Source organism: Polypterus senegalus, chromosome 1, assembly GCF_016835505.1.
Source record: "Polypterus senegalus isolate Bchr_013 chromosome 1, ASM1683550v1, whole genome shotgun sequence".
Taxonomy (NCBI): domain Eukaryota; kingdom Metazoa; phylum Chordata; class Cladistia; order Polypteriformes; family Polypteridae; genus Polypterus; species Polypterus senegalus.
The window spans coordinates 195,848,922-195,909,869 of NC_053154.1; the positions used below are offsets into that span (position 1 = coordinate 195,848,922).

Consider the following 60,948-nt stretch of genomic DNA (forward strand, 5'->3'; position numbering starts at 1 on the left):
ATACAGGTTTAGTCGAGTTCGAATCCTGGCACTTATTTTCCGGGTACTCCTGATTTTCATGCCCAGGTTAAAATTCTGCGGCTTAGGGTAACAGCGATTTTGAAATGGCGCAGTGTGAATGTGTCTGTTCGTGGCTTGCACCATAAACTCCAAAAAGTGATGGCTATATATTGTATACGGAATACCCAATCATTTCTGGGCTGATTTCATACTGCCTATTAAGTAATCCGAAACGACTGGAAGACCATCGGCGACACGAAATAGCGAGTCCTATTAGTTTAGCTGCGCCTTATGACTCTTAAATAGAAACGAACAAAAGACGGTAATAATGTTTTATATTTTACCAAAATTCTCAGGAACAGCCTAAACATATTTATAAAAAATATTTATCAGTAGCCATCCTCACTTTTATTGATCTCCTGTCTTATAAAAGAGATAGCAGCACTAAATCCATACTAAAAATGTGACTGAATAAGGGATGGAAAAAGCAGTTGTAGCACTGCAAAGAAAATAGTAAATCAGACTAGGCCAGTTTCTCCCTACAAGAATGCTTACTTCCATTTTGAAATTCGTAAGAATGCCAGACTGCCATTCAATCAAAAGTTGTTTATACAACATCCATCCATCCAATATCCAACCGGCTATATCCTAACTACAGGGTCACGGGACAGTCTTTTATAATTAATCAGTGTATGATTTTATACTTATCAGCAGGCACAAAACGCTTTACAAAGAAATTAGCATTATATGAAGCATACTTGTTCATAAACTGTGCTTTGGAATATACAAAATGATATTTACTGTTACCAATAAGGATTTATTAATGCTGTTGGTCTAGAGCCACTGTGATCAGTAGCATTGCTTGGCGATGCTTGCTCTTGGTTGAAGATTCGATGGAGTAGTTTTGAAAAGTTGAAACCAGCTGTGGATGAGATGCCAGTCTGTTGCACTTAACTCTTTCTCTATCACTTCATACTCGCCAGTCAACCAAACAGCAAGTTTGTGGCAGGAAAACCCAGCAAACTTTGGGAGAACATTAAAAATGCACATAGCAAGGGCAACAGCTGTGAACCCGGATTCAAGAGCTGTGAGGTTGCCAATACCTTCCCATGGTCACCTACAATATGTATGCATTTAAATAATCAATGTATTCACCTGTACATATTGTTCATTTGCTTTGTCCAGTACATTTATGCATCTGTATGTTAAATCGAGGTAATTCAATATGTCCGATTTCAAAATTGCAAACGGCTAATAAGTGTGTTCATTTTTTTTTTGGTGTCTTATTATAATTTTTATAACATACCATGAAAATAAGTTTCACAAAATGAATGGTGGAAAGATCTTTAATTCCTTAGTGCTCACTCCCTTAATGTATTTGGGGGGGCTATGTACAAATAAAAAAAAAATATTACCAATTAATGCACCATATTGTTTTTTTCTGCCTGGAAAATAATCATCGTTCAATTAAAAAGAACACTTGATAAGAACTATAGTCTCTTTAGACAGATTATTTACATACCCAATCATTATTTATAATTTGTATATTAAAATGTCAAAACAACTGCTGAGTTTAACAGAAGTGAGTTTTAGAATTTTAAAGTATGAACAATTTCACTGGATTCATGTTCCTCTATAAACACCATAGCAGAAAACTGACTCTTGTGTCAGCAGTTACATAAACCAAATTAAATATTCATTGATTCAGAGATTGATGGTTTTGAATAACGTAGCACATGTTTTTGGTTTTCACCCTAATCTTCTAATATGTAGAGGAGTGTACCCTGTGCTGTTGGTTCCTGCCTTGTCCCTGATACTGCCAGGATAGGCTCCCCTGCCTCCGCAAGACCTTATTGGAATAAATTGGTTCAGGGTATGAATAAATGAAAGGCTGTATATTTATTGTCTGAAAACTACAGTGAACAGATTGTTACTTGCAGGTACATTACCAGAGAGAGGAGAAACTATGAAATGAAGAGCAAACAACAAAAGAGGCCCGGGTTACACATGATCCCTACTCCATGTTTTTAATTGTTACTGTGACACCTTGCAGGTCCGCTCCAATTATGCTGCCCAATGAAAGGGCTGCAAGTCCAAGTTCTTCCTCTCCATAAGCAACTTTTCTAAACATCTGTTGCACCAAATGGACTTCTGTACATCCATCAGTTTGCTAAATAGACCTGGGGCGCGTCCTAATTCAGCAGCAAAGGACACAAAGGAATATTGGTGACGGGAGTGACATTTCATCGTTTGCTCATACCAAGACAAGAGAGACTATAGTCAAAGTGTGGTATGTGTTTAGACTATGAGGGGAACCTGGCATTGCCTGAAACTGTTAAATGTCCTGCAGTGAAGTTGCAACTTACTGTGTGTTGTGTGATTGCCATAAAACAGCTCAACAGACTATGTGTCTTGGTTGTAGTTTTTTTAAATATCTTTACTTCAGAATCCTAAAGCTTTGAAACCTGCCTAATGCAGTTCAGGTTCACAGGGAGCAAGTGCAACACTGGATGCCAGGCAAAATGAACCATGAACAGGTTTTAAAAGTAATGAAGTCAACAAATTAATATGGTTGAACGTTTTGGGTACATGTTTTATAAACTGATTATTCTCAATTGAAATAACGTATATGAACTGCTTTGTTGCTATCTCTTTTCATGATTGGTATGGAAAAAAAAAAAAGATCCGTTTGGCTAACTCTTCTGTTTTCCTTTTATTTCTAGGCTAACCACAAGGGACAAGTGGAAGATTTACAAAAGTGTATGCATAACTTCCTTTGTCATCGTGATTGCTCTGATGGTCCTGCAGAAGAACATTATCGCCAGCAGCAGTCAGCTGTTGGAAGGAGATTTGTCAAGGTCAAGGCAACATTCTCAGGATATAATTAAAACCCAGAAAAGAAACTTCTTCCACAAGACAAATAACTTTTGGAAGGTGGAGAAACCCGAGGAAAGCACAAAAGTGGTAAACGAGCACCACAGCAGGACCTGGGACGTGACCAGTGCCAACTGTAAAGCTAATTTGAACTTTACACGTATGGAGTGGTTTTCAGGCCTCGAAGCCACTTTTAAACAGTTCTTGTTGTACAGGCACTGTAGGTACTTCCCAATGACAATTAACCATCCGGAAAAGTGCAGTGGGGATATATACCTGTTGATAGTAATAAAATCTGTCATCACACAGCATGATCGCAGGGAGGTTATTAGAAAAACCTGGGGCAAACAGAAAGAGGTAGATGGCAAGAAAATAAAAACACTCTTCCTGCTAGGGGCCCCCTCCAAAGAGGAGGAACGGGCCAACCACCAGAAGCTTTTGGAGTACGAGGACTACATCTTTGGGGACATCTTGCAGTGGGACTTCCTTGACAGTTTCTTTAACCTTACCCTGAAAGAGGTGCACTTTTTGAAATGGTTCTCCACTTACTGCCAGGATGTGCAGTACATTTTTAAGGGTGATGATGACGTCTTTGTTAGCCCGGATAACATCTTGGAGTTTTTGCAGGGCAACACAGAGAAAAACCTTTTTACCGGGGATGTCCTCTACAAAGCCAAACCGATTAGAAGAAAAGACAACAAGTATTATATTCCTCTGGCACTGTACAATAAGACCCACTACCCCCCGTACGCAGGGGGTGGCGGATTCCTCATGAGCAGCTCTTTGGCCAGAAAGCTCTTTGTTGTGTCTGAATCTCTGGATTTGTATCCTATTGATGATGTGTTCCTTGGCATGTGTCTGGAGGTGCTTCATATCACTCCAACAAAGCACGATGGTTTCAAGACCTTTGGGATTGTTAAGAACAAAAAAAGTAAGATGAACAGGGAACCTTGTTTTTTCAAAAACATGTTGGTGGTACACAAGTTGCTCCCAGCAGAACTGACTCAAATGTGGAATTTAGTGCAGAGCAGCCTTAAATGCTCTAATAAAGTAGAGATTTTATAGCGACCGTGAAACCAGGTAAAGAGGACCTAAAGGCAGAGCCGCACAGAAATACCGTACTGTGGATTGAATTTCAAGGAAAACTGTTAATTTATGGGAGAGAATGGGACTTTATTTAAAAAAAAAAAAAAAAACACTTTTCTTTGGAATATAAGTGCTTCTATTAATTTTGAGGGATCAGTATTCTTTTGCACATTATGGTTCAAATAAAAAGAAAAACATATCATCGCAAAGAATATTAAATGAAAGTGGCAAATGACAGACCTTAAGCCATATTGTCAGTTTGTCTTCCCTTCTATTCTACAGTATTGGAGCGTATACAGAACTAAATATGTTTTCATTTTTTTGTTAGGGACTCCTCACATGTTACAGGAAAAGCTGATTCACTTAATTGATAAAGTGTCATTATTTTTAATGATGAATCATTTGAAATTTTGCTGCTGGTTTTTATATTATCTCTTTACAGCCTTACCACCAGATTCCAAAAAACCAAGATGTTTCCATATGAATTCCTTTATTGATTACAATTTCTTTAAGTACATTTACTGGATTAAGAAATACCCAGATCCGTATATCCCAGCTGGTGAAAAATATCTTTCTGAAAGGTGGCACTGAGTCTTTGGTTAATTAAGCTGAAGTGGCATTGAGTAGATATCTAGACAGAAAAGTTGGTCAGTATAAAAGTGCCCCACCAAATTTAAGCGGTTCAGTTATGCAGATGGCTAGTTGTTCCTCCCCTGGCAGTAGAGAACTAAAAGGACATTGTAAATGTGTAAGTGGTGTCTAACTTTGTTTATTTTTAATCGTGCAACTTGACGCTTGTTCCTTGAGTAATACTTTTGAACAGGAGTCCTCTGTCCCAGGTGGCATCCTTCCTTCAGGGCTGTCCAGCTGATGCTGGCCAAAAAGGGTATTCTTGTCCATTTCTGCTGAATGCTGTCTGCTAATTATTAATTTAAGTGGACATGTCCCGTTTTATATGTACCTCAGATAGATGTCCTTTATGTATCTACAGAAGGTTGATGCAAAAGAAATCTAGTTTTATGCACGTCATTTAAGTTGCTGTTACTCTTAAGAACCGATCCCAGAATGATTTCCCTGTTGTGTCTGGAAGGTGTTACCAAGCCACCTGTTTTGAATCAGAAGAAATGTGGTTTGTTTAGCTTCTCATCACACCCAAAACTTCGGATCTATTCCACCTGTAAGTATGAAATATATTAAAATTAACAATAGAGTGCAATTTTTAATGGTGGGTTGTATTAACTAGTAAATACATTGAATGCCTGTGTTAGTGTAAATATGTGTTGGCAGCAGGGTGAGTTGGCACATCACACATATACAGTACCTGTAAAAGATGTTTTACTTAAACAGTAAACTCCCAGCAGGCACTTCTTTTGTTAGCTGCTTCAAAATGTAATGCACAGTACTCACTTGTACAAAAGGCAGGTGCAAGATATGAGAAAGCAGCCTTTGGCCACTGTTACGGATTTAAGGAGGGCACTGCAGTCTTGCTGTTATCTGTGGCTATCCTATAAAATGCCAGTTTGCTTTAGTTATTTGATTTGCATTGCATATGTTGTTGATTAAGTATATAGAACAACAATAGGCACTTCTGTCCAATCTGTGATGGGACGTTTAAGTGGCAGGCAGATCTCTCAAGTCAAATTTCTTACTGCTCCACTACCAATCATATACAGTATACAGCATGTTTGGAGGATCACTTGAGAGAGGCTTGATAACTCCCTCCTCAAAGTGCTTATGGAGAGGTCAGATATTATGGCAATGTGTTGTGTATTATGAAATTTCCCAACTCGCCGATAACTTCAGGATTGACAGCTCTACATAAACTCTGATACCTTTTTGCAGGTAAGCAGGACATTGGCTTCTTTACAGTATATGCTGACCAGGAAGGTACTTTCTCTAAACAATACATGCTGACGTCCTTTTTCTTTGGTATGGCACCCTACACTTAGTGGCAGGACACCAGATGAGACATTTCTCTGTGCATAGGGTGAGGATTCAGATTGCTTCTTATAATTCAGAATGGAAGTTGGAGGTGGATATATGAAATGGATGTGTGTCCCATGGTGAGTTGCTGGGCTGTTTCCAACACCTTTCTATTGGTGTCCCCCAGATGGATCTCTGATCCTGATGTAGTATATAGGTGTTTCAAAATTTGTTCTCCCCATATTACAATTCAAGGTTATGAGTAGGGTAAAAAAAAACACAAAAAAGAAACAGACTTCATATCTGACAAATCTCAACAGACTGGTTGCTATGTTTTTAAAGTTTCACCCCCATGTGAAGTCCGTTGCGTTGACACAGCTGGTCCATGGCTGGATTAGTAAGATTCTGTATATTTATTCACTGACTCTTCAGGACTAAAATTACTTTTACTTAGATTGTTAAAGCAGATATCCTTAATGAAAGTAAATTGTCAATGAAAAAATCCACTTAGTAAATGACTGGTAAATATTTTTGTGGTTTTAAGTACTTAGGTGTTGTGGTGGCTTTAATAAAACATAATAGGCATAGTTTATCTCCAAAATAGGGCATAAACCTTATCTGAATGCAAAATAGGCTTTCTAAATGCTGAATTATGTACCCCAGTCCCAATCCTTGCCTGTGACCACTTTTGAAGTGATGGAAAGAATGAGAGTGTTGGCACTCACAGCCCAGCTGATGTTGCTCTCCAGGGTTGTTGCACTGAAACTAATTCACAGAGGTGGGAACAGATTCAGCTTAGGATGTGTGTGTGTTAGGGTATGTGTTGCCGGTTCTCTTGAAATATAGCTGGATTTAGAGGAACCACATGAGGTGGTTTGAGAGCATAGTGAGGATGCCCCCTTAGTAGTAAGGGGGAGCCAGGGGCAGAATGCTGGAACTACGTATTTGCTGTCTTGAAAGTGCTGTTTAAAAATGTCCCCATGTAGCAATAAACTGTTAGCAGAGAAAAAGTCCAATATGGCCTGGTCAGTGTGTGTGACTGCTGTGCCCCCTTATTTGTTTTTGTTTTTTTACTTATGCTTTTAACATTCATTTTCAAGTAGGTATTTCCACATGCAGTAATGCACTCAATAGTAATTAGTAGTTATGCACTGTATGAAGATATTGCCATAGATGTGTTCACATTCCAGAGAATGGCAAATCTGTGTGAGGTTTACACTTTTTGTTTTGCCGTCTTTTTAATGTTATCCTGAATAGATGAGTCTTCTTGTGAACAGAACCTGGCACCTTTGTAGAGGCTGCTGTCTTGTATGTTAGTAATGTCTTGTCAATAGAGTGAGGTGTGTGTGTGTACAGTTATTCTTTTTTTTTGTTGTGGAAAAGGGTTTTTTATGTTCTAATGAAGTAATGTCTGCATTTGCTTGTTACAGTTTTGAACTGTAGAAATATCAGAGCCAGAATCTGGGTGGGGTAGCCAGCACAAGACACAAGACAATGTCGACCTTGTATTGAGGGGATGGCTGCAGGTAATCTTTTTACGCATTTTCCCTTTAGATTTACTGGTCATATGTAACTAATGGTACTCTTAAGTAACTTCGAGTGTTTCTGAAAAGTGTGGAAAGATATTGGAAGGGTAATAGATATAACAGACTTCATGTCAAGCATTATGCATTATGAAATAATTTAGAATTTACTTAAGAGGTCTCGTCTATGGTTTGGTCTGGGTGAAATACCAGTATCTTGTAATTAATCAGTACTATGAAGTGTGCAAAGATAATGTTAGCCACTCTGGGTCAGTGACTCCAGCACAAATGACTGAAAAGGCTGCGTTGCTGCCTCTGAATTGTGCACCAGTTTTGGAGGGAGGGTGAAGAATGGAAACTTAATAGAAGTTCAATACAATACCACCAGGTAGATGTGAAAAAGGTAAGGCCTCACGCTGCATTGTTCACATCAGGTCTTGGGTAACCTGAGCACTTCAGGTTATAAATGAGTGGGGTTTTGAGTTGTTATTTAGAACCTGAAGGAGAAATCATCCGAGTCAAAATTTTCTGTGGATTTGAAGTTTGCTTGATTGGAATCTGCTTTGATGATTTGGGTGGAGGTATATGGGATTGAAGAAATGTATTACATGAACAATCAAGGTACTGTTTAATTATATATAATTTGAAAAATGAAATCAGCCCAACATGCCTTCTCAGGCTGTAAAAGCTGGTAAAGCAACAGGAACAATGTCTTAATGTCTGTTAGAAAATGTTGGTTTGCAGCTAAGTTTAAGAACCCATAAGACCAACTCCAGCCTGTTTACTGCAGTGCCTCCTTGCTTGGTGTGAGCTGCTGGCGGGGGGGGCAGTTGTTTGCTTAGTTCCCACACAACAAGGTTGTAAACATTGGGGGCAACCATGGCTGTCCATTTGTCTGGCACAGAGCTCTTTGATCTCTTCCCCTTCAGTTCTGGCATTCCAGGAAAAAAAGACCAAACACCAAACTGTCATGTGCCTCACGGGAAACAGCTGGAAAAGCTCATCGTCATGAAGTGCATGGTGAGGTCATGACCTCATATTAGGTAGTGGTATATCAACCAAAGTCTGAACTATAAATACATGCTATAGCACAATGTTGACAGGCATATGGAATGGAGGTGAAAGAGGGGTGGCAAGCAGGCCAGAGGAACATCCAAGCTAAATGCTTGCTGTAATAGCGAAATGAAAGCAGTGCTGGGGTTTGTTTTTAGTAAACAGTTTATTGCACAGCATATGAGAAGTGACAACAGATTTACAGTGCATCCATCCATCCATCCATCCATCCATTCATTTTGCAACCCACATAGAACCAAATCTGGAGTGAGATGACCGTCCATTGCTACACATGCGAGTCAATTTAAAGTTGCATCTTTGGGGTCAAATCTGCAGAGGCATAGAGAGAACATACAAGTCCACACAAGCTGGCAGAAGGTTTAGTGTTTCAATCAGTGGCTCTGGAACTTCCAGCAGTCTGACCCAGCACAAGTACAGTATATGATATATTCAGAAATATAAATAAAACCACGATGGTCAATAAAGGTACATGGCTGTTCTCAGTCACCCAAAGTCCATTTGTACATTAACAGGGATATTAATCTTAATACCCTGGTCAATATTTCATTGTCCATGAAGTAAAACAGGCATCATATAAGGCTGAAAGGGACTTTTAACCTTTCCCAGGTGGTTCCAGTGGTTGCTGTCATGATAGGCCTAAAGCTTTCCATGACTGTACAATTCATGTCTGAAATGAAAAGATGGACAGATTACATTTGTAATATTACCGTATATACTGATATATAAGTCGGGTCTTAAAATCTGAAAAATTGGGTATTACCGTGTGGTCACGTAGGCACAATACATAGAAATAAAAGGCAGTGTGCTCCGTGGTTACACTCTCGGGTGGGCGTTAGCATATAACCTCTTGGACCAATAGCGTGAGTTTTTCGCATTCAATTTATACGACCGGCATTGTAAAATACTGGAAATTATACGGTAAAATAAAGTCCCGACTTATCTGCAGGAGAACTTATCCACGAGTATATACGGTAGTTAGATCCTGATACAGTGTTTTGAAGAATGCAATGTAGCCAATAGCAGGCATTGTTGAACTTTTCCATTTTTCTAAATTTGCATATTCCAGTACAGGGTGACTGGAGCCTATCGAAGAGAGACTTAAATATACCAAATCCACATTATCCACATTAGCATATTTTCTTAGGATCTGGTATAGTTAATGTCATATGAAAATGACCAGACTAAGATTTGAATTTAAACTTTCAGATGTTTGAGGCAGCTAACCCTAGATAGGAAGGCATGCCAGTTCTTTGGGAGGGCAGCATCACATCAGGTCTAGAAATAATGCTCTTCACTTTTTTTTTGTTTTTTGTTAGCACCTTCGTTTACTGTAAAAGACATTAGATGCAGTGATTGACTGGCAGTTTTATGGGCATGTAAGAGAATTTTTTTTTTTGTTTTGTTTAATCTGTACCACTTCAATTGACAGCAGGTAAAACTTGGTAACCTTCAAATCCACTGTTGAATTTTCTCTTCATTTTCTAACTCACTTAATTCAATTTAAGGTCACGTGGGTTCAGAGCCAATCCTGGCAGCACTGGATGCCAGGTCTGATATAGCCAAGGTCCATTTACACACACCTACTGACAGACACACTCAAATAGGGCCAGTTCACCCAACCAACATGTGTCTGGGGATGTAGAACGACGGTCAGACATGGGGAGTAAGGACTCTGGATGCAGCACCACCAAATTTTATAACAAGTAATTGGCATCTATCTGAGTGGAGAATCTGGAACAAAAAAATAAAACCTGAAAGCTGAAAAGGGAGTGGCCAATTGAGTTGCATGATATCCTTGGCAGCAACAGATCAGGTAACAAGGAGATTAGTGACACTTTATATCTGAAACTGAACAAAGAGGACGGTATAAAACAGGAATGCAAACACGATGAGAACACATTCAGCTTCCTGTGTGGAGGTGTGTGGGCCTCAATGACTCCATTTAGCTCTAAAGACGCCCTCCAGCCCAGCAGCTTTCAACAGGCCTTGTCACACACTTGGCACTGCCATTGTGGTGCTGACCTTGGAGAGGTCAGGGTTCTGTCCTACAAGTGAAAAGCAACCCTTTTTCATGCTTTTCCGGGCCCAGTCCACTGGAAATGGATGATTAGGATTATAATTGGATTGTAGGTATATTTGATGATTAGGGTTAGGGTAGCAAAAAATGCACTGAAAGTTATAAACCGATTCATCTATGAAATCAGTGTAGGTGCTTTTCACACCTTCATGCCATGAAATATGTACCAGTGAGTCGATGCATGCTGTATAGCAGAGGCCTGACACGTGTAATCAGAACATTTCCACAAATATGTATGCATTATGAAATGCTAATGATGGACAACAGGCGCAACACATGTATCGACTGAGAATGGAGTACCATACTCTTAAAGTACACCATGCAACTTTTGAATTGCCAGTTGGCCCAACACACAAGTCTTTAATTTGAAAGAGTAAAACAAACATATGAAAAAAAAATGAATGCTGATACTGCTACAACATTCTTCCTATGCACAGATATTTGGATTTTTGCTGTTCCACAAAATAAGAAATGTACAGTTTACGGAGTGTGACAATGTTACATTATTGAAGAGTCCAACAGGAAATGTAGTAGCTTGCCCTCTCTTTTCAGCTCCCATCTTCTGTGGTCTTTGCTATATGCAAAGTGGAATGAAAAATGGATAAATGGAAGGTCCCTGATTATGTAAACTGATACGTTTGCAGTATTGTATAATCAAGTAACATATTACAAATAACTCAAAAGCATCCAAAGTAAATGTTTCAAAAGACCAACTGGAAAGAAGTCAATTTAGCTGCCTGGCCTATAAAATAATACTGGCCAAATGACAAAACTATAGAAGCTACTCGGTTAGAATACAGAGCACAGTGCTATGGCTCCTTACACTCTGTCACATGGTGCTGAAATGGCTTCTGCATGAGTTGCAAAATGCACATCCTCATAAAGGAATGGATACATCGATGTCCTAATGTAGCAATAATAACACAGAGAAATCATAAGATGGGAAAGAGCTCTTTCCCCTAATTAGTAGACAGGTGCCACATCTTCCACCATGTTAAAAATAACTTCACTGACACAAGCTGTCATGACAGTGGCCAGAATTGTACAGAATGCCCACACAGTATTACAAGGAAGACTCTAGGATAACACAATCTAACCTCTTATGGTAATTATACAGTGACCGGAGCAGGAGTTTAAACCCTGGACTCTGGAGCTGTTAGGCAGCAGTGTTACCCTAAATACCCGACCATACAGTATATGCATTATGAAACTTGCTTAATCCTGGTCACACATACCCTAATTCACGGTCACGCTAGGCCAAAAGCTGCCAATCAACCTAAAATGCATGTTGGAGGGAACCTGGGGGACAGGAGATAAACCCCTACAAGCAGCACCCAAAGAGATTTGAACCTAAAGATCTAAGGCAGAGTGCAGTGATCTTAAAAAATAAGACTGCCATTATAAAGAAAGTGCTGAAATAGGAAAAGATGAGGTAATGTTACATTTACTTATTTGGCTGACACCTTTATCCGAGGGGACTTACCACATTTATGATACAAGTGGTTCCATTTCATTTTCTAATTGGAGCACAGGTAGGTCAAGTGACTTGCTTAGGGTCACACAGAGTCAGAAGCAGGATTTGAACCTACGGCTCTGAAGGCTAAAGCCTTAACCACTACACCACAGTACCTGCCTTGGGAATTAGGAAGGCAGGTTTGGGTTGTCAAGTGAGCAGAAACTGTACATGGTGAAGCTAGGACATTCTCAAAGATGTCACACTTTAATCAAATTGGGTTGAACTATTTTTTTTACATCAGCACTTGCTGCGCTACTTGTATAAGATATAATCTGTTGTAATCAATGCAGTCCTCAGCATAAACACTCAGTGAAACATTTATTGGAATGTATTTTGTAATGAAATGCATTGAATTTGTCATTTCAGCAGATAAAGCATCACAAACATTCATAGTAATAAAATACAGAAGACAGGAGAAGAACTTTATCATAACTAAATAGTTGTTTTTGACCGTTTAGTGCCAAAACCTAATTTCATTTGAGAGTTAATTATGTACATTAAAGTTTAGCTGATTTGGCTATACTGTAATTGGTCATTGCGGTGGGCTGGCGCCCTGCCTGGGGTTTGTTTCCTGCCTTGCGCCCTGTGTTGGCTGGGATTGGCTCCAGCAGACCTCCATGACCCTGTAGTTAGGATATAGCGGGTTGGATAATGGATGGAATGGATGGATGTAATTGGTCATATACTATACGTTGTTTATGTCCATTTCAATGTGTTCTCTTAACGTCAGGGATATTCATACATTCGTTAAAAGAAAAGCTGTATTTTTGTTCTATAGAAGATTTGAAGCTGATTGTTACTTTAATCAGGAAACGCATGCTTGTGATTGGAATGTTGATCTTTGGGGAAACCACTGGGATAATGATAACCTGGATGACATGGTAGCAAGTGTTCTGCTGGGGTGGCTGTTTTAAAAAGAAGATTCTTAACACAAGAATACATCATTTTGGTTGATGGATTTTGATGTTTAGTAAAGATTAAGGAAAATCATTTTATATTGGGGAATATATAACTAATAATAAAATACACAACAGAATGCTGTTTTCAAACAAAGAAGAAATAAGCTATCATTTAGAAAAGAGGCAAAAATGATATTGGAAGGCGATTTTATTACTGTGCCTAATATTAATATAGAAAGATGGCTTCCCAGAATTACACCTAGGAGAGAATCAGTGGATCTAAATACTTTTTGTCTTAGATCTGGATCTGATATATGGAGAATTAAAACCCTGATAAAGTCCAGTTCACATGGTGCTCTAAAAATATGTCTTAAATAGTTAAGAGTTGATTTCTAACATATATCCTGTGTAATGGAGAATCAGATTTCTAAGGTGTGCATTGATCCTGCTATTCTGACTGATCAAAAAACTACTTTTTTCAGTTAATTTTAATGCGGATCATAAAAGAAAATGTCATAGGTGTTATTAGATATTTAATACCAAACTTCTCAAGGACACAAAATTTATAGTAGATACAAAAAGGATTATGCAGAGTTGTAAGGAACAAGTCATATTAAATTAAACTTTTGGTAAATATTGGGAAAGAATGAAATTCAAAATTAAAAGACATCAAGAATTATCCATATATGAAAAGAAGAAAGAAGATAAATTATTAAGGAAACTGGAAATTATCCAATCCCAATATATTAGTAGTAAAAAGGAGAAGAAAATGGTGCTGTTACAATTAGAACTGGAGAAACTATATGAAGACAAAGCTAAAACAGTATTTATTAGGTCAAGGGGAAATTGATGGAGCAAGGAGAAAAAAAAAACACAAAATGCCTTTGTAAATTAGAAAAAAGGAACTTAAGAGACTAAATCATTAAATAAATTGCATATTAAAAGTAAATATTACATATAATACTGTGGACATTACTTCATGTGTGACTCAGTTTTATCAAAATGTATACAGCCCTTCAGAATCTGAAACTAATACTGATGAATTTCTAAATCTCTCTATTATAAAAAAAAAATCCTGGGAAAGAAAGACAGGAGACGAGACGTGATCTTTACGTTAAGATCACGAAAGACATTTAAAAGAAACCGCAAGATGAAAGAGAATGGCCACGGAGCGTCGAGTGGGGACCATAAAAACATGAGACTTTGTGCCAAGAGGTTGACCCAGGACCATCTTGTGATGATGTAGAACATGAGATTCTTGCAAGACACGCCCTACTTACAACCAAACAAGACCACGGGCAGCAACACACTCAATCGTGTTTTGGCTTTGAGCACACACAGCTCCAGGGCTCTCCGCGCATATAAAGCATATAAGGACAATACATTATAAATGAAATGTAGACGACTAAGCGAAGAAGAAAGCAGAGCGGAGAAAAGAGACTCAAAAGCGTTGGGGGGAAAAAAGAGCAAAAAAGATAAAGAATAATCTAGGTGCAAATTCAGAAAATAAGGAAAGTAATTATTATCAGCCCGGAACAAGTGGAATTGAAACAAAGCACGCCCAATCGGGCTCAGAATTAAATGGCAGAGAGTAAAAGACAAAGTAGAACTTCATAAAGAAGTTGCCGCTATACACATGCAGAGCAGGTTAGAGATGAAAGCAGTGGAATTCGAAAGGCTCAAAAAAAAAAAAAGTTTGCGTGATACACATGCGGAGAAAGTTAAAGAATATGAAAGTAGGAAAATTAGAAAGTATAAAAAAAAAGAAAGTAAAGATCGCAGTAGTGCAAACAAATGGAAATTATTACTCGAAAAAGGGAAAATAATCACCACGGACCTGGGGCCTCATGTATAACGCCGTGCAGAGAACTCGCACTATAACATGGCGTAAGCACAAAAGCCGAAATGTGTTTACGCACAGAAAAATCCAGATGCAGGAATCTGTGCGTACTCCAACTTCCATGTTCTTCCGCTACATAAATCCCGATCAGCGTGAAAAGTAACACTCGTGCACGCGCTTTATGTAACGCCCCAACTCTTCCCAGAATTACGCCTCTTTGAATATGCAAATCAATATAAATCGCCCTTAAGCGCAGCCTTCTGTGAAAAGACAATGGGAAAAGCACGGGGGAAAATATAAGAATTTCAGCGAATACCAAGTGGAGACAAAGGAAAAACATACTATTTGTTCAAATAAACCGTGGTGTAATCAACAAAAGGAAGTTGATCGAGTGACATGGCGTGTTGGAGAAACTTGAAAGCTCACATTCACAAATCGCACAGTGCGGAAATAAAAAGAAGTCACATATCAAAGTCGCCGTGAAAAGCCGAGTTGTAAGCCCACTGTCTGAGTGTCATATGAAAGCTTATTAGGGTACAGAGAAAAAAGGCACACAGTGGGGAAAAAGCACGAAATGTCAACTTTAATCTCGACATTTCCACTTTAATCACGCAGTTTATTTTGTCATTAAAGTAGAACATCATAAACTTCATCTTAAAATCGTTTAATTAACCAGTTTCTCAAATCACATCGTAATTAAAGTAGCACGTTAAATGCTTTGTTTTGTATTTGATCTTCTATGTGCCTATTTGTGTGAATCACTACTTGCTTCTTATACCGGCTCTCTTCCTCCAACTGGACACAGAATCCATTACATTTGTGATATTACAACTCTTTGAATAACTAAAATACTGAGATGTATACGTGATACCATTTTCATGATGATAGGAGTTAAAGCATGTTATTAAACATGAGTTTCACGGCGCAGTGATTGTGTGAGACCTTTGATGAAATAATTTATTGCAGCAGTACTTAGGGGCAGCTCTAGGCTTGTGGCGGCCCTGGGCAGAGGAAGAATCGGTGGCTCCTTCGCCCGCCACTGTCAGTAAGGTAGCTTATGCACAGTGGATGGCCACGTCCATTGCAGACACTGCATAGCTGCCTCGTGCTCATGACACAAGCATTTAACTTTTGCCAAAATTTGTTGCTGCGTTTTTACCTGTGTTATTATTTTCTCTTTCTGTTTTATATTCAATATATATTGCCGCCATATGTAAATACGCACTTTATAAAGTGGCTCAGGTTGTGCGATATTATAACTGTAGTGCAAGTTTACAGTGGGGTGATTGTACTTATACGTCCTAACAGTTCTACAAGGAGCAATTGATTGAGTGCATTTAAAGTTCTTGGGATGAAACTGTTTCTGAACCGCGAGGTCCGTACAGGAAAGGCTTTGAAACGTTTTGCCGTGGCTGAGACAGCGTGTCCATGAAACTGTATACTGATAATTCTCTTTCCGATCAGCTGCTGCTGTGATTCTCCACTCAGATACAGTGATATAAATACTCCGAGTGGTGCAGTGAGAGTAATATGGAAAACGATTATCTATTGTGGCAACTCCTAACTGGAGCAGCTGAAAGAAGAAAAAGAAGAAGGTTCAGTGAGAGTAGCAACGCTAAAGCAGTTATGGTATTTGGAATACTATGGCTGTTCCCTGGACCATTATATTGTTACAAGTTAATTACAATCAGATGCATTACACTAATAAACAATATGCGATTAGTTTCAGTGTATTTATAAGGCCGCGTCAGGAAAATAAGGTGTAACCACACAGGAACAGTAGCACTGCTTTGACGCTGGGTGCCGCCAGTCTGCAAAACCGGCGGAGAACTTGCGTCGACAAGGAATGAGGTACCGTGGAAAAGTGCGTGGCTTTACGCCAAGTGTAGGTTTTATACATCGCGATTTGAACGTGGAAAAGTTCTTACGTAACATTTCTGTGCGTACGCACCGTTTATACATGAGGCCCCAGGTGTCACTGTAAAAAAAGCAGGATAAAGCGAGGTCAGAAATAAAAGAGAGTGTAGAAAACAAAATAAAACGTCATAAAGAGGTTAAAAAACAAGGGGGCCAAACACATAAAGATGGTTAAAAACATAGGCGCGAAACACATGCAGAGCAAGATACAGAATATGAAAGCGGATAACAACGACAGTGTCAAAAAAAAAAAAAAAGTCATTAAACACTTTGGGACTCAAAAAGATTCCAAATATTGTTTTTACAGAAGTTCTGAAATAAAAGTGAAACTAATGAAATAGAAACAATTCAAAGAAAAAAAAATCTTAAAAGTATGTATCCGGAAAACCAAAAATGGGTTGGCGAAGCGAGCAGGGTGAAGCCCCCTAGTAGTATTAAAGAAAGTGCAAGAAGCATAATGTGGATTATCTGAATTTATGTGATAAAGACATAACTATAGATGAGATCAAAATCAGTATGAATAAACTTAAAAGATAGCAAGTCCCTTGGTAATGATGGTGTGAATCGTGAATTTTATAAATGCTTTTGAGAGGAGGTAGTAGAGTTTCTTCTGCTTGTTTTGAATAAAACCATTGAAGCAAAGGAGCAGACTCCTTCAATGAAGCAAGGATTAATATCACTTTTGCCCAAACCCAACACAATTGGAGGCCTATAACTGTATTAAATAATGATGTTCTTTTATTCTGATAGCAAATAACTTTACATCTCAACCAGATCATTGATGAATTACAGATGTGTTTTATAAAGGGAAGACACATTTGTAATAATATTTAATTCCTTTTGATTTGATAGATTATAATGATTTTGATAAGGATGGCAGTTTGATATCCACCCATCCATTATCCAGCCGGCTATATCCTAACTACAGGGTCACAGGGGTCTGCCGGAGCCAATCCCAGCCAACACAGGGTGCAAGGCCAGTTTGATATTATTCTTAGATTCTTATAATGTGTATTGATACAAGTTTATCTTTAGGGTATTGCATTTTTGGAGAAAGCTGTCAAGACTTTGGATAGTGGTTGCAATAGTTCAATTAAACTCTGTAATGGAAGATCACCAAGATCTGATATTATAAGAGGTATCAGGCAAGGCTGCCGGCTTTTCCCACTTCCGTATTTTTTGGCAATTAAAGCAAACAATGACCCTTCATATTATGCTGATCATTTTCAAGGTATCGGTTTATTTGGAAGAGAAGTTAAAAACTGTCAGTTAGTTGATGACACAGCAATTTTTTAAGAAATGAGCAGAAGGTTGTAAAGGCAATTCATATCTTCTCACCTGTATCAGGACTAACCCTTAATACTGGAAAAATTTGAAAGTTTGCCATTAAAGGATTGTAATATTGAACTTATATCTGAAATCCCAGTAACATAAAAAGCAGAATGTTTAGGAATTGATATATGTATGTAAAGATCGATTAGAAAGAAGCAAGTTAAATTTTACTCCTATTATGGGGGCATATCATGATAAAGTTCTTTATAATTTCATCTGGAAAAACAAATATCCCTATCTGAAAAACAATTGTTACTAATAAACAGGACCAAGGTGGACTGAATGTTTTAGAATTTAAAATGAATTGGATAAAAAAACTTTCTAAAGAATACAGACAGTGTGTAGAGAAGATGGGTCGACTGGAGTTTTTATTCAAATGTAATTTTGATGCCAAGAGAACACCGGTTATCAAATTTCCATAAACAGCCACTGATATCTTGGACAATGGCCTATAAGCACAATTTTTCCCCATATATATGTAATGTTTGAAATAAACATTTACGATATAAAAATAAATCAATTTTTTTCAGAGATAGTTTGACAATATTTGTGAGACAATTACTAAATGAGAATATTATTTTATAATTTTATGCACAGTTTTTGGAAAAATTTCAGATTCCACTTACAGATAAAGAATACTAAATAGTATCTCATGCCATCCCTAGAGGATGACATGGAATAGATAAGCAGTCAACTAGCCATTTGATATACAATGTATTATTGCAAGGAGTTAATTTTTAGGATAAGTAATGTAACAATAATTATAAAAGAAATATATGTTCAACAATTTATATACCACCTGCAAAAACCTACTGGAACTCTAAATGTGAAATATTAACTGGCAAAATATTTGGGTGATGTAAAGTATGCATTGTCTGACCAATAAAATTAAGTGTCATACAAAATTATTCATAACATTTATCCTGTTAAGCAAATTTTATTCAGATTCAATTTCAAACTAGATGAGATGTATATGTTGTGCCCGGCTGCCAGGGGGACAAGGGTGGGAAGCCCAGTATCTCCCCCTGGACGCTAGATGGCAGCCCCCCTGGGTTGCAGCAGTGCCTCGTACTCCCCCACGACTTCATGGGGGTTGGAGTTCTGTGCAGCTCTGTGGGGTTCTGCAGGCGCTGCCAGGGGATGCTGCAACAGGAGCGGGTGGCCCCTTTTGGGCACTGGTTTCGCCTTACCCAGAAGTGCAGCCAGATGTCGGCAATCAACCACCTGGGGCACTTCTGGGTACTCAATAAAAGGGAGCCAGAGTCGGGAGGTGGAGGTGGTGGTTTAAGAAAGTGTTGTGATGGATTTGAAGTGCTTTTGGGACTGTGTTGTGGCTGCGGGGTTCACTGGGAAGACGTGCCCTCCGGCTGAAGAAAAATAAAGTCTCCTTGTGTTTTTACACGTGCCTCTGTCTGAGTCTGTGCTGGGTCGTGCGCTATATAGCGCCTTTTATCACAATATATTTTGTAATATGGCTACAGAAACTATAATGCATTCATTTTATCAAGGTATTCCAAATATTTTGGATTGAAGGACCTCGAATAGGTTGTACAATTTTTTTTTTTAATCTTCAATTATCTTTCAATGATTTTAAGATTATACTTCATTTTACACACCCAGATGTAGACAACAGATTTATATTTATAACATTTTTATCAATTTGATTAAAATAGAAATATGAGTTTTATGTAAAAATCATTCAAAATATTAACAAAGCTAAAAGAATTAATGACATGTTAAATTATATAAAATTGTTAATGTAAATTAAATACCCTGATTTTGCACTATTTGTCTTGTATGTTTTAAGCTATAGATTTTTTTTTACTGTCAATTATTTCTTTATTGTATTTGTAATGATTATAAAGTAAGAAAAAACAAAAATCAATGACTGCACGTCCTTCACTATCGGTCAGTGTAAGGTCCAAACTTATTTTAAGGTCCAAATCTTAATCATAATAAAGAGCCAGGCTCAACTTACATAAAACACAAGAATAAGGAAAAGTGAATAAAAAAGAACTGTGAGTCATAAAAACAAATTATATAGGGATGAAAATATTAAATATATAATAAACCATATTCCCTTATTATATTTATCAATCTTTCAGCAGGTCTGTTCTTTACATAATTTAAGCATAAAAATAACTAAGTCATTTAAAAAAAAAAATGAGAAAGGAGTAATTTAAAGATGCTTCCATTTATGAATAACAAATTGACCTAAAATAATACGAACTTGACTAAATGGATATCTTGTTTGTTTTCTAACATAAAACTAAAGCCCTGGAGAAACTGTCAAGGTAAGAATTATTTTAGTATAACAATTTGTGCAAATCATACCAATTCCGCCAGATGTTGGAGTAAGTACAAAAGAAAAACTGAATTAACAATGAAGGCAAACGGGGAAATGTTGCAACAGAATTTGAAAAAGTACTCTACACCATTCTTAAACCTGCATATTCTTTTTGACTTGCATTAAATGAACATTTTGCACAAAACTCTTTTAAAAGCATAGGATTTTATTCATTATCCAATAGGCGCACTGCAGACCAACTGTTCCAATTTCAAACTTTGTTTTACATTTCCGCCCGAAGCGAGGGGAGGACTGATGGATGCAACACCTGCTGGACATACGCATATGTACCTGTGTTAGGATGTGTAGTTTTTGTGGGTGGAATTCTGAATCATCTGACAAGTGCAGTGGGTGAGCTAAACTAAGCATTATAGTAAGGGGTAGTAAGTATATCTAATATGGAATCACACTATGCCACTTTAATTTTAATAAATTAACTTTATTTTTTGGCTGTAAAAGAATGATTACATAATCATTTCTTCCAATGGTTTTGTATGGCAGAATGTGATCATCTATAAAAATAATCCCAGTATGTTTTCATTTTATTATTGCAGTGTGAGAAGATGAATGCAACGTTTGTTAATTCTCATTTTCCTGATTATTGAGTTATTGATTATAAGTTGTATTAACTTTTTTTTTTTACCAACTGATGAATTAATGTTTCATATTCAATCACTTGGTGCAGAGTTTCTTCTTTCGCTACTCTGGACATGCAAGGACCCATAATATCTGTGAGACAACAGGGTAACACAATGTCACCATATACCTGTAACAATATCGTTATTTAAAAAAACAAAAAAAAAACTGTTCCCACTCCGTCCACCTCACAGCCATCAACCTGCTCAGTTATCAAACTTCTGAATCCACCGTGACCTGTCAGCCACCAGACCTTTGCAGGCTTGGAGAATACCTCAGCTACATGTTGAATTCATTTCTGACAACTTGTGGACATGGATGCTGTAATATTATTTAATTTGATCTAAATCAAAAGATTATTATTACTGTGTCCGGATTTTTTTCTGATTGATCTTTGCTGTGAAATTTCCAACACTCCTTACAGAATGCAATAAAATCAAAATGCAACTGGCTTAAGGAATAGAGCTACATAATGGGTTTAGAGTATGGATGGATAACACCAGTAAGCCACTTACCGAGTGCAGTTCTGTCTTATCACGACTACTTTATTCCATGCATACAATAAAAAAAGTTTGGCAGCACTGGCACTAATTGGCCAGCCATTCTCTGGTGGAAAAATAGCTGCAGAACATATCTTAAAATACAAGAAACAAAATCTTAACAATGAGAGAAATGACAGACCAAGTAAAGGATGGAGCTTCAACACATAAGATGATCTCTAAAGGCATGAGGAGCAAAGACAGGAATTATGGTGTGTCTGATACATTGTTTTTCTAATACAAGTCAACAAAGAACTGAAAAGATGATACAGAAAACAAACGGGTCTGGAAGCCTCTGGAGTCAAGTCTATTGAGGGTCAATACACTCAAAACAGCAGTCTATGAGCACAATTTTGACAGTGTAATCCCAGAACACTTCAGAGGAAGACGAACAGAAACAGCTTGTGGAATTGATGCATGAAGACATTATGTATATTTTTTATAATTAAACGTCAGCAATGATACGCAAGAGATGGCTGTTTGACTAGAAGGGGGATACAATGTTCAAACCTAAATGTGGAGTATGACTTTAAAGCTAGTGATAGAGACCACTATCTATATTTGTAGGACCCTACTGAGTAAGACTCAAAAATCTAGAACCATGGGATCTAAGCCAAGAATCTTAGAATTCAGCTTATCCATGCATGATCACCTTCAAAATAAACAGTGCATTTCACCATGCATGTTGCGACTCCAATTCAGGAGTTACAAATGCATACTACATCATCTGTGGAATAAGAAATCAACCTAGAAAGATCAAGTTAATCACTAGGAAGTACACCACCCATCAAACCATTGCATAATACGGAAGGGGAAACGCAAAATACTACACACGTGAACTAAACATGCTCCACATCCAGAAGTTCCTACTTTAGCCACCCTGGTTCTTCTGACATCTTATCCTGAAATCAGATGGTCAATATTGAGGGGTCAGTCCATGCACTATTTTAGAAAAAACAGGATTTGGGGAGAAGTGTGCCAAACAAAGAAATTGAATTAAAGGAACAGAGTACTGAGTGACAGTGGTTGGCTGGCACCCTGCCCGGAGTTAGTGTCCTGCCTTGCACCCCCTGTTGGCTCCAACAGACTTTCATGAGCCTGTAGTTAGGATATAACAGGCTGGATAATGGAGTACTGAGTTAAGATCTGCAGTGTTCTTATACCCTCATTAAAGTACCATACCTGGATCAAACGCTCATCTATGTGGTCAGTAAAAGAACCATCACCAAACATGGGTTCTGAACCCTCCCATTTCAGTGTCCATCCCCCACAACCAAGTATACATACAGAGTTCTTATGGGTGATCAACTAACTATATACATACACATACACATTTAGGAAACATGTGGTAAAATAGGAATTAGAGTAAATGTGGTTGGAAATGCATGTTGCTGTACTGAATATCCGCCATCCAACAGAGGAAAGGTACAAAATGCAGACTAATGGTCAGAGAAAGTGATCCTGGCTAACGTGATATTAGCAAAGAAGTCACCCATGTAAAACAAGAAGCACCAAATATTGCCCAGTAGCTGGTATGTAACATTGGATGACTTGAGTGGAAGAATCTGAATACTTAAATGTGAGAGCATTAGTATGTAAGCCCTAGATAGAATGGGGACATATGAAGAGGGGGTGGTGGGGAAGCACTAGGCAATGTGCACACACTGCCTGAAGTAGAGAAGGGAGGAAAGTGGAGTAGCTGGGAGAAAGTAATACAACAACATACCAGAAGCCTTTGGAAGTGGCAAAAAATACATAACCACACACAAGGAACAATTTGAGAAACAGTTTGTGCAAGCTGAAAAAAGTCTTTTAAAACAAATTCCTCTGTATAGTAATGGTTAGGTGTCAAAAGGCACGAGAACTGGACCAATTATTATGAAAGCAACAATCAATGAACATGTTAAAAGGGAAGATAAACAAAAGCAACCAAATATGCATTACTCCAGTCAAGTTCACATAAAGTAGTACAGCATACAATACCCAATATAGCTCCAGTAATCTATGGTAGCAAATCCAAAGACCATTAACCAACCACATGCTTTCCTTATTTTAGGAAGCAGTCAGATTACCATATGCATCTGCATTTCAATGCAAAATGGTTATCTGGTAGGTCCTCTCCATCTTTGGTTCATCCAAAGAAAAGATTATGCAGAACTAGAAATGTCGGAACAAAAATTAGCAGCTAAGCAAATCTTTGTTTTGATTGTCACCAATTTATCATAACACTTGCAGCACCTATGATGACCAAAAAATAAACACTCTCACCACATTCGTAACTGTCAGTTTTCAACACCATTATGTAATGTCTTTCATTTACTGGTTCAGAACACAGATTTCCTACTACTAAACACAAAATATGAAAATTAAAGCTACATACAATATTGATCTTACTCATATTGCTCTTAATTATCCCTGGGGCAAAACAGGAAAAAAAAAAATCTTTAATGGGAAATTTTAAAAAGAAAGATCCATTCACTGTCACACAGGCCGGTCTCTAATAGGGATCACCTCAACACTTCCTTCAAAATCCAAATGAAGCAGTCAGATACAACTTTAAGACAGTACATAGAAGGTAGCTGGGCACAAATTCCAGAAAAGTGGTGTGAAAAAGTTAGTCTAAAAGTAGAGAAACAGTGCACTTTTGTTACAACTAGTATATTTCGTTTTTAATCAGACTGAATAGTGAAGATTAAAATTATTATGCAAGAGTACTTAACAAAGAGAAAATGGTACCACCTAGTGGTCATTTCAAAGACACATTAATCAAGGCACTTCTTTCATTACCCAAAGCTGGAGACTAGCACTTAGTGCCACAACTTATGGGGGAAGAAGGGGACAAAAAAAAACAAAACACCCTCACACACAAAGACACCATCACCAAACAAAACAAAATCACCTTCAACTGAATACATTACACTGAAGCTTTTGGGTTCACATATTTACCAGGTGCAGCGCACTTCTGTTTTAATTATCAACTGTGTGGATGCTCTGAACTTCTGCGTCTCTGCAATTTCCTCTGAACATTTAGAATCTTCTGTCTTCATTTGAAGTAACTTTGCAGGCATGATAATTATCTTAGGACGGTTACAGGAGAACTCACTATACAACATCTAAATTTTTCTGACATGTACATCACCCTTCAGAGATTCTGAAGTCCACACATACATTTCGATCCTTTTAATCGGTTAACAATACATTTTGCACATTATCAATTTGTAAAACATTTTGCATTTACAACAAACTTAAAAAAAAAAGTATACAAAGGAAACTGTTACTTTTTACAAAAGGTAAAATGAAATTCTACAATCTCATTTCACGTAAAACATGGACCTAACCAAACAATGTATCTGAGTCAGTCACTGCTGCATTCCATTTTACATCTTTTGAAAAAGCTTGACAACCAGGAAGGAACAAATATGGGTGGTCTAGAAACACCTCCGAGTCCACAGAGATCTTCATCTAAAAGGGCTTCACAGATCTTGTATAGAAGCCCCAAAATTTAATGTGTTTTATTTCTGGAATGTCCCAAAAAAGAGGCTCTGTCAGAGCATGTGAAAAGATGACCAAAACCAGAGTCCATTTGGGAAACGAAAACAAAAATAAAAAAAAATAAAATAAAAATAAAATTTAATCATCAAACTTAATTTTCTTTCCTTGTGGCCGGCCTCCAAATCCACCACCTCTGCCTACAAAGAAAGGAAAAAAGTGAGGAAGATGCCCATGCCCTTATTCATCTGCACATTTATCCAGACATTTGGGCAAATTATATTGTTCACATCAAGTAAGAAAACTAAATGTACTAGTTAGGCAACTGAAAACAGTTTCAAAATGTAGTGAATATGCAGGATCTAGCTGTTCCAATGGGGGTTAGTCAAGGAGATAACTGTGGTACAATGGTTGTATTCTCAAGTTTCACATAAAGGATTATGAAGGATCTCATTTAAGATACATTCAAAAAGGACTTTCATCTTTTTGCTCATTTTAGCTTTTAGTCTATAATCAACAGTTTAAATTCATCTCTGGGATGTTAATCTTGTGCATGTTCGAAGTTTATATATTCTGTATGACCTCCCATAGAGAGGAGGAGAGGTTGGGAGCATGCACGGATATAGCCACCACACGCAGGATTAGGACCAGATTGCAGTGGGTGATACCTTAGTGCCACACATCCCATTACTATATTAAAAAGGGAAATATTCAGAATTGAGAAGACTCACCTCCAAAACCACCTCTGCTGCCACCTCTACCTCTGAAACCACCACGACCAAAACCTCCCCGTCCTCCTCGTCCCCCACCTCGGCCTCCACGCTGGCCATCTCCCTTAGGCTTGGCAAAGTCGAGGGTCACTTTACTGCCATCTATTTCACAGTCTTCCATGGCTTCCTTGGCAGCCTTGCACTCTTCCTCAGTATCAAAGTCAACAAAGCCAAACCTGTCAGAGACAAAGAAAATTAAACCACCAAATCCCAAAAGTGGGGAAAAAAAAAAATCTTTCAGAAGTCAGATGATGACACAAAAATCATGTAAGCACACCAGACCAGACACTCCAACAAGGAGAGCCACATGAGTCAGATGTGCGCTTAATCTACTTCTCGTGCGAATCCTGGCACTGGCACTACACTGTCAGAGAGGAGCTCATGAGAAGAGTGTGGTGGGGATTTTGGGGGTTAGTATTATACACACCCTTTGGATGATCCTGTATCCTTATCTGTGGCTATTCGGGCAGCTACAGCTCCATCAAAAGAATCTTTCAATGTCTGGTCGGTTGTATCTTCAGACAGACCTCGTACAAATAGTGTTTTTGTGGGTCCTGTGTTTACAGAGTAAACAAATTTCATCATTAAGACAAAGAAATTTACGTGCAGTGGTGAAAGAAGCCACTTCAAAATAAGCTTACGATAAATGTCAACCCTGAAACTTACCACCTGCTCCTCTACCTCCTTCCGATTTCTGATTTCCCTGGCAAAATTCCAATCTGACTGTTCGTCCCTCAATCTCAGTGTTGTTCAAGTTATCCAGAGCTTCCTTTGCATCTTCTGCACTTTCAAATTCCACAAATGCAAACCTTCAATGATAAAGTAACCATTTTAGTGAGGCAATACTAATGGCTGGTTGTGCCCCAATATTCCATTAGAGACTAGATCAGTACTTGACTATCTAGAGGATTAAATTAAAAACAGAATCATCAGTTTTGCTCAGAGAGTCAGTTCATCATATCTAGTCACACACACTTGGGACAACAAAATAATAGTAAAAAGGGAAAAAGCTCAAGACAGACTCAAAGAAAATGTGAATTTGGGATATATATATATATAAAAACAAAAAAAAAAAAAAGCAGGAAAACCTGGTACATTGACTTAATGTACAAAAATATAAATACTCGTTAGATTATCATCAATCCTGCTCTGTAGAGGCTGTCAAAGTAGTTTTGTGGTACATTACAGAACACACTCAACATTTTTGAGGAGTAATTTTTTTCAAAAGCACAGCATATATTAATTTGCCCTAAAAAGCAGTATTGTTACTTTGTTTTACTACATTTACAAGTCTCACCTAGCAGCTTGCAAGTGCAGCCAATTAAGCAAAATATCGGATGCATCAGACTGTATCATGAAATGCAACTACAGTAGTATTGTAAATGTTAGTTATAACTGAAATATTTCTCAGAATTCAGACATACAAGCCCCCACATTTCTACATATCAATTTGTACCTCCAACTGTCAGTCTTGTTACTGAATTTTTATTCTATAGTGAAAGGAACTGTAAACTTAAAAAAAACGAATTGTTCAAATTAACATACTCTGCAACTGAGCATCATCATCAATTGAGATCTGGAGACAATTTGAAGTTTGAATGTAATGAACAACTGACCTAGAAATGACCAAAAAAATCAATCAATCTAGTTAACTGCAGCCATAAATAAGTTAGCACTGATGGCTCAAATCTCCCATCCAAGTACTACATGAAACTGCTTCCAAGTATTGTTAATGTACAGACTAATCTGGGGTATATACATTTCTAAACATTTAAAGCTAGCAGCCATACCATCTGCTCAAAGACAATGTACATCCAGCCTCCAGGAAAAACCATGGCAAGTATCTAATAAAAAAAACATCTGCGTATTGAAAATGAATCTCTTCATTGGGTATTTGGTTAAGGTTCATTACATGCTACTTTTGGAGACACTTGCTCTATCCTTTTTAAATCATATGCTAAACTTAAGTGAAGGAAAACAAAGCTGGTTACGATTAAAAAAAGTGGCACTGACTTACAAAATTATAATTTGAAAAAAGGAATAACTGATTATGTACACTGTGCACTTTTCTGGTTGCCACTGAAAATAATCCAAGCAGGAAAAAAAAAAAAAAAGTACTACATACCTTACCACCCCAGAAGACAGCTCATTTCAGATTCGCATAGACAGAAAGCAACAATAGTTGGAAAGAAGCATAAAGTCTCAAGTACTCTTACCCTCTGGATCGCCCGTTGTTCTGGGGAATTCTGCAGGACACTGCTTTTTCAAATTTGCTTTGTAGGCTGTCTTCAGTAGCTGAATATGCTAGATTATTGACGACAAGAGTCTTTGAACCTCCTGCAGCTGACACAAAAGGTAAAAGTTAACATAGGTTCAAAATAAACATGTAAATTAAAAAAAAATGAGGGGTGACAGCAAACAGTCAAATATCTACATGACACCCAATCAATCAGGTTTTCACAGTCAATATGTTAACCATGGAAATAACAGACTGATGTAATTTAAAAAGTAGACTGCTTGTGACTGAAGATGTGCATTGTAAAGCATGTTGCTACAGGATCAGTTTTAAGACTTTAAGGAAGTTGAACATTCTGTCTCATCTCCTACAACTGTGCTAAGTATAATATATAAAGCACAAAAGGGAGGGAATACACAAATCCACTTCTATCTACTTTGCCACATAATATAAGTCAGGCAGTGTAATTTATATAAAAAGGCCACACTAAACAGAACAAGAAAGATTTCAGCCATGCACTTTTGACAAATTACTACCACAGTATAGCAAGCTGCTTTATAAATCCAAACTGGAAGCCCTTAAACAGCAACTCCCTATATATATAATTTGTACTTCTGATCAATTACAGCGGGAGTTAAGAATGCTCCTAAACATTCATTCAGAAAACTTCTCAAATAAAGTACAGTGGAAGGAAAATAAGCAATATCCTAAGACAACAGTTTTGCCATATGCAATTTTACTGGTTATTAAAACAAAGAAATTAGCTGGTAAAACAGCAACTCTCACAGTGTTAACACTGGCAAGATGTCTTATTCAAAGTGTGGCAATGCACAAGCACTCTAGCAAAACTCGCATGTGGTAGTCTCGAGATAATTCTTGCCAAAATAAGCTTACATAGTGTTGTACCATTTTTAAAAGCACTGTTACTATAGTGATTCATTTTTGAGACTGAAAAAAGTAGAGGCAGGGAAATAAAACAAACAGTGGAGCAATGCAGTATGTTTTGACGACTTTTTTTTTTTTTTAACTACATTGCCTCACATGTAAGCACATGTAAGAGCAGTAATTGCTGGCAGTTTGGTTGTCTGTCGAAACATTCACTCGTTGAATGGCACAGATAAAACAAAATACAATGTCGTAATAGAAGGTATACCACGTAACTTAGCACTACTGCACATATGTCAACATCAAATGTGCCATACAAGCTTAACTTAAAGGCAAGGTTCATCATGGTTTTCACAAAGTTAATGCAAAGAAAGACTATACATTAAAAGAATAATTCTAAAATGTATTAACATTGTTCTACCAGTACACTAAAAACTGTTAGAACTCAACAAAAATCTTAAGTAAACCAGCCAGACCAACAGTGTTTTTCTTCGTGTCCAACTACTCTGCATTTTGATCTACAAGTATACTCCGAGCAGTTTTTCTAAACACTTCTGCTATGCTCTAAAAATATTTTGGATCCGATTCTATCCCAGTCACTCTTAAATCTGACGTTCCCAGACTATTTAAAGGAAATGAGAAATACCATTCAAAATTCCGATTTTACTTTTATTACAATACTTTAAAACCCAACTTTAAACAGCCTGTCACCCAACATACATTGTCCCATAATTAGTCTTCGCCTTACACATGTTAGTTTGAAACAATGCCTAAAAGAATGAGGTAAAATTAAAAAAATTCAGGCCATTTTATTAAAATATTACTGCGTGTATATAAAAGGAGGAGAAAAAAAAAAAAAAAAGTAGGCATAATGAGTTGAAACCAATTCAATAGTGAGAAAAACCTGTTTTTCTGGGTAAGCCCATGGGTGGCCACTGGCCTTTTCATTTTAAATGTTGTGACATTAATTGTACCCTCTCACCACCCGTTGGACATTTCCAAAATAAAAACTCCACCTTTGACCTCCCCGCCTCTTGACCGATTTTACTTTGCTTGCTAACTGGTAGTCCTCCGGTTCCAAAACTGAAATGCCAGTTTAGATTTGATTTTAGTGAGGCATTTCAAAATACATTTGCACAGCAGGACCAAAGCAAGAGGGTCACAAGTGCTTCATGATCTGCACATACACAAAGAAAGTAAAACAATATATACTTTCATGTAGCCAAGTGCGGCTCATATGCATTTTACCTCATTTTTATGTATGCTTTTATGGCTTGCTGTCCCCAAAAATGACTTTTGCACCCAGCAGTCAGTACTAAACTGAGGGAGGCAATGCAGATACCCAGGATTTTGATAGCTCTTAAACAGATGCCCAAATACCATTAGGCCCTTTTTTTCCCTGTTTATTCTTACTATGGCTGCTACCAATAAATAAAATATACACACATATATATTTAAGTTCTAATATATACAATTGAATACTAATTTTTTTTTTTTTTAGTCTCATTTGTTGGCTAATTTGAAAGTTCTAATTCACATCAAAAATATTTTAATCTGTTGACTTTTAGTATAAGCAACACTTCCAAAAGCAATGTTATTACAAACACAAGTGTAAAACAAGATAGCAACTTAAGTTTTAAGTAGCTTACCAGTTTTGTTACTCTTTGCTCCAATAAAATCCAACAAGATTGCTCGACCTTCAATCTCTGTGCCCTGCTTTTCCTTCATCATTTTCTGTGTTTCGGCCTCAGTCTTGAACTCTATGTAAGCAATCCTTTTTCAAAAGAAACAAAGTTAACTAATGTACATCAATAGCAAAGTTTGGGTTTTACACAAAAATGAAATCTAACCAGAGACCAAGCTATACTTGCTTATCATTCAATTCACATTATAACAAGAGACACATCCACCCAAGAAATATTCAACCGATTTTGTCTGCCTGCACCAACTGCTTAAAAGCCGCAACACAAAAAATGTCTTAATGGTGTGCATTAGGCTTGTTTGTGTAGAAGGTGAACATGCCAATTTAACAGTTCCCAGAAATTAAGCTGTTTTACACTTAAAAGGTGATCTGTTGTGTCTTGGAAGCTACTGATACAGTAGCTAACCACCACAAAGACTTTTACCTCCAGAACAACATTACGATTGTATAAGGTGGTTTTAGCTTAACTGGAAAGGTCTTCTTAAAATAGGTATAAACATACTCTGTACACCTGTCTTTTGTAAATATCACAGGTATACAGGCTAAAAGCTAGTGTCTCTATCAAGGAAAGTCCTAAACATAATCCTTGTCTTCTAAAACCCTAAGCTTTGGGATTCCAAAAAACAGTCTGAAATATTTACCCTCGACTGGATCCATCTCGTGCACAAGGCATCCTGACATCAACGGCATTTGGGAACAACTCTTTCAAATCCTCTGAAGAGGAGGAGAAAGGAAGGTTCTTCACAAATAAGGTGCGGGAATCTCTTTCTGTTAAGGAAGATTAAAAAAATTTGCATGAAACAAAATGCCAACAATTGGAAACGCCTCTGTACAGTGGCTCTTAGAACTCTGTGAAGTCTCTTGAAAGTTAAATTGGCTGCTACATTAAAGTCCACACAAGTTTCTTGAATCAATCTGCTATTAGCATATTAGAAATGGTTTATGGCGCTTGGTCTTAAAGACAAAACTAGTATATTTTTACAAGCTCAAGTCATGGTGAAACAAATTTTTATAGCTCAAAAAGAACCCAATACAAAGGTTTCAGACGCTTACAGGGTCACAAGTAATGCACACAAATGTTTCCTATTCCCAGTCACAAGAGTAAATCCCAATATTGATATTTGCACTCTTATGTGTCAAAGAGGAAAATGCAACCTTGTATAGGTGAAACAGCACAGAGAACAATGAAAACTTTCTCATAAAAATGCATCTAACTAACAACATTCTGTATACGTTAAAATGAAAAAAAGGATCTCTCAGGCTTTTTGAATTTAGAAATGCATGAAAAGAAATTTTCAGATTCAAGTAATGAAGCACAAACTTTTATGTAAAGCCTGTAAGAATTTTAACTACATGAAATTGCTGAAACAATCAAATTGGCTTGCAGTACAAACTTGCACTTAACTATGCCCCAGACAAGCAAACATGTTGCAAATACAAATTTTTATCTGCATGTGAAAACCAAAGCAAAAACATGCTACTTGCCTTTCCTACTTGAAGGGTCATCTTTGCTTTTTGCTTTATCCAGCCTTATTTCCTGACCAAGGACCTTCTTGCCATTAAACTCCAAAGCTTTCAAAAGCTGTTCTTCAGATGCAAAATCCACATAGCCAAATTTCCTAAAAACAGAAATATACATTAAATAAATGGGAATTCCAAAATTTAATGCCATCTCCTTCCAAAAAAAGTGATGGGGGGGAAACCAACACACCAGCAGCATCCCCTTTGTTGATTTAACTTCCCCAACCCAAACAGTGAAGTTTAACAGTGTACTTTATCTACAGCAGAAAAAACTGTTTAAAATACTGCAGTACGTAAGACAAAACTACTGATAAGTATAACTTACTTATTAAAACCAATTCGAATATCCTGGACCTCTAAACCCTTCTTAGTAAAGAAGCTTCGTAGGGCATCTTTATTTTCTTCAAAACTTTTTGCTGTATTTAAATTTCCAACAAAAAGGGCGAAGCCTAAAAAGGACATACACATCATTAAGACAATTTTAAATAAAAAGGATACACCTTAATGTGGCTAATTCTTACAGCTACACATCAGAATTTTAAATTATTCACATCAAAAAAGTTCAGTATTAAGTCCCTTCTTATTCATCACATGTGTAGAAAATAAAGATCACCGAAAGATGTAGAAGTCACATCTTAGGTGGAAAAAAAAATAAAAAATTCAATGTATAAAAATTACTTACTTTCACCTTCAGACTTGGCCTTTTTGGCTGGTGGAGTTGCAGCTTTTGCAGGTTCTGGTTTCTTTCTTTTCCCTGCTTTTTGGGGGGCTTCTAAAAAGTGAAATAAATTATAAAGATAGCTGAGCTTCCAGGTAGCAATCATACATAACAAAAGAGCAACTGTGTATACTGAACTGTTACTACAGTAAATTTTTGCACCATAAAATACACATTTGGAAATCTGTCCCAAGACCGTATAATTAGTGCAAAGTAGAATGATTATTCTTTTACATATAGTATGTATGTTTGACTTGGTACCTCTCAGAAATGTCAAAACCAAGATTTTCACTGTTTCCATATAACACTTGTTTTACTCCAGATGTGTAAAACTCATCACAATTTCACACTGCATCTTAAAACACGCATTTATATTTCTGGCTGTATACATACTGTACCCTATTATGGTTCAGATTCACTTTCTTTTCATCCAGAAAAACCAGCATGTGCCTATACATTCACCAAAACAACAACAACAAAGACAGTAGCATGTAAAATGTGTTATACTTAGAAATGAACTTTGGATGGTCTGTGCTCAAAGTAACACAAGGAAATGGAGGGCACAGAAATGTGTATTTTGTGATAGGAGTCCATCCACTGGTCACACACAGAACAGTTTATTTTTGAAGGTAGCACAAACCTGTCACCCAATCTCGGTTTTTTGCAATTACTGCACTCTAATTCACATGCGAGAACAAGTAAATATTGCCACAGCACTCAGGGTGCATCTAATCATTTACCAGACAAATGTATCCAATATGACAAAAAAAAAAGTTTATATAAAGATATTCATAACCCATAGGTGTCTTCCTGCCAATAAATCATAATTTGCGCACACATGCTGAGGGAATCAGCGTGTCAATCTGCCATATCAAAGATCCCAACTACAATGGGCCACACACACACACACAAAAGGAAAGGCTCATTGCCACTGGATAGTGGAGGTCCACAGCCTTCCAAAGATATACAGCTGTCAATGATCAGTCATTTATAGTGCATTACACAGTTGTTTGTAAAAGAAAGGAATGGTGTGTGTTACAGCTTATCTTTACGCACCGTTTCACAATCTTGACTAAGAGCAGCACGCTTGCCAAAGGACTCAGTTCTACACTTGATCTGTCAGCATGTCTTAGTGTATAGCCTTTTAAGTTAAAGCATCATGGGTACAAATTACAGTACCCAGAGTATATGACTTCTACATACATTCTCCCTAGGTTAGTTTTCTGAGCAATATTATTTTAACTTCTAGTACCTGCAACATTTATTGTACTGGTAAGTACTGTTACACTGTACCTGCACCTCTCAGAAGTTTCACATAGAAATCCCTCCCTCTGATCAAATACCACTGTGTCAGCTTGTTGCTTGCTCCTTGTAATCTCCCTTGCCAATAACATCCCTCCCCCCAAAAAAGGGACAGACTATTACGGAGTGAAAAAAAAGTAACAAAAAATTAAACTCCTATGTCATTGTCCAAAATATTGTTTCTTTATGTCTAGTTACGAAATTTCCAAAAAGATAGGCAAAAAAGAATTTTAAACATCTTTGCAATGCTATAGAATATGACATCTATAACTTGGGGCACAAAAGAAAATTGATTCCAAGGTTGTGTATCACTTTTGGTGCTTTATGTAGATAATTCTGAAACAGCAAAATTAACAGCTTTCTTGCCTTGGATTCTATAAGGAAATGTTTGGGACCTCTAAATGTAACCCTACTTAACTAATTTTATATTTAAAAATCTTAATTTCAGTTATTACCACAATCTCCCAACTTTCAACAGCCCTCAACGTTGAACATCTAAACACACAGAATCTCATTACATGTTAATTTTTCATACTATGCAGGGTGGATAAATAACATTTTGATCACAAATCATACAGGGATGTTTATTTAGCAAAGAAATAAGTTGTTTTCATAATGGAGCCAAAACAAACCTAACTTTAATACTCAGGTAACGTGTAAACCTAGTGCAAAAACAGAATTCAATTTAAATTAAAGGCATAACCAATATGATCTTATATATAGCTCATGTAAACACTTTTCTTCACAAACACTCCTCCTGAATCTAAACAGCTCACCTTCCTCATCCTCCTCCTCATCATCATCGTCGTCATCATCATCGTCATCTTCCTCTTCCTCAGATTCGTCCTTAGGCTTAGCCTTGGCAGCTTTCTTTCCATGAACTGCAAGAGCTGGTGTTGTATCCATGGCTTCCTCCTCCTCTGAATCTAAAAATGAAAGATTATTTTACATAAACTGCAGAGTGACAAAAAGAAAAAAAAAGTCTCAATATAGCATAATTTAACAACTGTAGTCTAACAGATAAAACAACTTTAGGCCAATAGAAAGGAAATATGCTGCATAATACAATTTTTTTTTAATTTGCAGCAGCTTTCAATTCACTTCTACCACATTCTGCAGGCATAATTTATGGTACACTTCGTTTGACCATATCTGTTTTGGAGGGAAACAAAAAACATGTCAACATCAGGTGTGCACCTGAGGTTTAAAAAAAAAAAATAGCCTCACCTTCTTCGCTGTCATCTTCATCCTCATCTTCTTCTTCAGATTCCTCATCTTTTGCTGGTGTTGCTTTTTTGGCTGCTGCCACATTTGACTTAGCTGGTGTAACTTTCATACCTGCCTTGGGTGCAGGGGTCTTCTTGGTCATAGCAACCGCTGCGCCTTGCTTAGCGGGAGTTGCTTTCTTTGGGGGTGAAACAGTTGCTTCTTCGTCTGCAAAAGTTGAGAAAGAAAAAAAAAGTAGCATCACATAAAGACAATGTCCCATAAGGCCTAAGAAAATATCAGTATGGTTTGAATCTATATTTGTTCACTTTAAAAATATAATTACTTTACACCCCATGTTACATCTGCCTACCCCAATAAAAAAGTACAATTGTGTATAAATCATACCATCGTCATCATCCTCTTCCTCTGAAGACTCTGCTTTTTTTGCTGGAGTAGCCTTCTTGGCAGACATAGCTTTCACAGGTACAGGTGTTGCCTTGCCCTTTTTGGGGGTAGGTGCAGGCTCTTCATCTTCAGAATCATCTAGAAGGTGAACAAATCACTTTATAAAATGGCTAGTTCAATAATTTCTCTTATAAATTGAAGGAATGCATTTACTGTAAGAATGCCATGTACACTTTTACATATTACTAATGAAAATACCTATTTTGAAAGTCTTACCTGATTCATCCTCATCTTCTTCGTCATCATCATCTTCCTCCTCCTCCTCCTCCTGCTGCTTTTTTGCTAGTTTTCCATTTTTGGCTGCTTTATTTGCCTTAGCAGGTGTTAACTTGTTTCCCTTACCTTTTGGCTGTGGTACCTACAACAGCACAACAATCTATGATTAATGGAAAAAATGCAAGGTCTTCATGCATGTTGGCAACAAATTATAGCACTGGAGCTCAATCTTCAACAAAATCATCTAAACGTATTAGAAGCACAAAAGTAAAGCGAAACCAATTCTATCAAAAATTGTATTTATAAAAGTTATTCACATGTAGTTTATAGTGGTGACCAGGCAGAATAAGTAAACAGTTTATAATGTAACAGAATGCAATGCTGACCTGCTCTCTCCAAAAACCAAATACAAAAACAGCCAATGAGAAAGAAAAAAAAAAAAACAAAAAAACCCCCACCTCGTGTTGCATTATCCACATCACATGTCTGTTCTACATACATTCCAACTGATATTTTGCTAAATTATTACTGCTACTTAATGCAAAACTAGGACCCTTGAGGGAACAGGCAGATCTTCAATGGGAATGCATCTTTCCTATTTATATTCCATGTTGAGTTTTGAGGTAGTAGTAATACTTTTACAAAACATACACGCATTTTTCAAGTTTTCAGCATCTAAATACATGTGGATCATGCAAGCGGCGAGTTTTCTTCCCCCACCATTTTTTACATTGTTTATTATCACTGAAAACAGAACCACCACCCCCCTTTACAGATGTCCCCTTTCATAAAACACACAAAAATGTGATTCACACTGCATTTACATTCATATAACGATCTTTGGTTTTGCACAACCGACACCAAATTCCCCTTTCTGAACAGTGGTATCAGCTGCTGCCATAGGACATTATTTTTGGATACTATGTATTTCAGGATTTGCACGTTTTTTTTTGTTTTATGTAAACCTTATATTTTTTAAAATGACTACACAAACACAGACCATGAAAAAGAACTTGGGTACTACACAGTGTACGGAATACAGTGCATACACGAACATGGAAGAGAAACCTTAATGTAGATGATACATGTTTTAGCAACATATGTACAAAAACGTATCTTTTCATCCTGCAATTTCCTGTCTGTTGTACTTACTGTAACCAATCGCTCACAAACTGTTCAATATATGACTTCTTTGTAACTGTAATATGTTAGGTGTCTGCAAAATCCAAAATAAGGGCCACCTGAAAGCCACGTGGTTATAACTGCGACCAGCACTCCACGTGACTATGACGGGGTCATACAACTCTACGATGCTTCGAGTGTTCAAAAATGAATTTCTACCAAGTTTTGTAAACCATAGAATAGTGGAAGCAAAACGAGTATTACAAAACCAAATGCCTACAGTGCAACAAGCAGGCCGTTAATGGATCAACCCCTGCAGCCATTCCATGCCTAAACCAGACACGTGGCTACCAGGCAGCCCACCGAATCCACGTGCATTCTGGGACTTTCGGTTCTTCTCTTGAATGAAACGCACAGGTGGTAATCGAACTTTTTTTTGTCTGACGCTCGACCAACCTACGACAAAATCCGATTAAACAATCTAAAACCCAAATAAAAGCGTTTCAACATGTGTGACCTGATATGTAGGCCGGAGGAACCCTAGTGTCGAACGTGTGATCCACACTTAAGTTTTTGTTCAACCACGCCACATTATGACCAACCCATGTGGCCAAGCTTTCACGCTCCGACCTTTATTCTAAAGCCGTAATTACCCGTCTGTTGTGGACTAGAAATACAAACACTTTTTATATGCCATATAGAAGAAAAGCACATGCGGCCGGATTTTACCCTTACCATTTCCTCCTCGTCTTCCTCTTCTTCGCTTAAATCCTCCTCCTCCTCCTCACTAGACTCGACTTCTTTCGGAGGCGGCGGTGCTGCCTTCTTAGGATTGAGTTGTTTTTTGTTTGCCTGATATGAGAACACAAAAGTGGCAAAAATTGAAAAGAGATAACCTTTATTTTTAAAATAGGAGATCGTATGCCTTTTCCAAATCTAAACGGGATATCTGTATAAAAAAAAACAAAATCACAATCGGGGATCCACGCGGGCCGGCCCACTGGATATTTCACGTGCTGCTTACGGCCTACACCCGCTTTCTGCGGCACGCGACACAGTAATCATAAAATTCTCACTTAACGCATCGTCTACGAGTAGAAGACGTCCAAATAATCGTCTCATATGTAATCATTATTTTACACGCATTGATCTAATTCAGGCACGACAGTGGCTCGCATAGAGAAGACAAAAAATGAAGACATCACCTACGACACGATGCGCTTAAGAAAAACGACCGGATTTTTTAAATGGCGGTCGACTTCGGAAAGGCAATCGCAGTTAATGTCGGTGAATAAAAACAACAAGGCAGCGATCGCCATATATAAAGCCACAGTCAGCCATAATCTCCCGCGCAGGAGTCTGCAAAGTAAGGTACTGAAAACATTAGATAGCGACCGCATTAAATAAAAAAAATAAAAATACTAATCTTCGAAAGGTTTGCATGAAAAGTGCAAACAAAATTACCTTGGCAAGCTTCACCATCCTAGCGGTCGAAAAACTTCGATTTTGTTTCAGATCTTTTCTTAATTAATAGCGCTATTCAGCACGTGGCCTAACCTCTGCTGCTCTAGGCGGTTGTGAACAAGAAAAGACAGAGACGCAGGAAGGCGCGCGAGTTCCCTTCTTTCGGCCCTACAGCTACTCACACCGCCCCCCTGGCGTCCTCATACACACATGACCGTGGTACGTCCAATCATAGCAAACGATCGTTTCTCTCGGTGTCATTCGCCCAGTCAGGGAATGAGTTCGGGGCACGCACGCCCTCCTTCTCCTGCCCCCCACGGTTACGCCTGGTAAACTTTGTTTCACAAATCACAAGAGCCCAGCGAAACTCCTTCGTCACCGCCTCTTTCAATTCGTCAATAAGATTGACCGGATCGAAGGGCGGTCGATAAGGTGTGTATGGCTTGCAAAAACAACCAATCAACGACAGCAAATGCATAGATCGTCACCACAAGGTGGTTGTTTGTTTTTCCATTAGCCATTAGAATTTCGAGTAAGCCGTCATGTGGTCTTATGTTGTCCAACGAAATAGAAAGATCGCTGCCTATCCTCTAGTTAACACGTGCTAAGAAGACCTAGGTGGCCATGTTGGTTGTGTGCACTGTGTGATATAATTAAGCATTGTGCGTACTAAAATGACTTTTCCTTTCTGAAACGTCGTTCATTTGATAGTATGGCAGGTACTGGCATACCAAAATAAAGTCATTTTTAAAATAGGCATGATTTTTCTGCTGTCAGAATCATATTGTGTCCGTTAAAGAAAAAAAGGTTTTAATCTGTCTTTGTATATGTCCAGGGCCATACTAGATACGGCAAATTAGTCACTAATCATTGACATTTACGCTAGACGTGGGCCTTAAAATGTCAAAAGTGTTTGGAAAAGTAGTAGGGATGCATTTTTGTGAGTTAGTGGTTTGCTTATTTAATGTGGTTTTCAAGCATAAACAGCCTCGGTTAAGATATTGTAACATTATAGGCTGATGATTAAGACTGCTTCCTTATAACAACAGGAGAATGGGGTTGATGTCGGCGGTGATCAACTAAAAATTCTAACGGAAAACTATACATTACATGGTGCTAAAACCGGGATCATCACTCGTTGTCCTGGTTAGCTGCAGGCATTCGTTCCAACCAGTTTTTAATTAGAAGGCAGTCGTTGTAGATGATGAAACTTGGTATTTAACTGTATTGCTTATTATTGATTTCATTAATTCAAGACAAATTGTACAATTTAGTTTTCTTTTATGAGAACATTATCCTTTTGACAGTAGCACAATGGTAGCACTGCTGTCTTGCAGTAAGAAGACCAGCATTCATGTGTCAGTTTTTTCCTGTATGGAGTGTTCATGTTCTCTCCATGTCTGAGAAGGTTTCCTGTGGGTACTTCAGTTTCCTCCCACAGTCCAAAGACATGTAGGGTGCATGGATTGGCAATGCTGAATTGGCACTGGTGTGTGTCGTGTATGTGTTTGCCTGGGGATTGACATTGGCTTCAAACACCCACAGCCCTGCTCAGTATTGGGCAGGCTTAGAAAATGATATAGTGTTTATCCATACACTTTGCACATCACAATCTTCTCCTTTTCTCTAATTTTATTTATAAACATATTATTAATACAGATAAATCACAATGTGTATTCACAATTGTAAATGGAACCAGGTTAGCAAGATATTAACTTTGACTGGTTAAGTAGACATGAAACAATTAAAACTTTAATGCAACTGCTTAAAACTAAAATAGACACAAAGGTTTTGAATCATAACAAGCAAGGTAACTAAAATTAAGCCCCAAAAATATGTTGCTTTATCAGAAATTAAATGGGTTCTAATTAAGAAATTGGTTGAAGTGAAAACCCGTGGCCACTGCTGTCCTCCAGGACCATGAATGAAGACCTCTATGCTAAAAGGAAAATAACATTATTTTAGCTCCAGAACAGAAAGATTATTTAACTGAATATACTGTACATAGGGATTGTTGGAATCTGTTAATTCCTGCAGTGGGTTGGCACCCTGCCCAGGATTGGTTCCTGCCTTGTGCCCTGTGTTGGCTGGGACTGGCTCCAGCAGACCCCCGTGACCCTGTGTTCGGATTCAGCGGGTTAGAAAATGGATGGATGGAATCTGTTAATTCATTTATAACCTCCAGTGAACAATGCTATTTCAATTCTCATTGGCTGCAAGTCAGGAACCTACTGTGGATGGGTGCTTGTTTGTTATGGAATACACTCACACACATAGTCACACAGGGTGATTTAGGAGTGAAGAGTAAACCTAACATACTGTACATGTCTTTATGTTGAGGAAAGCAAATGTAGACATGGGTAGAAGGTGCAAACACTTGCCTCCAAGTAGTTGGGAATCAAGCCCAGTCTACTGGAGCAATCTATTGTATATCATATTCATCCATCCATACATTTTTAGGTGTGTTTGTATATAATGTGCAAAGCACCTATTGTGATAGCCATGACAGTCAGTCTGACTGCACAAACCAACTCAGCCCCCAGTAGACCAATTCTGACAGTCAATTTTGTGTTGAGATATATTAAGCAGATTGTACTGCAGAAAATTATCACATTTTAAAATAGATTGAAAAGCATTTGCAAATCTGTGAACTTGTCTATCTTAAAATGGAGAAGCATTCTGTGTAACTTTGTGTACAAATTCGTTTACTGTTTCAATTTTACCTTGAGAGTAATTACATCAGCTTGTACATTTAGTATATTTTCCTCTTTTACTCATCTGAGCACCACTTGGATTACCAGTACAAGTGAGTCAGACACCAATGAGAGTGCACACACACCAGCTGCTATTAGAGAAACACATACACAAAAAGTCACCTATCTGAAAATGAATGGAAGAGGAAAGAAATTCTATAGGCATTGCTCAATAAGAATAGGATGAATTAATAGCATTTACATTATAGTATAAATTACCTAATGGGTGAATTATCTAGCTTTATTATTGTAAAGAACAGATGTTATTAACCTGCAGCTAAAAGATATTTGAAAGAATTGATAATTTGAGGAAGGTGCAACATCCCCTAAGTGATATAAAGATAACATGAGGTTAGAAAGGAAACTGCAGTTTATATATGGGCAAAAGATAACTGTGTGCCGTTTAACAAAGATCACACTAAAATTTCTACAGTTTACAAAGGACCATGTTCTGCAAATAACAAGGGCGGAGCTGAATTGTGCTCTACCAAAACAGTTGGGTAGCAGCCAGACATTTGACAAAGAATTGGGTTTACAGTACTCTTTCCCTTCTTTGTATTGTGAGACAGAAGTTACAAACTTTAAGATAAGTGTCACCTTTGTTATACAATAAATCAGTTCATTTCCAGGTTCTTAAATATTTAGATAGTTTTAATAAATTACTATTACTAATAATATTAGTTTTAACTAATATTTATATATATAATTCACTAAGGCAAGACACCCATGGAAAGCATGCTCGAAGGGGCGTGGATTTACTAAGCCGCCGACAAGTAAGACACCTATGGCGCGCGCAGGGAGGAGCCACGCCCACCAACTCCAAGACCATTGGATACGACAACTCGCAGAGCCACGCCCACCAACTCGGACGCGACGACACAAAGAACGGCGTCATTTATATTTGTCTGTTGTAGAGGCCTCATGTACCTCCGAGCCACCTTGACTGTTCATAGAGGCATGTTTCTTGTGGAGGTGAGTCGCCATATGCAGCGTGTAAGACAGTTTGCGAGGGGTATCCCATGGGATCCTTAAAACAATCTTTTACAACTGAGGTTAAAACACAATGAAGTAAGCAGTCTTTAAAAACCGAGTTTTCGGTTACAACGCACGACCATATGCTCTGTAGCAAACTGTTTTACACGCTACATACAGCAATTCGCATCCGTGACAAAAATGCGTCTTCTTCACTCACGGACAATTATATGTTGCTCTCTCCAGAGTTCCATCTTTTCATTCACTTTCTGTTGTATCCTCAAACCCTCCCTTTTTAGACAACTGTGTCTTTCCAGAAGTGTTCAACCATCAATAAATAATTATGCGGCGTTTGTTATGCCGCGGGTTCACTATTGTGTTGTATTTTGCTCTCTCCAGAGTTCCATCTTTTTATTCACTTACTGTTGTATTCTCACACCAACCTGTTTTAGACAACCGTGTCTTTCCAGAAGTGTTTAGCATTCAATAAATAATTATGCATGACATTGAGTGTGTGTCTACCCAGTGTGGGTAAGCCGTTGCACCCAATTCGGGCTGCAAACCGTGGAATTCCCACTAAGTGTGACTCATACGCTCCCACTGGTTGCGTCCCTACCCTTTGTACACACCCCCTCCCACCTCGCTATTACCGTGGTCGGGTGTCTTGGTGGATTATATATAGAAAAGCAGCCAAAACCGCACAGAGCAATGAAAAGTCTACGTCAGTCACAGGTACATCTGGACTGTGTAAAGACGACGACTCAAGTGACGAGTTGGAGGTGGGCACATGAGCGGGCAGTGCATACTGAATGAGAAATCAGCAGACTAGCATGACGGACGGAGGAGAATGGACGTCCTTCTCCTCTCCTCCAGTTCCAGACTCCGCGCCGTGCACCCCCATCCCTCCGTCTGGCAGGAGAAGGCGCAAGGACGGTCCGCCAGTTTTCAGCCACGGACGATTGTGTGTTGGTTCGTTCCGTGCATTGTTACAATGTTGCTTTTCTTGCTGATTTATTAAATTACTGATTTTTCAAATGTTAATTTTCTCCCTGTGCTTAAAAATCATTAAAAAACCGGCCTGATTATGCGGCATATGGTACGCCCCAGGTTGGCTAGTTAATATGTAAATGGGGAACTAATTTCAGTTGCTTTTCTTCTTTTATGGAGTAATATTGATTGTGATTTTTTTGGTAGTGTTGTCCATTTTTGCTTTACAGTTATTTTTCTTTTGGTATTTTGAGTCTTTTGGTAATTTCACCTTATTGTTTATACAGTATGAGTTGGCCTTTAGTTTAACTGAGTGGTGCTGTAACATTACTAACATTGAGTAAGGGCATTGTATTTACTGCACCAAATATTTGTTTGGTGATAATTGTTCTTTTTTGCCTTTTTGGGATCCCTTTGGTTATAAAAAATATATATATATCAATCAATGCCATTTGCACATCACTTAAATTGGACTCTGCTTTCTATTTTGCATTGTGTTTTTAAGTACAGTACATGATATTGTAAGATGCTGTTAAAAAGCAGATATTTAATGTAGTGTACTAACACATGAAATTACATTTTATTATCACTGTTATTTTTAAATATGACATATTGTTACAAAAATATTTAACAAACAAAAATGTTACAAATGGCTCTTTGATGAAGTAACAAAAAATTAAAAATGAATCAATTTTTGTATCAGTAACTAAGTCCCCAAATGCACCTGAATGTTATGTCATGTGTACATTTTTTAAATCGATTGAACATGTATATTCTAGCATAAAGTTAGAGGTGCAAGGTCAACAAACATGCTTTTTTAAGGGAATAGTAAAGGAATTAAATAAATAAATGACAACACAAGAAAAACATACTAACTCCTTGCAAGCAGTGACACAGCTGAAATCCAGTCCAGTGACAACTGCTGTACGTCCATGCTGCCTATCACAAATGTCATAGTAATTTTTTACCAAACTTGTATCTGATTTTAAAGAATTGGCTGAGCTATTTAGAATATTAATGACTAAACTAGTGTGAACCTGGCAAGGGTTTATCACTTTTCAGTATGACAATACCTACAGCCCAGCAAAGTCAAAAATTCAGCCAGAAAAGGCAACTCAAAATGTAACACAGGAAAATATTTGGTATCAGTTGTATCAGTTATTAAGTTATAGATACTTATTCAAAAGAAGGAATTTACAAATGTACTTGCAACACAAATTGAAATAGCAAATGAAAAACTATCAGTGCCTCCTTATGAATGTTTGATTGAAATAACCTACATTTGGCTTGTTTGCCCATCAATCCTGTGATAATGAGGGTGAAGTTTTCTTTGTTGTAATCTTTCCCTTATGCACTATGCAACATATGTGTTTTGAATCAAAAATAAGTGGGTTTCATTTGAATCGTAATCATATATTGGTCGCCCAATGAAAATCTAATGTCTCCCCAGCTAAATTAGTCTTGATGCTGACCTTGGTTTGTGGTCAAGTTCGAATGTCAAAAGTGATATTGTTTGCCTTGTACTTTTATTTTATTAATTACCCTAATTAATATTAATGTAATTCAAATTTTGTTATTTTCTGTACAGTTTCAGATTATAAGGTTTTTAAATAACAGTATCTTGAATGCTGAGTGAGGGTAAGTAGACGGATTCAGGAGTTGAAATTACACTTCTTAGCATTTTAGTGTATAAAAGATATCAACATACCCAAGATGTAAATAGATTTAATGTGTTGTCTTTTGGAAATTTTAGAATGTGTAACATAATCCTCTATTTGTGTTTCTGTGGGTTATCTGTTACAACCTAATATGCTCTAAATTTAGTACTTTTTCATTTTTATGTACAAGCATATGGTGCTACTTTTCAGTGTGTGCATGGTATAAGTACAGTTGTGCTTGAAAGTTTGTGAACCCTTTAGAATCTATATATATAATTCACTAAGGCAAGACAACCATGGAAAACATGCCAGAAGGGGCGTGGATTTACTAAGCCGCCGACAAGTGAGACACCTATGGCGCACGCAGGAAGGAGCCACGCCCACCAACTCCAAGAGCATTGGATATGACGACAACTCGCAGAGCCACGCCCACCAACTCAGATGCGACGATACAGAAAAAATGGCGTCATTTATATTCGTCTGTCGTAGAGGCAACATGCAGCTCTGACCCACGCTGACTGTTCATAGAGACATGTTTCTCGCGGAGGTGAATCGCCATATGTAGCGTGTAAAACGGTTTGCGAGGGGTATCCCATCGGATCCTTAAAACATTCCTTTACAACTGAGGTTAGAACACAATGAAGTATGCAGTCTTTAAAAAACGAGTTTTCGGTTATGACGCACGACCGCGTGACCATAGCAAACTGTTTTACACGCTACATACAACAATTCGCATCCGCGACAAACATGTGTCTTCTTAGATGCTCCTGCACTTTGTACACACCCCCCTCCCACCGTGGTTGGGTGTCTTGGTGGATTATATATAGAAAGGCAGCCAAAACCGCACAGAGCAATGAAAAGTCTACGTGAGTCACAGGTGCATCTGGACTGTACAAAGACTCGAGTGACGAGTTGGAGGTGGGCACATGAGCAGGCAGTGTATACTGAACGAGAAACCAGCAGACTAGCATGACGGAGGGAGCGGAGTGGATGTCCTTCTCCTCTCCTCCCGTTCCACCCTGAGCGCTGCATGGACGATTGTGTGTTGGTTCGTTCCGTGCATTGGTTAAAACCCAATGAAGGAAGCAGTCTTTAAAAACCAATAAGCCCTGTGCCTCTGTTTCATTACCGTCTCACCTGCTTCACCAATGCAGGCCCGCAACAGGCGATCCGGCGTCATTCCCATGACCCGGGCAGCCAACCGGGTAACCAAAGTCTTTGGGTTCAGGGGGGAGTATGGTTACAAAGCTGAAACTTAAAGGAATTGACGGAAGGGCACCACCAGGTGTGGAGCCTTTTGCTTCATTTGACTCAACACAGGAAACCTCACCCGACACGGACAGGATTGACAGATTGATAGCTCTTTCTCGATTCTGTGGGTGGTGGTGCATGGCAGTTCTTAGTTGGTGGAGCAATTTGGCTGGTTATTTCCGAAAACGAACGAGACTCCCGCCTGCTAAATAGTTACAGACCCAACAGCGGTCGGCGTCCAAATTCTTAGAGGGACAAGTGACTTTCAGCCACGTAAGATTGAGAATTAACAGGTCTGTGATGCACTTGTATGTTCGGTACTGCACGCACGCTACACTGAATGGAGCAACATGTGTCTACTCGGCGTGGGTAAGCCGTTGAACCCCATTCGTGATGGAGACTGTGGCTTCCAATTGTTCCTCACGAACGAGAAATTCCCAGTACGTGCGGGTCATACGCTCGCATTGATTACGTCCCTGCCCTTTGTAAAGCCCCCCATGGTTGGGTGACTTGGTGGATTATATATAAAAAAAAAGCAGCCGAAACCGCAAAGAACAATGAAAAATCAACGTGGAAACCGACTGAGGCGGTGTTTGGAAAATTAACAGTCAACGTGACTCACATGTGCATGTGGACTGTACACAGACGAAAGCGACTCAGGTAGGGAGTTGGGGGCGGGCACATAAGCGGGCAGTGCGTACTGAACGAGCGCTGTTCAACCCCGACCTTCGCTTTGGAAGGAGAAACCGCGATGGCGCTCCTCCGGTTTTCAGTCATGGACAATTGTATGTTGCTTCGTAGCGTGCATTGTTGCAATGTTACTTTTCTTTGTGGTTTATTAAATTACGGATTTTTCAAATGTTTATTTTTTCCTCTGTGCTTAAAAATCATTTAAAAAGCGGCCTGATTATGCGGCGTAGTGGGTTGGCTAGTTTTCTATATTTCTGCATACATATGACCTAAAACATTATTAGATTTTCACTCAAGTCCTAAAAGTAGATAAAGAGAAACCAGTTAAACAAATGAGACAAAAATATTATACTTGGTCATTTATTTATTGAGGAAAATGATCAAATATTACATATTTGTGAGTGGCAAAAGTATGTGAGCCTCTAGGATTAGCAGTTAGTTTGAAGGTGAAATTAGAGTCAGGTGTTTTCAATCAATGGGATGACAATCAGGTGTGAGTGGACACCCTGTGTTATTTAAAGAACAGGGATCTTGTCAAAGTCTGCTCTTCACAACACATTTGTGGAAGTGTATCATGGCAGAAACAAAGGAGACTTCTGAGGACCTCAGAAAAAGAGTTGTTGATGCTCATCAGGCTGAAAAAGGTTACAAAACCATCTCTAAAGAGTTTGGACTCCACCAATCCACAGTCAGACAGATTGTGTACAATTGGTGGAAATTCAAGACCATTGTTACCCTCCCCAGGAGTGGTCGACCAGCAAAGATCACTCTAAGAGCAAGGAGTGTAATAGTCAGCGAGGTCACAAAGGAACCCAGGATAACTTATAAGCAACAGAAGGCCTCTCTCACATTGGCTAATGTTCATGTTCATGAGTCCACGATCAGGAGAACACTGAACAACAATGATGTGCATGGCAGGGTTGCAAGGAGAAAGCCACTGCTCTCCAAAAAAAACATTGCTGCTCGTCTGCAGTTTGCTAAAGATCACGTGGACAAACCAGAAGGCTATTGGAGGCATGTTTTGTGGACGGATGAGACCAAAATGGAACTTTTTGGTTTAAATGAAAAGTGTTATGTTTGGAGAAAGGAAAATACTGCATTCCAGCATAAGAACCTTATCCCATCTGTGAAACATGGTGGTGGTAGTATCATGGTTTGGACCTGTTTTGCTGCATCTGGGCCAGGATGGCTTGCCTTCATTGATGGAACAATGAATTCTGAATCATACCAGAGAATTCTAAAGGAAAATGTCAGGACATCTGTCTATGAACTGAATGTCAAGAGAAGGTGGGTCATGCAGCAAGACAACGACCCTAAGCACACAAGTCGTTCTACCAAAGAATGGTTAAAGAAGAATAAAGTTAATGTTTTAGAATGGCCAAGTCAAAGTCCTGACCTTCATCCAATCGAAACGTTGTGGAAGGACCTGAAGCAAGCAGTTAATGTGAGGAAACCCACCAACATCCCAGAGTTGAAGTTGGTCTGTACGGAGGAATGGGCTAAAGTTCCTCCAAGCCGGTGTGCAGGAATGATCAAAAGTAACCGGAAACGTTTAGTTGCAGTTATTGCTGCAATTTGGGGTCACACCAGATACTGAAAGCAAAGGTTCACATACCTTGTACCACATACCTTACCTATTGTAAGTGGTTTGAATAATAGCATAAAATGCTGTTCAGACACTAAAGTGCTCATCTAGTTGCAAAATGCAGGGCCACTTGCAGTGGTCTCATAATCATTTGCATGTCCCATATTCCCTGAATGTTGTGGTATATGGCCGGCAGTTCATCCTGGCCAATACCCCCAGGCTGCCAGATGGAGCCCTCCCTGCAGCATGGAGGTGCCCCGAATTCCAGCAGGTAATCATGGAAAATGGAGTCTTTATTCACAGCCCTGCTGGAGACCATGGGTGCTGCCAGAGGACTCCACAGGGAGGCTCAAAGATTATTTTCCATACAGCCCGGAAGTACGTCCCAGTCACGGGGACAGAAGAAATGACATACTTCTGGGTTGAAGAAAAACGAGTTTTTATCCAACCCGGAATTGTTGCCAGTCACATGGACAGAAAGAGAGAAACACTTCCGGGTCAGGGACTATAAAAGGACTGTGGGAGATCCCAGCAATGAGCCAAGTTGGGAGGAAGGGTGACTGAGCTGCTGGGAGATGTGGATGATTATTGATTATTGTGATTATTATTGTGTATGAGTATTGTGGAGTGGAGGGTGCTTTGTGCACATTATTATTGTAATAAATCCATTATTTGGACTTTTATTTGGCATCTGGTGTCTGGTCTGAGGGTTCAAGGGGACAACAATGCCCCCTATCTGTCACAATATTAACAATTTGGCATTACAAATTTCATGCTCCTTCACAACAGTGAGCTAATGTAAGGTATAGAGAAGAATAACTGGTTTTTCTACTGGGTAAATTGTTGTGAAAGTGCATGGATAACTCTGAACCATGAAGATTGCATTTATGGTGATGGAATCCCTGTTTGTGTGGGAAAAGCAGTAGCTGAGTGATGAGAATGGTGCTGGCAGAGCAAAAATATTAAAGTTAAACAAGCTTCCTCTGTTTGTCAATGTATTTTAGATTGGACTTAATGTTTTACTACAGCTTTTTCTTTACACTTGTAGTTTTGAAATGAAACCAGCAGAAGGCAATGTTGTTCCACTAAAATGCTGTGGAAGTTTGGTCTCCTGAATATCAAAACAGTGAGTGTCTGAAAAAATCAAAGAATAATGTCCATGTGCCTATACTGAACCAGCTAAATTAGCACAGCAAAAATGGCATAAAAAGTTTAATGCTGAACTTTATAAAAGCAGTATTTTCTATGATTAAGAAAAGTGTTGAAATTAAGAAAATTGGGATCATACTTTTTTACCACTCAGTTTTCATTTTATATATTAACAGAATTCTCAATCTCGATGCAGATAAATGATTAAAAGTACACTATCAAATTTACAAGCTTATCAGTACAAAAAAAATCTTTCACAGCATACACCATAAAATACAGCATTGACAAATTTTAGCAGGAAGTAAAAAGGTGTTTTACAAATTAAACAAACTTGCAATATAAACTACAATAAAGGATACATTGAAGAATGATAGAAAAAGTAACAGTGTCCAATCGTGATAAATTTTGGGAAGAGTTTTAAAAGGTAACAGTTCAAATTAAAATATCAAACAGTGACAGCACCGTTATTGTAAAGAGTTCTTCCACCCATTTTGTTGTAACTTATTTAGGTTTAAACTATCCAGTCATTGCTGGCTCATTTTTTATAGAGCAGTCGTTGAAAGCATCCTCAGTTTCCCCATAATCATAAGGAAATCCATATGAGCATACATACCATTAAGAATATGTATACATCGTAGGTCAGGAAACATGCATGAAATATAAAAAAGACCACACTTAGCCAGGTTATTATGTCACAGTCTAAATTCACATATGCTTTATATTTTATTGTTGTTTTTGTTACTTTTGAATAACTTTTCATATTTTTATGTTATATTTATTGATTTTGTTTATTTTTGTTTAATTGTGTACTGTTGCATTAAGTTTGTATTATGTGCGATTTCCTTTTTAGGTGGTCGCCAAGAGGCAGGGCCATGCTGATGTCACCACTCCTGAACCCTATTCCTGCCTATTTAAGCCAGAGAAACAGGCTCTAAGGGAGCACTTCATTGAAGTTTGTGAAAGGTATTAAGGTATTGTTTTCTGTAATTAGGTTTGTAATGAGGATTATCTTTGAGTCAAATCCACTTTATTTAATAAGCACCTTTTTGTGATTATGTTTGTTCATTATTAAAATAATTTCATTTTACAATTAATTTTTGTTGCCTTTTGGCTACAAGCCAGAGTTTTAAGGAGGTTTCTTCTCCTTTGTGAGTAATTTTGAGACTGGTAAGAATTTTGCTGAACTTTAAAACCTAGTGTTCCAATTTTTGTGCTGATAGGGAAGGTCCTGGCCTGTATTTTTGGTCTATTTTGAAGGCTCCATACCCCTTTTTGCCATGTTCAGGTATTCCTCACACAGCATAGGTAATCATCTCTTTCATGTATTATTGTCAAGAAAGAGGTACAGGTCACTAAAAGTGGGAACTATTAGGCACATAGTTTCTTTCCTACTTAAGTCACTCTCGAGAAGTACAACGCATGCTAAGGAGAAGCAGTCAGATCATCTGCTGGCTTTCTGCTGCTGGCGAGCTGTGTGTTTTGCTTGTCGCTTGTCGTTGTTTTAAGAGCTGGGAGTACATGATGCGTGTCTGCCAAAAGCAATCCAACAACTGGTAGGTTTGATGTCCGTGGACTTGTTTTAAATGATGGCTCACTGCCTTGTCTCACGTGACGTTGTAAAAACAATACTTGTCCTTTATTTCCGGCCCTGGGCGTGGTTAAATCTCTTTCTCGCAGACTGAACACACGCTAAGGAGATGCCGTCGGATCATCTGCTGTCTTTCTACTGCTGCTGCTGCTGTCGCGCTGCCTGTCGATCATTTTAAAGCCTATACAGCCGCTGTCCTTTTTGCCACTTTGTGTCTCTGCCGCTCAGGTTGTGAAGAGGGGTGTTAGGGTGGCAGAATGCACGCAAGGAGAAGCAGTTGGATCATCTGCTGGATTTCTACTGCTGGCAAGCTGTGTGTTTTACTTGTCATTGTTTTAAGAGCTGGGAGCAAGTTAAAGTGTCTCTCGCGAAACCTCAAATTGTCTACCTCCCCAAGATTGTTTTTTATAATAGAAAGATTATTATATATTTTTGGGCATTAGCTAGTGGGCATGAATTGTTTTATATGTTATGTTTTATGCAATATATCATAATTTAATAAATGTATTTTATTTTTATGTCATATATTGTATATTGTGGTTGTATTTACACCAAGAGAAAATCTTATCAACTACAGTACATTGTCTGGGAATACTGATTAAGTTAATAATTTGCACCATCTCAAAGTACTTTAAAATGTTAAAAATGCAATACGGTATCAAATCCAACAAACTGAACATACTGTGCATCTTCTATACAAATAAAATCATAGTTTGTCTGTTTGTTTCTTTGTTCGCCAATTACATAAAAATGGATGAACTCATTTCCATGAAAGTTTCGTTACCATTGGTCCACCTTAATATATAGGCTTTATTGTGTACTAGCAAAATACCCGCTCTTCGCAGCGGAGAAGTAGTGTGTTAAAGAAGTAATGAAAAAGAAAAGGAAACATTTTAATAATAACGTAACATGATTGACATTGTCATTGTCATGAGTGTTGCTGTCATATATATATATATATATATATATATATATACATATATATACATATACACACATATATACAGTATATATACATATACATCCACATATATATACATCACAGTGTGGAGAAACTCTAGAGACAGCGTGTGTATTAACTTGTGGATTTTTCTGTGAGTATTTGGTGGCAACGTCACAAAGTTGCTTCCGCAAGACTGCGTTAGCTGCGGAGCTCAGCTCAGAGCGAAATGAGATGAATGGGAGGGGAGATGATGATGTGACTCCCCCACCCGCCTTAACTGTCAATCCCCCCTCAAATACAGTCTCTCAGAATTTGCATAAGCACAGCCCTTCACCTGCAATTTTAACTTAGTTACAAAGTGATCAAAACTCTCGTTTATATCCTGCGTCCTCTCATTAAACTTGTATCCCGCATTAGCTGTGGGCATGACAAACGCCAGCGGCAGCCTGTCTATGAACTTAATTTAAACTTTAGGTTTACACCGTGCTTTGTTTCCGAAGTAGCTGCACTCATGAATATGGTTGTATATGTCACTCGCTCGCTTCTTATTGTTTTGCTGCCTTCTCAATTATATAATGCATGTTTTCTTCAGCGCGTTTTGGAGCTCTTCCTTGTTTTCTACGTACTGCGTTGAGTCAGTTCACATGATCACGTGGGAGGCGTGATGATGTCACACGAAACTCCGCCCCCCCATGGCCATCAAGCTCAACTCCATTACAGTATATGGAGAAAAATAGCTGTGAGTTATGACCATTACGCATAGAATTTCGAAATGAAACCTGCCAAACTTTTGTAAGTAAGCTGTAAGGAATAAGCCTGCCAAATTTCAGCCTTCCACCTACACGGGAAGTTGAAGAATCAGTGATGAGTGAGTGAGTGAGTGAGGGCTTTGCCTTTTATTAGTATAGATTAGGGAGGGAGGTTGTAAAGGTGGGGGGTAATCCAAAAACTAGTGCAGACTCAGAGGCTAAAATTCCCACGAGCACATACAAAGCAGGAACTCATTTAAGACCACAGTTATAGCATTTTTTTCTCAGCTAATTTTGAAAATAATTTCCTTGCCTCACTTCATTGTAGTGTCTAAGAGTATGTATTTTTGTCTCATCATGAGTTGTGTTTAGCTATGTTGAATTTCCTAAAGACCATTTTTCTCCATTTACTGTCATCTGAACTCTTTTCTGAGAAATATACTGGATCAAAAGAGGTGTACTGTGTTACCAGACCCTTGAGGAGCAGTGTTCCTTTCTTTCCATCCCCCCAAAAACTTTTAACACACCAAAATACTCTTTTTTAGTGAATTTTGCTGTTATGAATTTTGGCTGTTTCACTCGCCTATATCTATTATTTTGTGGTTATATTTTATATAACCTACAGCAGGTGATTCATGCTGATGGACAAGGACAGTGAAGGTGTGGTGCATATTTGACAAGTATGCAGATAGGGATTTCATTTTGTACATGTAACAATAACTATGAAATGAATAGATAACACTGCATTTTTTAAAAGCATTTGCATTTAATGCACAAAGCACTTATTGCAATAGCCATGTCTGACAAACTGTTCGACTGTCTGTCCACATGAAACAACTCAGCCCGCCGTGGATCAATTTTGTTGAAATGTGGCACACTTATTCCTTGATGAAATGTATCAAGACAGTTCCATTTTCATTGCGATATCGTGAACAGATCATTCTGTACAACGTTCTGAAATTTCTAAATCTGCAATTGAAAAGGATTAGCGAATTTAAAAACTCATCTATCTTTAAACAGAGACTTCAACTACAAATTAGTTTACTGTTTCATTTTTACCTTAAGAACAGCTACTTCAACTTGTATTTTTTTATGTTTTTCTCTTAGTCAGTCAATACTGTTGTTATGTGCACTGAAGCAAGTACACCAAGTCACTGCTAGACAGAATAAGCCAAGGTAGAGTACTACCATATAAAAATTATATAATGTTAGATTTTTATTTATTAATTCAGTTCACTAATAATGATGTTCTTTATTCAATATGACAGTAATGATATTCTTATGCATTATCATACAAGGTAAGAACCTCCTTTACTACATCAGAATGCAGGGGTTGGTTTCATTATATGCTAACAGTCTGGCTTCTGCCTTGACCACATTCCATGCAATATCTAGGTAATGCATATGTAATCATGAAAAAATTCCACCATTGTTTTTGACCTACCTAAGTGTGAAAATATCATTTTAATATAAAGTATATAAAGTGTGATTATAAATAAAGATAAATGATTGTGTCTCAGTATTATCAATTAGTTATGATGAGAAACAAAAAGACATGATATTTGAGAAATATTACAGAACTGGAAGTGGTTCGGATGACCTTTTCCTCTATCTATATGAGAAAGATGAGGGGAGCACACTCATGATTTTTTTTATTTCTACATTAAATTCAGTTTATTTTTTTCCTTTATAATGTATGTTTTGTTTTGGTTTAGTTTTAATTAAACACATACATTTCTATTTTATTTTATATACTGTATATTACATACAGTTTAATAATTATGCTATGGCTGTAGAGTTATTATGGAGTTTATTTTTGTGTTGCAGTTGGACTGAACTGTAGACTTCATGGGTTTGGATATAATATTTGTTTAATTGTATAAGAAGCCTACAGGTAAAGTCCTGATATAAGCAAGTCTAAACAAATAAACAGATACTGAATGTGAACAGTTTTATAAGATGCTTATATTTTTTGATAATTTATGCTGAACAAACTGTATATTTCCAAGCAATTAATGCAACATTAACTGGAATTTAACAGCAAATGGCTGAAGTAGTCTAATACTGTAAACATTTATATTTATACTAATTTATATTATATTATAAATTTATATTAATTTATATTAATACTGTAGACATATAAATGAGAGGAATACTTCTTTCTCCATTGTACAATTCACTTTTGTACAGTTCCACTATAATTTTTCCAAATGCAGCACATGGCATTCTAAATTTGAGGTTGAGAGAAGCTGCAAAGTTTCTGAACCATGGCATTTCACATAGCTTTGTAGACATGATAGTGTCAATGAACAAACTAACGTGGGCCTCTTCAAGTTGTGTTTCAACTAAGTTTGTTCCTCAAGCTTCTGCCCTTGCCACATATGTTGATAATGATTGCTGTCTTGTGTTGTGTGGAGTTGGACTTACTTGCATGTGTTCTCTGACTGTTGATGCTTTCAACCATTTTTTTACTTTGTCCAGAAATAGGCTGTATGCCAATTTGTGATTACTCTGTAGGTAAAATTTAAGGTTTATGTTAATGTCTATAGCACACAATATAACCTGCTCCAAGACAATAAGCTTAAAATTGGCACTTTCACTATTGTATTAAAAACACTCCCATATTGGGATTTGTCAGTTTTCTACATTCCAAGTTAATCTCTAATGCTGTATCTGTCACAAAAAGTTAACATACAGAATTTTGCCACTTGCAGGCTTTAAAATGATCAAAAATCAGAAAATAGATTCTACTGTATTCCGACAGATATAATGACAAAAACCATAATGGGAGCACTTAGGGGTAGGAGGATCCTGGGCTTGAATCATTGTTCAGTCCCCACCTTACTGAAGGTGCCATAGAGAAAGTAGTAAGTATAGTCAATATATATACCGTGCATTCCTGCTGGCTGTTGAGCTACCCCCCTCGCAGCCGCTGCTGCCACAAACTGCAAACAGGCGCAGACAGCAGGCACAACAGGCAGTAACAGACATTTTATGTTGATTTATGTGTGAAACCATTGCTTTGTGCACTTTTCAGAAAACTGAGTTTTTTGGAAAAAATATTAGCCCTCAAAGAGTTGCTACTGAACATAGAATGTTTATGCTGCTCCCTGATAAAAGAAAATGTTTCTATTGGTATCTGACCAGATAAAAAAGAAAACAGATTTAGAATTGTTAATTTGCTGTTGCTCAGAATGTGCTTTTTATAATGTTATGCTCGTGGCTCTGGACTCTGAGGGTAACTTGTTTTTCTATAACAAACTAGATAAAACGTTAAAGCCCTGGCAGTTGAAAATAGCTTTGGTTTTATATCTGATTTGAATACATTAATGTTTAAGTTGAGATTTACAAGAAATATTTTAATTGCTACTATGTAAAGGGAATACTGCTGTTAAAAAGCACCTTATTTGTTTAAAGTGTTTGCAAACCAAATACATGCAATAGACTACTTTTGAGTTCATTATTGAATTTTGTGCATAACAAGGTGATTGTTATGATTGTCTACGAATAATCGCAATTAAAAATTCTAATCGTTGCCCAGCAGTAATAAATATATATATATATATATATATATATATATATATATATACTGCTCAAAAGAATTAAAGGAACACTTTTAATCAGAGTATAGCATAAAGTCAATGAAACTTATGGGATATTAATCTGGTCAGTTAAGTAGCAGAGGGGTTGTTAATCAGTTTCAGCTGCTGTGGTGTTAATGAAATTAACAACAGATGCACTAGAGGGGCAACAATGAGATGACCCCAAAACAGGAATGGTTTAACAGGTGGAGGCCACTGACATTTTTCCCTCCTCATCTTTTCTGACTGTTTCTTCACTAGTTTTGCATTTGGCTACAGTCAGTGTCACTACTGGTAGCATGAGGCGATACCTGGACCCTACAGAGGTTGCACAGGTAGTCCAACTTCTCCAGGATGGCACATCAATACGTGTCATTGCCAGAAGGTTTGCTGTGTCTCCCTGCACAGTCTCAAGGGCATGGAGGAGATTCTAGGAGACAAGCAGTTACTCTAGGAGAGCTGGAGAGGGCCATAGAAGGTCCATAACCCATCAGCAGGACCAGTATCTGCTCCTTTGGGCAAGGAGGAACAGGATGAGCACTGCCAGAGCCCTACAAAATGACCTCCAGCAGGCCACTGGTGTGAATGTCTCTGACCAAACAACCAGAAAGACTTCATGAGGGTGACCCAAGGGCCCCATGTCCTCTAATGGGCCCTGAGCTCACTGCCCAGCAGCATGCAGCTCGATTGGCATTCGCCATAGAATACCAGAATTGGCAGATGCACCACTGGTGCCCTGTGCTTTTACAGATGAGAGCAGGTTCACCCTGAGCACGTGACAGAAGTGAAAGGGTCTGGAGAAGCCATGGAGAACATTATGCTGCCTGTAACATCATTCAGCATGAGCAGTTTGGTGGTGGGTTAATGATTGTCTGGGGAGGCATATCCATGGAGGGTCACACAGACCGCTACAGGCTTGACAAAGGCACCTTGGCTGCCATTAGGTATCAGGATGAAATCCTTGGACCCATTGTCAGACCCTATGCTGGTACAGTGGCTCCTGGTGCACGACAATTCCTGGCCTCATGTGGTGAGTGTATGCAGGCAGTTCCTGGAGGATGAAGGAATTGATACCATTGACTGGCCACCACACTTTCCTGACCTAAATCCAATAGAACACCTCTGGGACATTATGTTTTGGTCCATCCAATGCCACCAGGTTGCACCTCAGACTGTCCAGGAGCTCAGTGATGCCCTGGTCCAGATCTGGGAGGAGAGCCCCCACAACACCATCTGTCATCTCATTAGAAGCATGCACCGATGTTGTCAGGCATGTATACAAGAACACAGGGGCCATACAAAGTGCTGCGTACAATTTTGAGTTGCTGCAATTAAATTTTGGCAAAATGGACTAGCCTGCCACATAATTTTTCACTCTGATTTTTGGGCGTCTTTGAATTCAGGGCTCTGTAGGTTGATCATTTTCATTTCCATCAAAGCGATGTGGCATCCTTTCGTTCCTAACACATTACCCAGTCTATATCAGTATAGATATCCAGGAGGATTTCTTTTTCCCATTGAGATCTGATGTGTTTTCAAAGTGTTCCTTTAAATTTTTTGAGTAATTTATATATATATATATATACAGTATACATATATACTGATATATATTTTAAAAAAGGAACAGACTCGACACACATAAAAAGGTTTGGGACAGCCACCCGTATAATATTCCTGGCTGCAAATGGTTTTTGAAATAGCACAGAGCTGTTAACAATACTGAGTCCAAAACAGACCTGACGAGGGTTGGAAAAGATGGTGGCTTTAAGGGATCAGACCGGCAGTGATGAAGGGGAACTGGATGTGATGTCCTTCTGACATCAACCTGTGTGCTGAAAGTGACGTTCTTCTGGGCGCCAGAACCAGAAGTGACCTTCTTCTGGATGCTGGAACTGGACTTAAAGCCACCATCTTTTCCAACCCTCGTTGATAGGTTTTCCTACAGCTGGTCTGTAAAGATCTCTTATCTTATGGCGCCCAGAAGAATGTCACTTTCAGCACACAGGTTGATGTCAGAAGGACATCACATCCAGTTCCCCTTCATCACTGCCGGTCTGATCCCTTAAAGCCACCATCTTTTCCAACCCTCGTCAGGTCTGTTTTGGACTCAGTATTGTTAACAGCTCTGTGCTATTTCAAAAACCATTTGCAGCCAGGAATATTATACGGGTGGCTGTCCCAAACCTTTTTATGTGTGTCGAGTCTGTTCCTTTTTTAAAATATATATCAGTATATATGTATACTGTTTAGTGCACCCCGCCACCCCTTGGCCTGGCGTGGAATTACCTTTGCTTGGTCCATGGAACGTCCCCCTACTCGAATGTATGCATGTGCATGGGAAGCAGCTAAATGGCGCGGTAGAGAGGTGACGTTTTGCGTGTTGCTCCTCGTAGACTTTTCGTTTTTGTGTCTGTATTTTTGTTATTGTCGCTGTTTGAACTGCCTGTTCGCTCTTTTATTAAGTACGACCATACAACATTGGTAAACATCAGAGCAACAAAGGCACAAGTTACTACTTTTGAAGTTATCTACCAGGGGCTGCTCGCCACAATAACTCGAGACCAAGGTGGCAGATGCAACCGACCCGACCACGCCCGGAGGACGGAGAAGAGAAAATGTGGCCGGCGTGCCGGGATCCAATCGAAACGCCGAGGACTGCGACTTTCACTGCCTAGCATTCTCCTGGCCAATGAACCGTCTCTAGACACAAACTAGATGATCTCCATGGTAGGCTTCGTTTCCAGCGAGATCTACGTGACTGTTGTGTTTTCTGCCTTACGGAAACATGGCTCACCGCCTGCTCACCGGATTCGGCGGTCCAGCCTGACGGCTTCTCTATCCACCGCACTGATCGGTCGGTCTCTTCCGGGAAAAAGAGAGGTGGCGGGGTATGCTTCCTCATCAACAATGCGTGGTGTACGGATGTGGAAGTCATCTCACAAAGCTGTTCACCTGGAGTGTCTGCACATCAAGCACTTTACCTGCCTAGGGAGTTTACAGATGTACACATGGTGGCTGTTTACATCCCCCCGCAAGCAAACACAAACACCAGCACCGCACTTAAGGAACTGTACAGCGTCATTACGGACTGTGAAAACACACACCCCAAAGGACAGGTTATCATCGCCGGGGACTTCAACAAAGCAAGCTTCAGGTCTGTTTACCCCAAATACTAACAACACGTCTCTTATCCCACCAGGGGTGCTAACACATTGGACCACTGCTACACCACACACAGAAACACGTACCGCTTGCTCCTGCGGCCGAACCTCGGGCAGTCAGACCACCGCTCTGTGCTGCTCCTCCCTGTTTACAAGCAGCAGTTGAAGCGCGCAGAGCCGGTCTTGCGAGAGGTGTACTGTTGGACCCCGGAAGTGGAGGAGAAAGTTAGGGACTGCTTTGAATCTGTGGATTGGGATATTTTCAAAGAGTCCTCTGAGAATCTGGACAAGTATGCCGCAGCTGCCACAGGCTTCATAGGGAAATGTGTGGATGATTGCGTGCCCACAAAGTCTGTATGCGTATTTCCCAACCAGAAGTCCTAGATGTGTGCTGAAGTACGTCGGCGGATTTGTGAGCGCAGCAGTGCATTTCACTCCGGAGATACACAGGCATACAAAAAGAGCCGAAAAGCCATTAATTACGCAAAGCGCCAGTACGACTGTCAGTTTAACAGTATAGCAGATGCTCGTCAGATGTGGCAGGGTATTCAGCTGATCACGGACTACCGCAGTTTCATTCCCAGACAAGTTGAACGTGTTTTTCGCTCGTTTCGAGCTCGTTAACACAGACAGGCCTGCGCGACCCCCTGCAGCGCCGCAAGACTCCAGCCTGAGGCTCTCCAAGGATGACTGAGGAAGACTTTTTCCTGACTCAGCATCCGAAAAGCACCCGGCCAGATGGAGTCTCAGGTAGTGTTATAAAAACATGTTGCGACCAGTTAGCTGCTGTCTTTACTGATATTTTTAACACATCTCTGAGAGGTTCATCTGTCCCCACCTGCTTCAAGCACAAAGCCATCATCCCTGTCCCAAAGAAAAATAAAGTAGACTACCCTACTGATTACCACCCAGTAGCACTTACTCCCATTGCCATGAAGTGCTTTGAGAGGCTGGTGCTAGAACACATCAAAGACATCATCCCTGACAGTCTGGACCCCCTCCAGTTTGCCTACCGTTGCAACAGGTCCACTGAGCATGCCATCTCCATGACACTTCACACCACTCTGTCTCATCTGGAGAACAAGAACTGTTATGCCAGACTGCTGTTTGTGGACTACAGCTCTACATGTAATACCGTCATTCCATTCCAGGTCATCGCTAAACTCCTGGATCTGGGGCTTAGCTCTTCACTGTGCAAC

At 38.5% G+C, this 60,948-nt stretch overlaps 2 protein-coding genes and 2 non-coding genes across 5 annotated transcripts in view; 1 reads left to right on the forward strand and 3 right to left on the reverse strand.

Moving 5' to 3' along the window:
* Window positions 1-4,372, forward strand: part of b3gnt7 (UDP-GlcNAc:betaGal beta-1,3-N-acetylglucosaminyltransferase 7) — a 5,241-nt gene extending 869 nt beyond the window's left edge. The window contains exon 2 of the mRNA XM_039766273.1: window positions 2,724-4,372. Coding sequence (XP_039622207.1) covers window positions 2,724-3,939 — 1,216 coding nt within the window. The 3' untranslated portion in view covers window positions 3,940-4,372. The remainder of the gene's footprint in view (window positions 1-2,723) is intronic.
* Window positions 4,373-24,748: 20,376 nt separating this feature from the next.
* On the reverse strand, window positions 24,749-59,855 carry ncl (nucleolin). Of its 2 annotated transcripts, none has more exons than XM_039766291.1 (16): window positions 59,837-59,855; window positions 37,954-38,070; window positions 36,097-36,238; window positions 35,821-35,958; window positions 35,434-35,640; window positions 34,983-35,132; window positions 32,869-32,958; window positions 32,512-32,635; window positions 32,151-32,284; window positions 31,307-31,433; window positions 30,613-30,737; window positions 28,059-28,185; window positions 26,509-26,651; window positions 26,270-26,396; window positions 25,804-26,018; window positions 24,749-25,272 (listed from the first exon to the last, which is right to left on the reverse strand). In XM_039766291.1, the coding sequence occupies exons 2-16, from the start codon at window positions 37,954-37,956 to the stop codon at window positions 25,214-25,216; spliced, it is 1,911 nt and encodes a 636-aa protein (XP_039622225.1). In that variant the 5' UTR covers window positions 37,957-38,070; window positions 59,837-59,855; the 3' UTR covers window positions 24,749-25,213. The 2 variants fall into 2 exon arrangements, with proteins under 2 accessions (XP_039622225.1, XP_039622218.1); XM_039766284.1 differs by lacking the exon at window positions 59,837-59,855 and adding an exon at window positions 38,683-38,965.
* On the reverse strand, window positions 26,724-26,806 carry LOC120520088. The gene has a single exon (XR_005631761.1). It is a non-coding gene; the product is annotated as a small nucleolar RNA SNORD20 (small nucleolar RNA).
* LOC120520077 lies at window positions 32,712-32,784 on the reverse strand. Its single transcript, XR_005631760.1, has one exon. It is a non-coding gene; the product is annotated as a small nucleolar RNA SNORD82 (small nucleolar RNA).
* Window positions 59,856-60,948: the final 1,093 nt, after the last annotated feature.

Coding starts and splice junctions, on each gene's coding strand:
- ncl (XM_039766284.1), bottom strand. Junction 32,959..34,982: donor TGAGGAGGAGGATGAGGAAG/GTGAGCTGTTTA, acceptor TTCACTTTTTAG/AAGCCCCCCAAAAAGCAGGG. Junction 26,019..26,269: donor GATACAGGATCATCCAAAGG/GTGTGTATAATA, acceptor TGTCTCTGACAG/GTTTGGCTTTGTTGACTTTG.